General features: G+C 43.1%; 2 long non-coding RNA genes across 6 annotated transcripts; both read left to right on the top strand.

Annotated features, from left to right (window-relative positions):
- Nucleotides 1-18,641: 18,641 nt before the first annotated feature.
- LOC127326001 (uncharacterized) lies at nucleotides 18,642-21,213 on the top strand. 4 transcript variants are annotated; one of them, XR_007867524.1, is made up of 4 exons: nucleotides 18,642-19,083; nucleotides 19,245-20,248; nucleotides 20,331-20,389; nucleotides 20,532-21,213. It is a non-coding gene; the product is annotated as an uncharacterized lncRNA (long non-coding RNA). The 4 variants fall into 4 exon arrangements; XR_007867526.1 differs by having other exon boundaries at nucleotides 19,245-19,315; nucleotides 19,750-20,248; nucleotides 20,331-21,213; XR_007867523.1 differs by having other exon boundaries at nucleotides 20,331-21,213.
- A 2,221-nt stretch (nucleotides 21,214-23,434) lies between these two features.
- LOC139836017 (uncharacterized) lies at nucleotides 23,435-25,991 on the top strand. Of its 2 annotated transcripts, XR_011751647.1 has the most exons (5): nucleotides 23,435-23,601; nucleotides 24,024-24,208; nucleotides 24,345-24,461; nucleotides 25,567-25,699; nucleotides 25,778-25,991. It is a non-coding gene; the product is annotated as an uncharacterized lncRNA (long non-coding RNA). The 2 variants fall into 2 exon arrangements; XR_011751646.1 differs by having other exon boundaries at nucleotides 25,567-25,991.
- The last annotated feature ends 46,098 nt before the right edge of the window (nucleotides 25,992-72,089 follow it).

The following is a 72,089-nucleotide window of genomic DNA, read 5'->3' on the forward strand; positions in this document are numbered from 1 at the left end:
TCATGTAGTTATGTGCATAGAGTCCACTGGAATTTCTCTCCTTGCTTGATTAAAGCGTAGAACGGTAACGCCCAGTTAGCTGCTGTATTTCTTTCAACTTTGTTGGCTTCCTCATTATTACGATAGCTTGAATTTTTTCGGGATTAGCTTCAATCCCTCTCACTGAAACTAGGAACCCAAGAAGTTCTCCTGCAGGGACGTCAAAAGAACACTTTGTTGGGTTCAACTTGAGGCAAAACTTATCGAGGTTGTCGAAAGTTTCCTTCAGGTCCTCGATTAGCGTTGCTCCCTTTTTTGAAGTTATCACGACATCGTCAATGTAGACTTGTACGTTTTTCCCGATCTGCGTTGCTAGACACTTCTGCATCATCCTCTGGTACGTTGCTCCCGCGTTTTTCAGACCAAAAGGCATTGTTCTATAGCAAAACACGCCATAGGGTGTGATGAACGCTGTTTTGACCTCGTCTTCTTCTTTCAATCTGATCTGGTTATAACCAGAATATGCATCCAGGAAGGAAAGACGTTCACATCCTGCCGTGGAGTCGATAATTTGATCGATCCTCGGGAGGGGAAAGTGATCCTTTGGACAGTGTTTGTTGAGACACGTAAAGTCGACACACATGCGAAGGACTTTAGTGTTTTTCTTCGGGACCAATACTGGGTTTGCGACCTATGTGGCCTCTGTATGCAGCTCCTTGATGAAACCAGCTTCTCTCAGTCGATCAATTTCTGATAGCATAGCTTTCCGATTTGGCTCCGAAAAACGTCGCAAAGGTTGTTTGATTGGTCTCACTAATGGATCCAAGTTTAGGTGGTGCTCGGCAAGTTCCCTGGGTACTCCTGGCATGTCAGCTGGACACCATGCGAAGATTTTCCAGTGCTCACGGAGGAACTCGACGAGCGCGCTTTCCTATGCGAGGTCCATGTCTGTCGCAATGGACGTCGTCTTTTTTGGATCTGTCGGGTGAATCTGCACCTCCTTAGATTTTTTCGTGGTGTTGAAAGTTGATTCCTTGTTAGGCCTTCCTATATATGGCAACACATCGTAATCAGTCGTGAGCCTTGACGCCATGTACTCTGCTTGCATCCCGAAGGTTTCTGAGAGTCGATGAAAATCCTTGTCACATTTATCGGCTAGCGCGAAGCTTCCTTTAACTGTGATTGGTCCCTTAGGTCCAGGCATCCTCCACAACAAGTATGTGTAATGTGGTACCGCCATAAACCTGGCATATGCTGGGCGTCCCAACAAAGCGTGGTACTGCGATGGGAAATCCACGACTTCAAACTCCAGCCTTTCTATTCTGTAATTCTCTCGGGTCCCAAACTGTACGTCGAGATTGATCTTCCCCAACGGATAACTTGGTTTCTCCGGTGTGATGCCATGGAAACGTGTGTCGGTTGGTTTCAGATTTGCTAGAGATATGTTCATTTTCCTTAGTGTATCTGCATACATAAGGTTTAAACTGCTGCCTCCATCTATGAATACTCGCGATTACTGCTGGTAAGATAAGTGCTGATTGCCCTGGTCGAGGGACTTGCTGCGGATGGTCCGCTATTGTGAAAGATGTCTTGCCCTGACCAATTGAGGTACTCAATCGTTGGTGGAGGCATCTTCTCTGCCATGAACACCTGTCGCGAGATTACTTTCTGAGCTCTATTGGATGGCCTGCCTTTCTGAATCATTGAGACCGCTCCATTGGAGTTGGGGTCAACGTAAGGCGGTGGAGCTGGTGCTGCCGCTATTCTGAGCTGATGTCGATTATCGTCCGTAATTGCGGGAGGGGGTGGCAAGTGAATCTCACTCCTGGGCCCTTGCGGGTTCCTATTTGTTGCCTGGGCATTGGCATGCCCTGCCCACCTTAGCATTGCCTGAAAATTTCGGCAATCCTTCTGCAGGTGTCCTGACTGTCTCTTTCCATTGTTGTCGAGATAAAAGTGCATCTGGCACTGCCCGTTCATCATTTCCTCAGGAGACACGAAAGGTCTCTGGAACCTAGGCCCATTGTTTGGCCTGCTGTTTCGGGAATCATCTCTATTGTCGCCTCGCTGCTCGTTGCTCCTTTGATAATCATCTCTGTTGTTACCTCCAGCGCTTGCTCGAAATCCAGCCGAGATTTGGCCAGGTGCATCGTAGTTTGAGTACTGCCGAGAAAACCGACGTCTATTTTGATAATTTCGACCACGGTCTTCCTCTGGTGACCTGTGCCGTTTATTGTGAACAGCATCCTCTCCATCTGCCCATCTATTTGCTATCTCCATTAATGCGGATACTGTCTTTGGGTTGGTCCTCCCCAGGTCCTCGACAAAATCTCCTCGTCGGATTCCTGCGACAAACGCATCTATCGCTCTCTCGTCAGATATATTCTCTGCCGAGTTTTTGATAATATTCCACCTTTGGATGTACTTTCTCATTGATTCATCCGGCTTTTGTCGACATGCTCTCAACTCCTCTAGTGATGCAGGTTTCTTGCAAGTAGACCGGAAATTCTTGACGAACACATCCTCAAAACTGTCCCAGCTGTCGATGGAACCCGGAGGAAGCTTCTTTATCCAAGACCTCGCGGCTCCACTCAGATGTACTTGGATGCTCTGCATGGCTGTTGCTCTGGTTCCTCCTATCAGCTTTACCGTCTCGAGGTAATCAACTAGCCAATCCTCTGGATCTTGCAGGCCGTCGAACTTTTTGAAGTTATCAGGTAACTTAAACCCTGAAGGAACTCGAGTTTTCCGGACCCTCCTTGTGAAGCACGGCAACCCACACATATCTTCGTCATCTATCTCCGGGGAGTGCCGATGTTCCCTTCTGTTTTGTCGTGCTCTGTCCACCCTTGCTTGTGCTGCTGTGTCTCTTGCTCCTCCTGTTCTCTCAGGAACTGTTGCTGCTGCCGCAGGTCGTGGACTATTTTGCCTTGCTGGACCTTCGGGAGGTGTTGATGCAAACGCTGTTCCCATGGCTCCAACACCTGCCATGGCCATGTTGTATAATGCTTCCCTTGGATCTCCAGGAGGTGGCCTAGACGCGAGGATAAAGGCTTGTGTCGCCATATACCCAGCTTCCGGTGTTTTGGGGATAATGTTTCCTCTCGTGTCTATCGACATAAAGGACATGTCGAGGTTTTGAACCAAGTGCTCTCTTTCTCCTTCAGGTATGTTTTGCAGCCTTGATCTTGCTCTATTCCGAGCTTCCCTGTGGCTATCTCCCGAAGTTCCTGAATGTCGACTTAGTTCTGCCCTTCGCCTGCTTGATGCGGAGGCTGCCTCCCTTCTTCTATTCAGAGCTGCTGTCTGTTTTTCCAATTCTCTTGCAGCTCGCGCGAGCCTATATCGATATGCTTGCAACTCTTCTGGCGTGGCTATTGTGGCCATTGGTTCCGAACCATCCATAGCTCTTGCGGCTCTATCCCATGCTTCTTGTGGAAGTTGCACCCTAACACGTGGTGTAGGTCCGACATATTTATTGCCTAAACCTCGTCTTAGATCGGAGGGATCGACGTATGGATTTCCCAAATCGTCGAAAGCCTCCGACGTTTCCTCCTGATCGTGGCTTGGTTCTTTGATAGCATAAATCTGATGATATTTTGAATTCAGATCTTTGCCAGGTTTGGTGACAGCATCGTAGAGATTGGTGAAGAACTTGCCCACAGTGGTGGATTTGTCGATGAAGTTGAAGCTATCGACGCTGCTCGAGTCATCGCTTATATAAGAGTCCGCAGATGACTCGAAGGACATGTCGCTGAAGATCTTGGCGAGCTTTTCGCTTGCCCTGGTGCTGATGAAGCGCGGCGATGAAGTCTCCTCTTCGCCTGACTCGATTGACGATGTTGAGTTCGAAGAATCGGAATCGACCGCCGACAATCCCGACGAGATCGGAATTTCGAGACGATACACTCCCCCCTTCTCGACGCGAAAGTGGAACCTTCTGAACGTCATCTCCATAGGCTCCTCCAGATACGCATATGCATCCAAACGGGAGGGCGGGTGAGGAACAAAATCGACAGGACCAGTTTCGATCTGTTTACCTCGATCCATCGCGTTGCTTGCTGTTGACGAAGTCGACGATCTTGAACGTGCCATCGAGATCAGATCCTTGACGCCTCTAATTCCCACAGACGACGCCAATTGGCAAGGTATCAACTTGTTAATGCCTACGGGTTGTAGACTAGGGTTTAGTTAGAAGTAGAGGGCAAGTAGATCTCGAAGGTTTCAGCCAAAAAGTACTCGACGATATGAAAACTAGGGTTTGTGAGACAATGAATCGATGATTTCTTTGTCCCTCGACTCCCCCTTATATAAGAGGTGGAGCCGAGGGATTCTTGATGTACAAGTTACAGAGTTCGGGAAGGTTTCCAACTCCTCCCGTAATATTACAAGTGTTCTTTCCTAATACAACTCTAGCTTTCCTTAACTAACAAGTTGGGCTTCCGAATTCTTCTTATCCTTCGGGTCGTGGGCCTTCAATAAACCCCAGGTACCATCTTCGGCAGGCCCATTGTGGATGCCTATGTCAGCCACCATGCCTCCTCCAGAGCCATAGTGGCCAAAGCCTTCCGGCACGGTTTTTACTGGCCGACTGCGCTCAAAGACGCAGAAGAACTGGTGAAGAAATGCAACGGCTGTCAGCGCTTCGCCAAGAAAAGGCACTCGCCGGCTTCCGCCTTGAAAACCATCCCCATCACTTGGCCGTTTTCCGTATGGGGCTTGGATATGGTGGGCCCATTCAGAACTGCCCGAGGCGGCATGACGCACCTCTTGGTAATGATTGATAAATTCACCAAGTGGATTGAGGCCAAGCCGATCAAGAAACTAGATGGCTCCACAGCCATCACATTCCTCAAGGAAATAATCGTGAGATACGGCTACCGCCACAGCATCATCACCGACAACGGCAGCAACTTTGCCCAAGGCATCTTCTCTCGCTATTGCGAGGAAATGGGGATCGGAATGGACCTAGCATCCGTGGCGCATCCGGAATCCAATGGGCAAGTGGAGAACGCCAACGGCTTGATCCTAGCCGGCATCCAGCCCCGGCTGGTGGAGCCGCTCGAGCGAGCAGCCGGCTGCTGGATTGAAGAACTGCCCAGTGTACTGTGGAGCCTGCATACAATGCCAAACCACTATGTCAGCTACACGCCATTCTTCCTCGTATATGGGGCTGAAGCCGTCCTGCCAACTGATATCGAGCACGACGCGCCAAGGATCAAGCTATACACAGAATCCGAAGCTAAAGAAGCTCGTGAAGATGGAGTCGACTTGGTCGAAGAGGGCCGACTACTGGCCGTGTCCAGATCTACCATCTACCAGCAAAGCCTCCGACGCTATCACAGCCGGAAGGTCCAACCCTTAGCATTCCGAGAAGGAGACCTAGTGCTCCGGCTGATCCAACGGACAGCCGGATAGCATAAACTGTCATCCCCATGGGAGGGTCCCTTCATCGTGAGCAAGTGATACGTCTCCAACGTATCGATAATTTCTTATGTTCCATACTTGTTTTATGACAATACCTACATGTTTTGTTCAAACTTTATGATGATTTTATGCGTTTTCCGGAACTAACCTATTGACGAGATGCCGAAATGCCAGTTCCTATTTTCTGCTCTTTTTGGTTTCAGAAATCCTAGTAAGGAAATATTCTCGGAATTGGACGAAATCAACGCCCAACATCTTATAATTGGACGAAGCTTCCAGAACACCCGAGAGCCACCAGAGGGGGGCCACAGGGCCACCAGATGACAGGGCGGCGCAGCCAGAGGGGGGGCCGCGCCCCACTATGGTGTCACCGCCTTGTCAGCCTTCCGACTCCGCCTCTTCGCCTATTTAAAGGTCCCTGACCTAAATCTTCGATACGGAAAAGCCACGGTACAAGAAACCTTCCAGAGCCGCCGCCATCGCGAAGCCAAGATCTGGGGGACAGGAGTCTTTGTTCCGGCACGCCGCCGGGACGGGGAATTGCCCCCGGAAGGCATCTCCATCGACACCACCGCCATCTTCATCACCGCTGCTGTCTCCCATGAGGAGGGAGTAGTTCTCCATCGAGGCTAAGGGCTGTACCGGTAGCTATGTGGTTAATCTCTCTCCTATGTACTTCAATACAATGATCTCATGAGCTTCCTTACATGATTGAGATTCATATGAGTTTTGTATCACTATTAATCTATGTGCTACTCTAGTGATGTTATTAAAGTACTATATTCCTCCTCCATGATGTAATGGTGACAGTGTGTGCATCATGTAGTACTTGGCGTAGTTTATGATTATGATCTCTTGTAGATTATGAAGTTAACTATTACTATGATGGTATTGATGTGATCTATTCCTCCTTTCATAGTATGAAGGTGACAGTGTGCATGCTATGTTAGTAGTTGGTATAGTTGTGTTGATCTATCATGCACTCTAAGGTAATTTAAATATGAATATCGAATATTGTGGAGCTTGTTAACTCCGGCATTGAGGGTTCTTGTAGCCCTACACAATTAGTGGTGTTCATCATCCAACAAGAGAGTGTAGAGTATAGCATTTATTTATTCTGTTATGTGATCAATGTTGAGAGTGTCCACTAGTGAAAGTATGATCCCTAGGCCTTGTTTCCAAATACTGCAATCATCGCTTGTTTAATGTTCTACTGCATCTGTACTGCCTGCAATATTACCACCATAAACCACACGCCAGTTGTAGCAGCAAGCTATTTTCTGGTGTCGTTGCTACTGCTCATATTCATTCATACCACCTGTATTTCACTATCTCTTCGCCGAACTAGTATCGCAATATTCTTGGAGACCTCTATGACCATAAAAGCGCGCTTTGCCGCGCCCGTTCATCTCAAGGAGAAAACTATAGAAATATATAAGAAAAGTTAGACACTATAAACATGTGATAAAAATGAAAAAGGATTATAGTGTGTTAATACAGGTGGTGGCACAAATTTATTTCAAGTCAAAATTAATACCCTCACATAAATTGTTTCACTTCTATATTTTCCCATATCACATCATGAGAAAGAGATGCAAAAGTGGATAGCAAAAAGAATATCATTATATCTAGAAAGGCTAGAATCTTCTACTATTGAACATAATTAAACATTGCGCTACAGCGCTGGTCCATTTTCATAGAATAATGATCAAAGTATCTGATAGAATTTGAACAGTAGAATTATCTAGGATTATGTGCTCAAAATTACAAAAAGAAATAAGCTACATGTGATCAATATAGGCGCTAAAGTACTTTGGGAGAAACAGTTCAGTTAACTAATGCCTGGATTATTCTGGTAGCAAAAAAATCAAATATGAAGCACAGTAGCAAGCTAACATCTGGAACCAAGCTTTACAATTCTTCCGCATATTGCTTTTGTTTGGTGCCTACGGTATTCTTTTGGTTGTCTCCCGCAAGAGATACGATCTCACCACATGGCAAAATCATGAACTTCCGGAGCAACAGAAAGATAAGAACGCAAAACATCAATAGTAGCAAAGAAAGATAAGAATGCAAAACATCAATAGTTATGTACAGTAAGCTGATATCAGTAAGTAGTTTCATGGAACATCACAATTTCACTATGTTTTAACACCTAATCAGAACCAATAAGAATAGACAAGATTATGTTGCTCTCATCATTATGGTAAAAATGATTAAATGAAATGAAAAAATGAGGCGTGGAACTTTTAAGTTATGTCTCTACAAATAATTCAGCAGCAATCAGAGCAAATTTAACAACATCGATGGTTTAATGGATCATCAATGATATTTCAATGGGCTGATCAACATGTTATCTATTCTTCAAAGAAGTCCATTCTAGAAAGATAAAACATCAGCAACTTATCTTATATATCTAAATAGACACCTCCCACTATCTATTTCCCTAGTTTCTTTCAAAGCTAGAGACAATAATATCAGTGCTTATGAATAGGCATATACAATTAACTTCTTTGAGAGCGAAAGGTTTTTTACCTACTACTCAAAGAAGTTTGTTCCTGAGGGCTAAAACTCAAGGTACTCTACAAAGCTACAGACAATAATATCAATGATTATGGACAATTCTTAGTCAACAAATATGAAGTTTGCTAGCTTAACCAAGCCAATCGGACAATTCTTAGTCAGCTGAATTTTGGAATAGCCTATTGAACTTTTAAATGATACATGGCAAGGAATGTAGCTAACTGAAATTAATCTCCAAACCGAACAAAATAGCTCAGTAAATGAGTTTCTTGTCCTACCTTTTTTAGTACATCGTTCCTAAAAGCTATTGGTTAGTAAAGTAATGATCATGCTTTATAGAAAGGAACTTGCATCAGTGGCTACCTTGGCTGCATTGATTTAGAAGAATTTCAAGACGCAAAGATGGTTGCTAGAGTTTTGAGAAAAGTAACAACTTTCAAGGTATTACCAGCTTAAATGATCATCTCCAAAACAGAAATATAAGGTTATGCAAAATGTAGCATCAAAGTATACACATGGCCTTCTCATAATAAAAATGGACAACTGTGGCCAACAAGAGCAGAATATAGATAAATGAAGTTTGGCTTTCAGAGTAGATCATAACCTCGCTACCAACAGCAAGCTAATCAAATGGCTTTAACAGCCTAACTCATGGTCTGTATACTGTTGTCCATATCCCAGTTGTCAAATATACCAAGAATTTACAATGTACATAAGCCTGAAATGCACCCGGACAAAACTGTGTGTCAAATAAATCTTCTTGGGTACATGACATGATCACATGAGCGTTTGAACAAATAGTCAATTCAACAGACTGAACTTGCAAATATAGCATGGAGCTTGCTAAAGCATGAAAAGGTTTCTTTGAAGGAGTTATTCAGCAAAAAAGATGGGCCCAGATAGCCTGTTCGTAAATTTGTACATAATCAATAGAGGTAGTGCATGAACAGCATATATGCATATGTGTGTAGTACAAGAAATTTCCAATGTTCTAGATTAGCCTTATTAGATAGACCATTCTAGCAAGTACTGAGAGCTTACCATCCAAGATCGAGGTCCAATCAAGGAACCTAACATACAAAAACAGGGCACAGCTGTTCCGAGTACATCCTCCCGAGATGTCCATCACGCATAAATATAACAATTAAATAAATCAACAACATCATGTCTCTGGAGATTATAGGGTAAACAGAAACGAACAATGAACAAACGAGAATTGCTTGTCTCGCGAGGCGCCAAAAACTTCAGTGCTACGGATCATCGTTCCTCGCGTACCTTCCTGGCCAAGAGCACGTTCAAGGTCGGATCCCATGATTGCACGCCCTAGGACGCTGCGCCTGAAGATAAAGGAGGGCGCCACCGTGTTGTGAGAAGGAGTGGCAGCCACCATCTTTCCTTATTGCCACTGGAAGGAAGTTTTTTATTGCCACAGGAAGGAAGCTTGTTGTCTATCTCCATCGGATCTCCTTTGTCACCGCCGCCGCTGACCGTTTCTGGGAGAGATGAGAGCGGAAGGTTAACAGGACGGGAGGCCAGCAGCCAGCGTCGGGTGAGACCAGAAAAAGCGGGCCTCAAATAACTATTGGATCTAGTTATGGCCCAATTAACCAGGTAGCGTCCCAGTCGGTCTGCGGAGTAGCGGCCCATATAACGCTGTGACGACTTTGGACGCGAATTACAGATGCGAATGGTTCACAACCCTAGCCCTTGTGAGCTATTTTCACGTTTGCTTAGTATAACTATGTGGGGAATTTACACTATAGAATTTGCGTTGTATATTCCGATGATGAGCCTCCTCAAAAGTGCTCTAGAACATCAGATCCAAGGCGGAATCTTCTTTGGGAAGCTCCTGCATCTCAGATCGGATCTTCGCGACTGCGTCCTGCTCAGCGGCAGTCGCGTCAGCGTTACTTACCAGCGGGTTTCCGTCGGAATCGACGGTTTCCCCGATGAAGATGTGTATGCCGCCAACTGGGACGATGGAGAGCTTGACGGGGTTTGTCTTAGCCGGAATCCAGCACTCATCCGGAGGGACGAACGATAGATTTCCGGCGTAAAGGACTCGCCCCACTGCGATGGTATCGTCGTAGCTTCCCATGGCGGAACCCAATAACCAATAGCGGGATCTGGAGATCCATAATGGCTCCCACATATTCAATGATGACTTTAGTGATCGAATGAACCATTCACATACGATACCAATTCCCTTTGTCACGCGATATTTTACTTGGCCGAGGTTTGATCATCGGTATCACTCTATACCTTGTTCAACCTCGTCTCCTGACAAGTACTCTTTACTCGTACTGTGGTATGTGGTCTCTTATGAACTTATTCATATGCTTGCAAGACATTAGATGACATTCCACCGAGAGGGCCCAGAGTATATCTATCCGTCATCGGGATGGACAAATCCCACTGTTGATCCATATGCCTCAACTCATACTTTCCGGATACTTAATCCCACCTTTATAACCACCCATTTACGCAGTGGCGTTTGATGTAATCAAAGTACCTTTCCGGTATAAGTGATTTATATGATCTCATGGTCATAAGGAATAGGTAACTATGTATTGAAAGCTTATAGCAAATAACTTAATGACGTGATCTTATGCTACGCTTAATTGGGTGTGTCCATTATATCATTCACATAATGACATAACCTTGTTATTAATAACATCCATTGTTCATGATCATGAAACGATGATCATCTATTAATCAACAAGCTAGTTATACAAGAGGCTTACTAGGGACTCCTTGTTGTTCACATAACACACATGTATCAATGTTTCGGTTAATACAATTATAGCATAGTATGTAAACATTATCATAAACTCAAAGATATTATAATAACCATTTTATTATTGACTCTTGGGCATATCTCCAACACCTTTATAAGCCGGATCCCGGGAGCCCTAGAGGCACAACCACAACTCATTGTAACATCGCGAAAGCGCCCAGATAATTCCAGACAAGCAGCAGTAGGCCCTGTCATCGTGCAGGTGTTTCGAAGCTAGGTAAATCGCGTACCACCGTCCCGTGTGCACTCCGCCCTATGGCCCCTACTTCTTCTCCCCCTCGTGAGGATCCCTCCTCCGGGGCACCGTCTATTAGGCAACGACAATATTAGTGTTCATATTTTCTATTATTATTTTTTGTTAAGATGGACGGGCGTGGCAAAGTGATATTTTTCTTCACCCTGAGATGGGTTATAGAAGTTAGACGATGAAGATTCACTCTAAATCAGAAGTGCAGAAGTTCACGCTCAGGCATGGTAGGGGCAAAAGCACGGCCTTCATTTCTTTATGTATGGATTCCAACTGATCAACGCGTAGTCACTTTTCTCTAGAATCTGAAATCAATATGTCGGGACGGAAGTACAAATCATAGATTCTGAGTTTCACACAAACGCATATGAAGTACACTAATGCATCACGTTTATTGAAGTTGAGAGGAAGGAGAATGAAAAAGGGGCTTGCGCGGCTTGTACCTTTCTCGTGTGCGTTCATCTCCTTCCCAGCCGTTGTTCTTCCCGACCCACGAGCCCACGACAAATCCATGTGAGTCACCAGAGAACTCCTTCCAAGTGGATTGGAAGATGAAACGGGCGGGAGAGGTTGATGACCAGAAGACCGTGCTGACAGCGGCAGTGCGGAATAACCATAGGCTCAACTTCTCCCCTGTGCAGACGTAGGACGGCGGCGAGGCAGGTAGGCGAGAGATGGTGAGAGGAGGCTGCTGCCGCCACAGCCATCGCCTATTCCATGAGGACATGAGGTGAGGTGACCTAGGGTTCGTCTGAACGAAACCGAGGCCTACTGGGAAAGGAATAAAAGAAAAACCCAACAAAACTATTCACGCATCGGCCCATTTCAGTCTCCTGAGCCCAACTAACCATAGAACGTGAAACTCGACCTGCGGAGTAGCAGCCCGGTAATGTGGGCCGGCCTATTTAACGTGAATCGCTGATGAGAAAGGACTCCAACATGCTAAGTGGGGCTAAGTGCTGATCTCAGACGTCCAATAAGAGGATCAGACGGCTGAAAATGTGAAATAGCTGTGGTGGCTCCTAGCTAGGTGAGAAGGCGGACATGAGAAGGCGTCCATGTAGTTCTCGGGAGTAGCGGCCCAGTTATGTTGGCCGAGTAGATCACGAGGTTGATGATGTGGTAGTCGCTCGAATCTCTAGATACAAGATAGACGCGAAGGAGGACATGATTCGGAACAATAGGCGCCAGATAAGATGTCCGTGTCGATCATGCAAACTCGAGCGCTGGATCAACCCTGATTCCGGACAACTGGAGGAGCACCTGCTGAGGCGCGGTTTCATGCAAGACAACCAGGCGCGGCCGGCCCCATCAAATGGTGCGCATGAAGACCATGTCGAGCGAGATGACTATCATCATGAAGAAGACTATCATCATGCCGACGGGGACTATCATCATGAAGAAGAAGTCGGCGGAGAAGATCATCATGAAGAAGAAGATGCCGGCGGAGAAGATCATCATGATGAAGAAGAAGATTCGGGCGCGACCCCGCTAATTTCGGCCTTGCGGGACTCTCATGTTCAAGATCTTCTCCGCCAGGAGACGAGCAACGATAGAGTTGCAGCTAGAGAGAGAGCCAAGCTGTCGCAAATGGAGAAAGACGGGATGACTCCGATCTTTCCTGGGTGTCGTCCGCAGGATACGCGCTTGCATGTAACGCTTGATTACCTGCAGATGAAGACGCAGAACAAGTGGACCGATTCCAGCTTCAGCAAGAACTTAAAATTCTGGCACGATCGTCTCCCGGAGGGGAACACATTGCCAAGTAGTACCGAGGAGGCCAAGAAAGTCGTGTGTCCCCTTGACCTACCGCACGAAAAATACCACGCCTGCATTAATGATTGTGTGATTTATAGGTGCGAGTACAAGGACAGAACCACATGTCCGGTGTGTGGCCACGGACGGTACAAGGTTGGGAACAAGAAGGTACCTCGAAAAGTGGTATGGTACTTTCCTATCACTCCCCGTCTGCAGCGGTATTTCGTGGACCCTAAGGAAGCAAAGCTCATGCAATGGCACGCGGAAAGGCAGAAGCCCGAAGAAGATCCGGAGATGGGCTATATGCTGGCACACCCTTCAGACGCTGGACAGTGGCAAGCATTGGACATCGTCTTCCCTAGGTTCGGGGGCGACGCAAGGAACATCAGGCTGGGTATGAGCACCGATGGACTCAATCCGTTCGGCAACCAGAGTAGCACGCATAGCACCTGGCCTGTGTTTGTATGGCCTTACAACCTACCCCGTGGCTGTGCACCAAGCAAAGGTACATACACCTGAGTATTCTCATTCAGGGGCCGAAACAACCAGGTGTCGACATGCATTTGTATCTCGGGCTGCTGAAAGAGGAGTTAGACACGTTGTGGAAGACGCCACCCCGTACGTGGGACGCCTACACTAGAACTTATTTCGATATGAGAGCCGCGTTGATCACGACGGTCACGGACTATCCTGGTTACGCATATGTATCTGCCCAGGTCGGCCACGGATTCAACGGCTGTGTGAAGTGCATGGACGAGACCCCGCATCTACAACTACCAAGGGATCCCGAGTCCTCGAAAACCGTCTCCCCAGGTGCTCGAAGGTGGCTTCGCTTGGATCACCCGTGGAGAAAACGCGGTGATCTGTTCAATGGTAAAGATGAGCCCGATGGACCCCCACGCCCGAGGAGCGGCGCAGAAATCGGTGATCTTCTGAAAAATTGGAAGGAGTGCCCAGCGCCGGGAAAGAAGCGACCGAAGCCAGAGCCGCTGCTCGGTGTATGAAAAGCGAGGTCTGTTTTCCACGACTTGGAGTACTAGAAGGTCCTCCACACGCCCCACAGCCTCGATGTCATGCACATTACGAAGAACGTTACCGAGAGTCTGCTTGGCACTCTTTGCAACTCAGAAAAGTCCAAGGATGGACCGAAAGCAAGATACGATCTTAAACATTTTGGCATCAGGAAAGATCTTCAAGCCCCCGATACTGACGACGACGATGATGATGATGATGATGATCAGACGGAAGGGGCTCAACGTCTCCGCAAAAGGGCTAAGAAGAACGCGGTGCAGCTTCCCGCTGCCTGCTTCACAACGAGTCCGGAGGAGCTCGAGCAGTTTTTCAGATGCCTCCTAGGAGTGAAAGTTCCTCACGGTTACTCGGGGAATATAAGCAGATATCTGGACGTAGCGAAGAAGAGGTTCACCGGGATGAAGTCTCACGATTGCCACGTGCTATAGTTTTCTTCTTGAGATGAACGGGCGCGGCAAAGCGCGCTTTTATGGCCCGGTCAAACTGCCTCGCACCGCTAAGAAAACGGAGTATCGCTCGCTACTCATGTAAACTACTTGATCCGAGCGTACACAACCAGTCAGGTTCGATTAAAAAAGATCCAACAAATTAAACAGTCCGGCGTCCGCTCGCTTCCTTTTATTCCTATGGTATGTAGAGATCTTTTCCAACTTCCACCGCTTGGTTTTGCTTCTATGGTATTGGACTTCCAAAGTTACGAACCGACGTTGTATTGGAGTATTCCTAATTCCAGCTCCAATTCCAGTTCCAATTCAACAAAGATTGAACGTATCATATAAACATACACGCGCAACATCGAACATTATCCTGGACGTTGCGTCAAAATTTTCCGATCGCCATGGTCATGGACTCATGGTTGTTGTTGTTGTCGCCATGGATTTCATCCTCAACGTCTTTGTGGACACATCGGCGTCATGGCATCGGTTATTGCTGACTGCCACCGGCAAGACGCCAGGCCAACTCCAGAGGCGGAAGCAGACGGAAGACCATCACAGACGGAACAGTGTGAAACATGGCAGACCAGCACCCAAGCTTAAGCTGCCTATGGATTGGAGATGGCCAGGCTGGCACCTATGTGCGCACGTAGATGGGAGGGCGACGTGAAGCTCATGTAATAGCCGAAGGCCCCGTTCAGGAGGCGGGCTCTCGCGTGTCACGGGAATACACCGAGAAGAGCTTGGCGGTGACCTTATGTCGAGAAGGTGTGTGGTGGCGCACACCAGGCAGAGGTGGACCGAGTCAGAGCAGAGGATGCCACGGAGGCCGAGGTCAAAGGGCGACGCTGGGCGTGACCGGCAGGAACCAAGAGAGGAAGGGCGTGAGCTCCGACGACGAGGCAGGGACCAGCCACAACAACGCTGCGAGGTCGCTGGTGAAGGCCGCGTCGGGAGAGCCATGGCGGCGGGAACGACACGAACATGTACCAGAATAACCAGTAATAGGACGAGTCTAAGACGTCGAGACCGACAAACTTCAGAGCATGGACGGACATGATGAAGAAGATGCCACGGAGGATAAATCAGCAGTGAAGGTCGAAAGATAGCGGTAAAAGATTAGTGGGAGGAGATTAGATCGAGCTATGCCGGCTCGCTGCTGCTCTAGCTGACTCTCCTCTATGAAGGTGTTCCAAGTTAGGGTGTGTAGTTCCTCGCGACCGAGATTATTCTCTTGCAACTACAATAGTTCCCAATGTGCAGATCATCCTTTTTCCATTCACGTGAGGTGAGGTGCTAGCATGCACTGTCACTTTTTATGAGGTCTATATCTCTTTGTTTTATATAATTTGGTCTTTAATTGTGATTTTTTCAGTGCTAAGTATAATAAATTGGCATGTAATATCATTGGAAATATATGGTATATAGAAGACTTCTCCCGCACATCTCACCTATAGACTTCTCCCGCACCCCAACCCTAACCTCTCCCGCACCCCACCCTCGGGGCGTGGCGGCGGCGGGGGCCCTTCCTCATCGCCGCGTGGAGATCGGCGGCCGGATCCCTACCTCCTCGATGCATGGCGGAGCAGACGCGCGTGGGATGGGCGACGGCGGCGGCGGCCCTCCTCCCTTCGGATGTCCCCTGGCGGACCGGTCGGCGCGGGTGGGATGGGCGGCGCTGCGGTCTCCCTCCTCTCGTCGGCTTCCCGCAGCACTCCGGCAGGGGTTGGTGGTGGGCGGCGGCCAGACCCTCGGTCTGCGCCATGCCATCCACCCCGCCTCTCGTTGGTGCGTGGAGGCGATCTCGGGCATCTTCCGCGACACGAGGGCGCCCGGGGCAACAGACTTGGGTTTGATGGAGGAGGTGGCCTCTTCTTCGCCGAAGAGGGTCGGCCTGCGGTTGGTGGTGGTGGATTTTCGATCTATCATCGCCATCCGGTGGTGAGATGGAGGTGCATGGAAGCCGGCGATGGTGTCGCCGGTGGAGGGTTGGGTTGGCCAGCCCGGGATAGTCGCCGACGTGGGGGTCCAGCCTGAATAAAGGCGGCGGTCCTAGGGTCTCTCTTGCTTGAAGAGGAGGACCTACCGGAGGCCTGGACTCGTGATCTGGTCGGAGGGTTGAGTTCCGGAAGGCTCCACCGGTGAATGTAACAGTGCTTTGCATGGAGTTTGCTGGATCGGAGGTATTCGGTCGTGCACATCCATGCGTTTATACTGACCGTTTGGTTCTGGAGGGAGCGGCGCGAAGCTCTTTTTCTGTGGTGACATCAATTGACTATGGATCCATGATGAAAGTCGGAAGAAGAGAATTTCATGAAGGCCGGAGGGGAGGACTAGCTAAGGGAGGTTCAAGTCTCCGCGCTGTTGAGGGGCTTGCTTGGTGTCCGGGCTTCACAACAGCGGTATGAAAGTAGGGGGCGACAACACATGTGAAGAACAGAGTCCTACCTTTCAGGGTGAAAACCCAAGGTCTAGCCTTAACTGATTGTGCCTGGCAGTGACCTTGGTGGAGGCATTGTTTTGAGAGTGGGGACTATCTTCAGGGTGAAAACCTAAGATCTTTGATCGGGCGACGACGGTGTTGGAGCACTGTTCCCTTCTTGGAGGCGTCGTTTTTTGGAGAGTCTGCAATTCAGGTGTTGTCATGGGGGTGGATATACTGTTGTTAGGCCCGAGATACTGTAGCGGGATTTTTGTTTCTTAGTTTTTTTTTCCTTTTTTGGCTGTGTGCATCCTAATGTCATTAGGGTGGTGCATTGTTGTAGAGGCTGGGTGTAATTGATATCTCTCGATATTAATATATTCCCTTTATCGGAAAAAAAATTGTATATCTATACCTAATCTATACCTAATAATAAAGGAGCTAAGGTTTCTGCCAAAATTTTCGTCCAACAAATTTTGAACCATTTTGCACTCCCACCAAATCGCATATTACTGCTAACACCATTGTACCGGTTCGGTATTTGTATCTCTTCTTCTTCCCGAACAATCATCTCCTTCCCAACCTGAGACAGAGGACACCAGCGCGGGAGGGCTGGATATCAGCGACAACGGGCGGGCGTTAGCCGGTTGCAGAGGACGCCGGACGTGGAGGATATGGACATCGGTGATAACGGGAGGCCACGCACGGGCGCTCTCGAGACCGGAGTGGCACGGGGCGAGCTTGCCGGAACTGTACTGCATCGGAAGGAGGATGGCCATGTCTTGAGGCGGGCAGGAGCTCGACGCTGGGGCGACAGCTGCACGCGAGCATGGAGCCGTCCGAGACTGCGCCATAACTCGACGGTGGCCGACACGGGGAAAGAGGGAGCTCCGTCGAATCTCTTTCCCCAATCCCAAGGAACGCCGTGTCAAAAAAGAATGAACGAAGGCCCGCGCCGTTGGCTTCTGCAGGGGCGGAGACGCTCCAGGCCCCGCGCGGGCCTGTGCAGCGCGGTGGATGGCCGGCGGCGACGTTGACCTGCGGCCTGCGGGTCGGGGCGCGAGAGGAGCCAGGGCGAGTGGCTTCGTCGCGCACGTGAGGCGGGCTGAGTGGGCAAGGAGCACGAGCTGGAATTGGGATGGGCGGCAGCGGGAGTCGAGCGAGGTGCGCGCATCGAGCGTGGGCGGATGAGCGCCGAGGCTTCGTGCATCTCCATCCCCATTTTTCTAGAGCATGGAATTCGATGGATCGAACAAGAGGAGCGGCGCCGTGCAGCGAACCAGAGGAACAGAGTGAAACGGGGATTTGCAAACTGGTGGCTGTAGGTCGAGGCGGGGAGATGAAGAAACGACTTTTTAGGACGGCGCTGGCCTGGGGAGATGCAGCAGGTGGGTGCGCCGCCGTTGGCAGGCCGCAGGCACTGAGGGACGCTGCTCTAGGCCAGTGCTGAGCAGTGAGCAGCGTGAACCCTGCCATGAAGAACTGCAGCTACACGAACGGGATCAGGTTCAGCGCTAGCTTCAGTTGCCTCCTGCCAGAAAATGTTCAATATGAAATTATTCATACTTCAGCAACTGATATGAAACTAACAATCAAAAGTTCTATAGTACTTCGCTAATCTTAGCTGAAAGTACTAAGGTCCAACAAGGAAAGTCGACTTGTGGCAATCAATTCATTTTCATTAGCTAAAGGATTGAAAAATTATCACGGCTCTCTATTCAAGTTCAGATATCTATGTGACTATTTGAGCCAAAACACATACTTGCAGAAGCAAAAAATGAATAAACTATGGAACGCATCAGCAAAAGTATCTTTCTATTCTTAATAGGTGATCCCATTTTCCTCCACATGCAAGGTATCCACCTCATCATCCACCTCCAAGCAATCATAGCTTGCCACCTAAGACAATTTGCCACCTAATCAAAAGAAGAAAAAAAACTGCACGATTTCTGCACGGTTACATGCGTTCAGGACAGTTTCATCCTGGAAAAGAAGACGGTTCTTATTCCTGGCGGTGGCTTTTGGTCAACAAATAAAATCCTGGTGAAAGCTCTGTAATAAATAATCGCCTGCTGCCGCGACGCACGGTCTTCCCACCACAACTCCTCTCGCCGCGACGGAAGAGCTTCTCGCAACAAATGCTCATGAAACCGTCCAATGTATCCTGGCATTCATCGAGTAGAACTATTGTGTTCAATTCAACCGCCCGCATGTTAAAAGCCCATCAAGCGCGGCCGCATGATCGCCTTCTCTAACTTTCAGTTCACAATTTGCATCTCCCTTTTATTTTGAAATCCCCTAACATATGTCTCTCAATTTGACAGGATGCGCTCCCGCCTGGATCGAAATCTGATCAACAATATGCCTGATTGGATTGTGCTGATAGCTCAAGCTTCTACGATTTGATTGTATTATTCAAGGCCGCGTCCCTCCTCCAATCGGAATCTGAATTATGAACAGCCCGGTGAGCCTCCCCTTTTCTTCTCCACCTTAGTATGCAATCTCTCTCCACCGTGAGAAAATCTATTTTTTCTGGATGGTTTTCCCTTGGAAAGCTATTTTTTCTGGGTGGTTTTCCAGCTCCACGTTCATCGTCTGATTCATGCTTATCGGCTACTGGTGCAGCGCGTGCTGGGCAGGACGGACCTGGTGCCTCCGCAGTCACCTGGTCACACTATAATCCCTTGCTCTATAAGGTTAGCCCAGAACTTAAGATTTCCCAATCCTAATCCATCTCTATTGTTTAACCACCACAATATTCTATGGCTGGCCTGTCATTATTTTTCCATGTCTCTCGTGGGTATTTTCATGTACCTTTGCACTTCCTATTGATGGAAACTCGAAGTTAGATATAAAAAATAATTATAAGATCTGGCAAACTGTAGATGCATGAAAAAAAAATCTAATGCTCGGGTGAGTTCCAGAAAATTGTCTCCTCTTATTTCAGCAATGGAGCTTTGCACCAGCAAAAAGTAGTACCTTCTTTTTGCATATTTACTGCAATTCATGTCCACGGTCCAATTTTAGTCTTTCTGCATTTGAAATAAGATGTATAGAAATCTTAAAACACATTCGGAATGCATGTTCTTTTTGGTTTTTCGCAAAAAAAAAATGCTCATCTTGGTTGCAGGTTATCCAAAAGATTGCAGGTTTAAATCATGTTCAAGGTTGCATGGTATCCAAAAGACATGGCACTACACCATAGGATCTGATACATTTGTACAGGCTTGCATCCGTACCATATTTTATATTCTTATACATGGTCTATCCTTCCTGATTTTTCTCTGCGGCAAGAAAAAGGTAATATACACTGGCAATAAATCATCTAGCATCACCGATTATCTAATGTTAGACTGTATTCTATGTGCCTTTTCAACAAAATCTTGGCATTGCTGATTCTCAAGAACCATGCAAGGTAATTCTAACCTCAAGACGGAATTGTATTCTCTATTTCAGCAGTTAATGTTTCACTTGGTGTGAATCAAGGTATTTACATTTCAATTGATTATATTTTTCATGATCATGCAATCTCCATCCAAAAAAGTACTACATCAAGTCTAATATCTAAATCCACCAATGATATGCGTGGGAAAGTTAAGTCTCTTTATGGAATTCTGGAGATGCTAAAGGTAAAATTGATTCAAATGATGAGGTGGCAATAAATAGATATATGTGTTGATGCTCTAACTCCAAACTTGATCTTGAGTGCAGAAGTGACATTGGATAAATAATATTCAGCTCCAATGAAAAGATCAAATGGACAATGCAGGGTACAAAAGAATATTTGAATGTTTCATATTATTCCTGTCTGGCTTATTCTTTTGTTTGTATATGAAGTATTGCAGGGCTTGATTTTCTTTTCTGAAAAATTTACATTCTACGCTCTAACTCCAAACTTGATCTTGAGTGCAGAAGTAACATTGGATAAATAATATTCAGCTCCAATGAAAAGATCAAATGGACAATGCAGGGTAAAAAAGAATATTTGAATGTATCATATTATTCCTGTCTGGCTTATTCTTTTGTTTGTATATGAAGTATTGCAAGGCTTGATTTTCTTTTCTGAAAAATTTACATTGTACATAAAACTTTTATATAAATTCTTCTTAAACTACTAATAATTTCTGATTGATCTCTGTAATCTACCTTCTGCACATGTAAAAGTTTCTCTCGCCACCAATTTTGCAATTGGGTAACAATGTGTCATTCATCTGATTTTCGAACAGATTTTGTAACAATTTATCATCCAAACATGATATTTTGCATATCGTGCCATTTCTCGAGCTGATATATCATGTTTGTGGTTTCCTCATGGTGTTACCGGAAAATCCAGTAGTTTGTCAAACTTCCATAAACAAATTCATGAGGGTGATACATATCCAGTGTAGTTCGACCTCACAAGTGCTCCTGTGTAAGTTGTTCATAGTAATATAATCGAAAGAATATTTTACTATCAGTAGAAATGTTAATATAAGCTAAGTTCAATAGCTTTCACAATGTAAGATACAACCTACTACCTCCATACCGGATTAATGGGCAATTACGCACTTCGAGAAACAAGTTTGACTACTAATTTGGTCAATAAAATATAAGATATATATTATAAAAATTAAATTATTGCAAACATTTTTTGAATACGAATCCAACGATATAATTTTTATGGCATATATCTCATATTTTATGGACCAAATTTATTGTTAAACTTATTTCTCGAAATGCGTAATTGCCCATTAATCCGGTATGGAGGTAGTATTCAGGTTTATTTGTAATAAGTGATATCTTGCTAACATTTTCATTTCTTCTATTATTATTATACAAATATGTTTGGCATGCTAATGTTCTGCCGCAATAGACCTCATCTTATTTATTATATGTGTGCGGCTTCGGAAAATCACGAGAAGTTCCCGCCGCAACGCGCGGGGTATCATCTAGTTATTATTATAGCCCTGTCCAATTAGCAGACAGAGAGGAATACATGATTCATATGAAATTAGGCGCGCTGCCACCATTAAGTGAGAGAATGGTTCCTTCCTCCGTCGAGTCTTTGTTTGCGTCTTTTGCTGGAACATCATCCATCGTGCAACAAAAAAGCCCAAACTATACAACCGAAGTGGGCTTGGAAGAAATTTCGTTGGCCTGTCTAATTAGAATAGTAGGAGTCCGGCTGAGAAAAAGCCTCTGCAAGATGCACAAAATTCTTTTTGGCCAAACCGAGGAAACTCTCAACGCATTTTCCTGAAATTTTAGTCCCACCTCGCTTTGTTATGCTCTCTCCCACCGGTTTATATATGTGAAATTTCCAGAAATATCAGCAAGCTGGGTTAGAAAACAGAAAGCAGCGGCATCATTAATTGGTTTAATAAGATGCCCGAGCGTAACCGACCGAGACTAGAGATTTGCGGATGGGATGGAGAGAGATGGCTGGCAGGAGGAAACGTGGGCTGTGCAGGCTAACAGACCGAGACTAGAGATTTGCATATGGGATGGGGAGAAACGTGGGCTGTAATTGGTGGGCTGCAGGCTAACAAACGCACCCTCCCTAAGTGACGGGAGGAATCGAGGAGCATAGGACAACGCTGTATTGGGAGATGGGAGAAAGGGAACAAAGAAAAAGAGGCCAACACGATAAAAAGAGAGAAGGAAAAGCTCCGATGTGCATAGCGCGGCCTTGCTCCACCCCAAGGCTACAAACCACACTCACCCGATGCTGTGATTTTAGTCTATCTATCTAATTCATTTATGCAAAAGATCATTTTTTTAACACGCTCTGGACCTAAACGAATTTGTTTGGGCTCTTTGCTCTACGCCAACGTCGCATGTCAGTAATTCGATGATTCGTACAAACAAAAACCAAAATGAAATAAATGATATTTTGATATACATAAATTACAACATATTGTTCTACAGATTTGTGAGCGCATATTAAATTATTTTATGAGAGAATTGGATTGATTGATTGAGATCGGTGTGGTCCGGCAAGATTTAAATAAAACCCCCTGCAAGGTTGCGACATTGTGATTTCCAAGAAAATTGACAGGGTGATACATCCCCGATCAAAAAGGTGTTGTTGGACGAGATAAAAAAACACCCCTCTTCAATGCCTCTCAATCGGAAAAATTCATATGTTCAATGAATTTTCTGCTCTTTGTGTTTTCGCAAAATATGTTTTATTATAGTGGGACATCTCAGCGAATTAAAATTTCGGTGAAAACCAACATGTTTATAAAACAAAGATACAACAAATATCGAGGTATACCTCAAACATAGGATGTTTGATTCATTTTAAACCCGTTGCAACGCATGGGCACTTTTACTAGTAATCTCTACTACTTAAAAAGACTAAACTGGTTCCTTATTCTGCCATCCACCACAATACGTCAATTGCTTCGTCGTTCCTTCCGTCGTCGCGCTTCCTCGACCGTCGTCCACATGGGCCAGGCCCAATGACTCCGCCGACTCCGCCGAATCCACCTACCCCCTGCTCGATCTCCCCAAAATTCATCGACTCGGTCTTCAATCCGTCGATCTGGCGGCTGCATCGCCGATCTGCGTCCGCCCCATCGATGCGGCAGGCGCAGAAGAGGAGTTGATTTGGCGCGCTGCACCAAGCATGCTGATGCGCCCGCACCGAAAGCGAGAGGGATGCGGCGGCCGACGAACAGTTGACCAGATCGCTGGCTTGACACAAGGTCAGGAAGCTCTCCTACGGAACGCTCATCAAGGCGGACGATCTGATGCAGCTAATCGACCGGGGGTGCGCTTCAATCGACGTTCCGCTCCTCAAAATCCAACGACAGGACGACCATGATCCACCGCCGGTCGACGACCCTGCAGCCTCCTACCGGCCTACGATTCAGCCTCCTACAGGCCTTCAAGCATCCGTCGAGGCAACGAAACAATAAGCTGCTCTGGCCTGCATCATCGGGTGAGCCACTGCTGCTGAAATGCAGCTCGTCGACTCAGCTCCATCTCCAGTACACGGGTAATATTCCTTTTCTCTGATCTGATTCCAGTTAGGTTGAGAGAGGATGAGAGCACACGATGTTTGTTTCAGCGCCTACCTCCTGCGATGCTTGAAAAAGAGGTGCGGAGTGGCTCGTGCAAAATAAGAGACCTAATCTATAACTACTATTTTTTCCATATACTCCTCTTCTGTATCATCCTGGGCAATAGGCGATGCAGCATGAGAGGAGTGAAGTTTCAGAGTAACGAGTTCTTGTGCGATTTCTTGTTAGTTTGTTGACCGCGTGTATTTTAATCAGTAGGCTCGCATGGCATATGTTGATTTTCACCGTCTTCGAATTGCAGCAGATGCAATGAGTTATCTTTCCCCAAGATCTGTGTTGTTATCAGTCCCTATGAAATGAGATACATGTCTTTAATCCGTGTCTTTTCATCTCCAAGATCCACGGCAAGAGAACATTGTCTGATATTTGTCCAGCATGCATACGGGTTTCAAGTCATCTATTATTGGAGCAGGCCAAGTTTCTGAGTCAGCGTTGAAGAAGATGTTAAGCAACCAAGCAGAGTGTTTACTTTGTTTCTCAAATTCCCTCCACTAATTTCGATGTCTCTCATTCTAATATATTGTAAGTATGCATGCTTTAGGAATCCATAATGTATTGAAGGCAATGTTCATTTGCGTATTCATCTTTTCTAGGACTAATTAATATAATGGTGTTCTATGTACGTAGTGCTAACAGATTTATCGATTGGACAGTCTAGCGGTGCGCATATTGCTGCTTGTATTCTCGTAAATCAGGCTATGAAAGAATATGGTGAAATAGATACTTCCAATTAGAGTGTTGGGAAACTAAAAGCTTACTTTGGTATTTCTGGTGGGTAAGCATATGACTAGCACAAATTATTGGGATTCCTTTTTCTGTTAAAATTTGCAAGTCAAACATTGTATTGGAAGTAGAGTTTATCTCCTGCTGCAATTTAGTCTACGGCGCATCTCGGAATGGTACTCCAAATTTAAGGGAGATGACATTGTCTTTTAAGCAATATTAGCTTGGAAGTTAGAGACTCGAGTTGTAATATGTTCTAGAAATCAGGTCTTGGAAGCCAATGCTACTTTTGGAATCCTAGGCCGTAATAGCATCACTTATCACATTTGTTAGGAGCATCTTTCCTGATTCGAATGCATAAGAATGTCTCGGAATAGGTGTATTGACTTTAAAATTTGAGTTATGGTATCAGCCGTTATAATCTTCTTAATTTGGTTGATCATTTACATAGGCATGGCATGTACCGATATGTCTTTCTCATGTATTCATCTTTGGTCGACGGTATTAGAATGACGTAAAAATATATCTACACACTAAGAAGAAAATAGCAACAATAAAATGTTGAAGTGTAAAAAAACTCAAATCCAATTTTATTCTAGATGTGACCTTGTCATCGAAGCACTTGATGAGGAGCAAGCAACACATTATGTGGCTTGAGGTGAATATTTTGAATCAAAAGCATCAGGCCATAGGAACAGGACATCTCTTGTGCACAAATAGATCATATGACTGGAATGAAGTTAGAAAGGTTGAGAAAGAAGTTCTAGGTTTTGTCTCAATGCTGCCCTTCAAATTCATAGACTGTACAATAAGATAAAGTTCTTTCTAGACCTTGTTAGTGACTTAATTGTGGACTTGTTAGTAACTTAATTTTGTTCCATACCTGGTGGTGGATTTTGCAAAGGTCATTGCTTCGTGAGATTTGCAGAGCTATTCTGTGAACAATGATAAGGTTTTATCTCGGTCTAGGAAAGGTACCTTTAAAGCATACAAGGGGGTTACTGTTTATGATGTTTATTAACTTATTACACTGGTCTCTCTCATATGTCAGCTTGTGTTGTTTTAGCGGAGCAGTAAAAAATCAAGTTGATAAAGTGTTGATAGTTGTTACTACTGGAATATCATCTCTCATGTATTAACTTATTGGTGATTCCTAGATGACAGTGTAAAGATGTACAAAGATGCAACCTTAACAATATTGTACAAGAGATTTAGTTGGGACTCCGCAAAAGAAGGATTCGGCTGGGATTTATGAGTGCTGATGTCAGTATATTGTATAAAATTGAAGTGGTATGCATCAAATTTATTCAATGTGCCACAGAATTAATTTGCAAGGTTTTACTTGATCATATTTCTCTTATTTGCAAGTATTTGGGATATGTGGAGAGAACAAAGGCATGATTGTTCTGAATAAGCTTATTCATGTCTTGACATTCTAGATATTTTGGGACATTTGAGTCGGGAGGATATGCTTCAAGATGATGCAGGAGTTTTTTTCTTGAATGATGTGAATAAGTTACACGAGCTTCAGGTAAGTAGTGATGAAATTGCTTGCAGATAACTTGTTAGGACTTAGTAACTTACAGGGTCTAAATCTGTTTATAGTACTTCTCCAGTATTGAGATTTTTCGTATGCTTATAAACCGAGCGGTGTTTTTTTTGCTTACTCAATTTTGTTGAATATTTATTAAACCAAATACAAAGTTGAACCAGATGGTACGGCTTCCTCCTCTGTCAAGTTGAAAACATGTAGCAGGGTGTTCTCAAGATATATGTACCTCAACGTTGACCCGTATGTTTCCACTTGATTCAGTTTTAAGCTAGCCCTCTAAATTTGCTCTCCATGGTATATAATTTGTAACTTAAGTGAATGTTATAAGTTTAAACATATCGTGTTGGGGCTCTGAGCAAGGCTAGGTCGTCGCCGAGTCCCATCCACCATCTTGTAGTCTGTAACATTCCCGCTGTATGTCCAAATATCGAGTAGATCTTGAGTTTTCCCCTAGAGTGGCGTGTTCTGGTTTAGATTTGGGGCATTTAATTTGGAGGTTAGGTCCATGCTGTGTTAGTTTTTGTGTCGTTCCCATTTTGACTATGATTTTTCTTACTTATTTGCTTGTGTCGTTACCATGAAAGTACTATGCAGATGATAGCTTTTTTAAAATCTATTAGCATAGGTAAACTGATGCCAGTTTTCAATTTTATTTTCCTTTTCCTCAGGTTTGTTCCTACCCCACAGAATAACCCATCTTCTTAGTTATATGCATTTGAGATGCTTAATGGGGTGATGGTATACACCTCGGCCTACCGATAGCGCCCTGAGATCATACATACCAGATGAAATTGTTGATGGCTTGCTAACCTGAGATCCTTTGTCTCCATGGCCGGCGGCTTCCATGGATGATGTTTAGTGGCCGGAGGGAGCATCAAGAAGAAAGAGGTAACGAGATGAGTGAATTCCAGGCCACATCTAACAATCACACTTATCAACCAACCTGACCTTTGTTTGTACTGTTGTCTCATAAAGCTGTTTGATCAACAATTCATTGTGAATTATTACTTAGAAGTTTCTCTATATGTGTATGCAACTATGCAGCAGACCTGGTTCAGCATAAGGGGATGCAGTCGAACACAATCAAGAAGATGAACGGAGATGTTGTCAAGAAGATGGTTGCATTGCATTCTGGAATTATAATTCAAGAGGTAAGTGTCTTCTCTTCTGATGTATGCTTGTTTCGTTTAAAGAAAAGCGATGCGCACATGCTCCGTCTTATAGTGTAGCCACCTCACTATTCTGTTATCAAACATTTTCTTCCATGACTACTGTACAATATGTGTTTAATGACCGAATCTTATAAGGCATGTTGTTCTGTCTTCATTCTTATTTTGCAATCGATCAATATATTGTAACTTGTTATTGTAACCTATGATATGTAATGATTATCAGATGTGAATTATTGAGTCACTGATTCTTTCAAGCATTTAAGAAGCCGATAAAGAAAGTAACGGGATTGAAGCGACAAGCCAACTGGAATGGCATACCATCAACTGCCATGTTTTTGATTCGCTTGGTTTTCTGCCATTCCATCAAAGTATCATGGCCAAGTAGATTTCATGAAGCTGACACAATATGTGCCTTTTTAGCTACTGACGATATAACATAATACAGTGAGAAAAACACACCTAAACTTATCTTTCCTTTTATTACATCATAATTTGTATTTCTGATAAATATTGTTTATTAGTTTTTGTTTTCCTCATATAAGTTATTGTTTATTGGAATCGAATATGTACTATGGAGGGAGTCACATAGTTTGTGAAGTAATTAGTTTGGTGTGTCACAGAATCTCAATGGGTTTTATAAGGCTACTATATAGTATGATATATAATTTTATTGAGTAGTATATTTCAAGCCCATATGAGCCATGAACTATTTTCTTAATACTTGGAATGTAATTGGAAAAATAACTTAAGGTACTAAATTTTGCTTGATTGATAACCATGATGAGATTGAATTATTCTAATCTTCCAAAAGCAGTTTGCAAGATAATGGCATAGAACATTGATAGGATGAAGAAAGAAGTACGAGGAGTCTTTGACTTCCTGCAGTGTGGTGGTGTGGAAAGAGATGTGCAACAAGGAACCAAGAAGGATTAAGGAGAAGCATAAGAAAGGACTGCTTGATTGGATTCATGGGCTGCCATGAGGGGTAGTTTTATCCTTTTGTATATATGGTCTCCGTTTTCTCGTAGTTTGTACGTAATTTTTCTGTTGGTTCTTTTTATATATTTTTTATGCTGTGGGGATTTTGCCCCACAGTCCACGGTTAAAAAAAAGGAACCAAGAAGGAATAGAATCAAGTGCCTGAAGTGGCAAGAAAGAAGTGGGCATTCATTGCAAGCCAAAAAAATGAAGTTAAAGTATAGGCTTGACAGCCTAAATTAAGGGTAGTTGTTTAATAGATCGTGTGTTAGTAGTGTTGCTTTTTAATTGATAGATTTATGCAAGGAACGAGATTTATGTGACTACTTGGTTGAAAAATATAACAATATTTTTGCTTTATCGCTGAATGCCCATCTTGCATTTTTTATGAACACATGTGCCTACAATGAGTTGGTGAATAGAATTGAATCATAGCGTGGACAAAGATAATTCTATTGAAGTTCTTTGCTAGAAGGAATGTGTTTTCTGTAAGGAAATATGTATCTCCTATATATGTGTATTTAGAAATTAAATTTGTGTCCCGTGGCAACGCACGGGCATTTGTACTAGTAATAAAAAAGCAAAAGAATTTCTTGTTGGTCCGTCAGAATTTACCCCTGAAGTTGTGTAAAAATTACAGCCCACTGCCACCGCCAAGTGGGAAAAACGGTTGGAGTAATATTTTTTTCTGCGTCCAGGTGTGAGCCATCGTCTCCAAACGCCGCCGTCGCCTCCGTGCTCCTGCTCGCTGCCAGACCCAATCTCCTCTATCACCGTAGTCCCCGAAGCGCCGCTGCAACGGGCCTCCACGAAAAAAGATTCGCGTCGAACAAAGCTGGGCCACCGTACTCAGCTTTTTGTCCATCTAACTGAACTGTGCTTGCGTCTCCTTTCCTTGGGCAGCCAAAGTTACCGCCGCGCCGATGCGCCTCGCTCCGTCGGCTGATGCTGCCACCGTCCCTTGGACCGAAACATCACAGAATCGCCTCCGCCTCTCCGTTCTGCTCCTCCCCTCGAATGGAATCGAACTGAGACGAATAAAATTGACGCCATCATCCTCATCTTACTCAGATCCGGCCGGTGGTCGTCGCATCCCTTGCTGGCCTGTCCCCTCCGTCTCTATCCGCCTCGGAGTAGCACGTTTGCTGCACCTGGGTGATTGAGATCCTGGTATGTTTTCTGTATTTCCCGTGGTCGCGCAGCCGCTGCGGTGGTCGCCGCGGGTCGGTCTCAGATCAAATTCACGCCCAGCAGCTTCATCGGCCTGTCACACAGCCTAGAATTAGGCCTCGGCGCCGATGTATCCATCGAAATCCTCGATCAGCGACTGGGCGTGCGAAGGAGGGAGCTGGAGTCGGCCTCATGCGGGTCTGTCCGCCACTCCGCCACGACACCGTCATTGACTCCCAAGCGGCAACAGCGGAAACTTCCGTTCCTCCCTGCTGAACCATTCAGAATTTCAGCACATTAACACGGAGATTTTCCACCAGTGGGCGTTGCGCAGTCTACAACTTTGACATGAACGTGCAGTGCAAAGCTAGCTCGATTTTCAATCGCTGATGGATATTTGTTTGAGTCCGTAACCTGCAAGCTGCAACTAGCGCGGCCTGCCCGCCTTTGATAGGAGTTGCCGAGTTGGCCTGGCCTGTGAGTCTGATATACGGTGATCGAGAAGGAAACGAGAAATATGGGGTAGTTTGTAAAATAAAATAAAAAAAGTAAAATTTCTATTCAGAAAATACAGTCTGAAGTAATAGTAGATTTAACAAATATGAAAATTAAATTCAGTCCACAAAAGTATATCAAATAAAAATATAATACAAATGAAAGATTACACAAATTAATAGTTAGACTGGACTTAATTGATTAATTAATAATAATTTTCAAAATTTATTGAAATAATAATAATAATAATAATAATCTCTACTATATTAAATGGCTAGAGGTGGTGAGATGGTTGGTATGTCCTAGACTACCACCGCACGAAAAAAGTTGGGGAAAAGAACCCGCTTCTAACAACCCGCAAGCCACGCACGACTCCCATCCGCTTTCTCCCCATCCCGTTCGTCAAACTCCTGGTCCAGGCCAAGCAACCGTCGGCGCCCCATCCTCCACTGAGTTCGCCACTCCCAAGCCTGCCCCTGTCCCCCCTCCCCCTCTCTGATACGCGTACAGCACGCGTCCGTTGGGAACCCCAAGAGGAAGGTGTGATGCGTACAGCGGCAAGTTTTCCCTCAGTATTAAACCAATGTTTATCGAACCAGTAGGAGCCAAGAAGCACGTTGAAGGTTGATGGCGGCGAGATGTAGTGCGGCGCAACACCAGGGATTCCGGCGCCAACGTGGAACCTGCACAACACAAACCAAGTACTTTGCCCCAACGAAACAGTGAGGTTGTCAATCTCACCGGCTTGCTGTAACAAAGGATTAGATGTATAGTGTGGATGATGATTGTTTGCAGAGAACAGTAGAACAATTGCAGTAGATTGTATTTCAGTATAAAGAATGGACCGGGGTCCACAGTTCACTAGAGGTGTCTCTCCCATAAGATAAATAGCATGTTGGGTGAACAAATTACAGTTGGGCAATTGACAAATAGAGAGGGCATGACCATGCACATACATATTATGATGAGTATTGTGAGATTTAATTGGGCATTACGACAAAGTACATAGACCGCTATCCAGCATGCATCTATGCCTAAAAAGTCCACCTTCAGGTTATCATCCGAACCCCCTCCAGTATTAAGTTGCTAACAACAGACAATTGCATTAAGTATTGCGCGTAATGTAATCAATAACTACATCCTCGGACATAGCATCAATGTTTTATCCCTAAGGGCAACAAAGACATCCATAACCTTAGAGGTTTCTCGTCACTCCCTGCATTCACGGAGACATGAACCCACTATCGAGCATAAATACTCCCTCTTGGAGTTAAGAGTAAAAACTTGGCCAGAGCCTCTACTAATAACAGAGAGCATGCAAGATCATAAACAACACATAGATAATAGATTGATAATCAACATAACATAGTATTCTCTATCCATCGGATCCCAACAAACACAACATATAACAATACAGATAGATGATCTTGATCATGTTAGGCAGCTCACAAGATCCGACAATGAAGCATAATGAGGAGAAGACAACCATCTAGCTACTGCTATGGACCCATAGTCCAGTGGTGAACTACTCACTCATCACTCCGGAGGCGACCATGGCGGTGTAGAGTCCTCCGGGAGATGAATCCCCTCTCCGGTAGGGTGCCGGAGGCGATCTCCTGAATCCCCCGAGATGGGATTGGCGGCGACGGCGTCTCTGAAAGGTTTTCCGTATCGTGGCTCTCGGTACTGGGGGTTTCGCGATGAAGACTATTTGTAGGCGGAAGGGCAGGTCAGGGGGCCACACGAGGGGCCCAGCAGACAGGGTGGCGCGGCCAAAGGCTGGGCCGCGCCGCCCTATCATCTGGCCGCCTCGTGGCCCCACTTCGTTGACTCTTCGGTCTTCTGGAAGCTTCGTGTGAAAATAGGCCCCTGGGCGTTGATTTCGTCCAATTCCGAGAATATTTCCTTACTAGGATTTCTGAAACCAAAAACAGCAGAAAACAAAGAATCGGCTCTTCGGCATCTCGTTAATAGGTTAGTTCCAGAAAATGCATAAATATGACATGAAGTATGCATAAAACATGTAGATATCATCAATAATGTGGCATGGAACATAAGAAATTATCGATACGTCGGAGACGTATCAGCATCCCCAAGCTTAGTTTCTGCTCGTCCCGAGCAGGTAAACGATAACAAAGATAATTTCTGGAGTGACATGCCATCATAACCTTGATCATACTATTGTAAAGCATATGTAATGAATGCAGCGATCAAAACAATGTAAATGACATGAGTAAACAACTGAATCATATAGCAAAGACTTTTTCATGAATAGTACTTCAAGACAAGCATCAATAAGTCTTGCATAAGAGTTAACTCATAAAGCAATAATTCAAAGTAGAGGTATTGAAGCAACACAAAGGAAGATGAAGTTTCAGTGGTTGCTTTCAACTTATAACATGTATATCTCATGGATAATTGTCAATGCAAAGTAATATAACAAGTGCAATATGCAAGTATGTAGGAATCAATGCACAGTTCACACAAGTGTTTGCTTCTTGAGGTGGAGAGAGATATGTGAACTGACTCAACATAAAAGTAAAAGAAAGGTCCTTCGCAGAGGGAAGCATTGATTGCTATATTTGTGCTAGAGCTTCGATTTTGAAAACAAGAAACAATTTTGTCAACGGTAGTAATAAAGCATATGTGTTATGTAAATTATATCTTACAAGTTGCAAGCCTCATGCATAGTATACTAATAGTGCCCGTACCTTGTCCTAATTAGCTTGGATTACCGGGATTATCGCAATGCACATGTTTTAACCAAGTGTCACAAAGGGGTACCTCTATGCCGCCTGTACAAAGGTCTAAGGAGAAAGCTCGCATTGGATTTCTCGCTATTGATTATTCTCAACTTAGACATCCATACCGGGACAACATAGACAACAGATAATGGACTCCTCTTTAATGCATAAGCATGTAGCAACAATTAATGTTCTCATATGAGATTGAGGATATATGTCCAAAACTGAAACTTCCACCATGATTCATGGCTTTAGTTAGCGGCCCAATGTTCTTCTCTAACAATATGCATGCTCTAACCAGTAAATGAGTGGTAAATCTCCCTTACTTCAGACAAGACGGACATGCATAGCAACTCACATGATATTCAACAAAGAGTAGTTGATGGCGTCCCCAGGAACATGGTTATCGCACAACAAGCAACTTAATAAGAGATAAAGTGCATAAGTACATATTCAATACCACAATAGTTTTTAGGCTATTTGTCCCATGAGCTATATATTGCAAAGGTAAAGGATAGAAATTTTAAAGGTAGCACTCAAGTAATTTACTTTGGAATGGCGGAGAAATACCATGTAGTAGGTAGGTATGGTGGACACAAATGGCATAGTTTTTGGCTCAAGGATTTTGGATGCACGAGAAGTATTCCCTCTCAATACAAGGCTTAGGCTAGCAAGGTTGTTTGAAACAAACACAAGGATGAAGCGGTGCAGCAAAACTCACATAAAATACATATTGTAAACATTATAAGACTCTACACCGTCTTCCTTGTTGTTCAAATTCAATACTATAAATTATCTAGACTTTAGAGAGACCAAATATGCAAACCAAATTTTAGCAAGCTCTATGTATTTCTTCATTAATAGGTGCAAAGTATATGATGCAAGAGCTTAAACATGAGCACAACAATTGCCAAGTATCACATTATCCAAGACATCATAGCAATTACTACATGTATCATTTTCCAATTCCAACCATATAACAATTTAACGAAGAAGAAACTTCGCCATGAATACTATGAGTAAAGCCTAAGGACATATTTGTCCATATGCAACAGCGGAGCGTGTCTCTCTCCCACACAAAGAATGCTAGGATCCATTTTATTCAAACAAAACAAAAACAAAAACAAACCGACGCTCCAAGCAAAGTACATAAGATGTGATGGAATAAAAATATAGTTTCAGGGGAGGAACCTGATAATGTTGTCGATGAAGAAGGGGATGCCTTGGGCATCCCCAAGCTTAGACGCTTGAGTCTTCTTGATATATGCAGGGGTGAACCACCGGGGCATCCCCAAGCTTAGAGCTTTCACTCTCCTTGATCATGTTGTATCATCTCCCTCTCTTGATCCTTGAAAACTTCCTCCACACCAAACTCAAAACAACTCATTAGAGAGTTAGTGCACAATCAAAATATACATGTTCAGAGGTGACATAATCATTCTTAACACTTCTGGACATTGCACAAAGCTACAGAAAGTCAATGGAATCGAAATATCCATCAAGCATAGCAAAACAGGCAATGCGAAATAAAAGGCAGAATCTGTCAAAACAGAACAGTTCGTAAAGACGAATTTTATTGAGGCACCAGACTTGCTCAAATGAAAATGCTCAAATTGAATGAAAGTTGCGTACATATCTGAGGATCACTCACGTAAATTGGCATAATTTTCTGAGTTACCTACAGAGAATTAGGCCCAGATTCGTGACAGCAAAGAAATCTGTTTCTGCGCAGTAATCCAAATCTAGTATGAACCTTACTATCAACGACTTTACTTGGCACAATGATGACCCACAAGTATAGGGGGTGTATCGTAGTATTTTCGATAAGTAAGAATGTCGATCCCAACGAGGAGCAGAAGGTGTTGACAAGCAGTTTCGATGAAGGATTCACTGTAAATGCTCACAGACAAGTATTCAGGGGGTTTTGATGTAACAGTTGAATAAAGTACGAGTAAGTAAAGTGCGAGAGTAACAATTGCAGCGAGTGCCCCAATCCTTTTTAGCACAAAGGACAAGCCGGTTTGTTTACTTATAATGACCAAGCGTTCTCGAGGACACACGGGATTTTAGTCTAGTGCTTTCGCTACATACGGCTAAATAATCTTCATTGTTATGATAAGTGTTGTGTGGGTGAACCTATGCTAATGTACCGCCCTTCCTAGGACTAATACATACTTGTGATTATACCCCTTGCAAGCATCCGCAACTACAAGAAAGTAATTAAGAATAAATCTAACCACAGCCTTAAACTCTGAGATCCTGCGATCCCTCCTGCATCGATATACCAACGGGGGTTTAGGTTTCTGTCACTCCGGCAACCCCGCAATTGGCAAACGAATACAAGATGCATTCCCCTAGGCCCATAAATGGTGAAGTGTCATGTAGTCGACGTTCACATGACACCACTAGAAGAATAACACCACAACTTAAATATCATACCATTGAATATTACTCAACCATAGTTCACTACTAACATTTAGACTTCACCCATGTCCTCAAGAACTAAACGAACTACTCACGAGACATCATATGGAACATGATCAGAGGTGATATGATGATGAATAACAATCTGAACATAAACTTGGTTCAATGGTTTCACTCAATAGCATCAACAACAAGTAGAGATCGATACCGGGAGAGTTTCCCCTATCAAACAATCAAGATCAAACCCAAATTGCTACGGCGGTGACGGTGTCCAGCGGTGGAGACGGCGGTGATGATGGTGGAGATGATGATGATGGTGATGGAGATGATGTCCAGCTCGATGACGGTGACGATGGCGTCGATTTCCCCCTCCCGGAGGGAATTTCCCCGGCGGATTCCTGCCCGCCGGAGAGCTCTTTTCTCTCTGGTGTTCTCCGCCCCGGCAGAGGCGGTCAGTAACTCTTCGCGAGGTACCCTCTCGTGGGCTTAGGTTTTCGGGACGAAGGGTTTCGCGAAGAAAAGGAGGCGAAAGGGGCTGTGGGGCCCCCACACCACATGGTGGCGCGGCCAGGCCATGGGCCGCGCCGCCCTATGGTGTGGGCCCACCCTGGGTCCTCTCAGCTCCTCCTTCTGGCTTCCTTCGTCATCTTGAAAAATAGGATTTTTGGTGTAATTTCCTTCCACAGTTGATCTTCCGAAATATTGCGTTCTGACGGTGCTTTTTCCAGCAGAATCCTGGCTCCGGTGCTTGATCCTCCAATAATGATGAAACATGCAAAATAGATGAAATAACATAAGTATTGTGTCCCAATATGAAATATATCAATGAATAACAGCGAATTATGATATAAAATAGTGATGCAAATTGGACGTATCAACTCCCCCCAAGCTTAGACTTCGCTTGTCCCCAGGCGAAACTGAGCTCGATAAACAGGACCACATGTTTATGGAGTGAAGAGTCGATAAATAAAATACGGACAAGAAGCATCATATTCATTCGCACAAGACATTATAGTAGTCAACTTCCTCATATAACTCAACTTGAAACAAGTATAAGGTAATCACAAGTAAAGGTGCATAAGAAATCATAATTGGTGATGGCAAACTTCGTTCTTGGTCAGAGAACAATTAACAGATTATACTTATCTCATTGAGCAGCGCTCTCATGTTAAAGTTTATAAGGCACAACTTGCATACTCAATCATAATGGTCTCTTCATGATCATTGATAACTTGCAAGGCTATATTCATTCAGATAAAACTTGTACTAAACAAGGAAGAATAAAAGACATGATGAAGCAAATCACAATATAATGGTTTGATCACAACTACTCAAATGCTTGCTTGAGATGGAGGGAAATAGGTTTACTGACTCAACATAAAGTAAAAGACAGGCCCTTCGCAGAGGGAAGCAGGGATTAAATCATGTGCTAGAGCTTTTTCAGTTTTGAAATCATATAAAGAGAATAAAAGTAATAATTTGAGAGGTGTTTATTGTTGTCAACGACTGGTAGCGGGTACTCTAACCCCCTTGCCAGACAACCTTCAAAGAGCGGCTCCCATATTATTTTTATTTTGTATGGCACTCCTTCCAACCTTTCTTTCACAAACCATGGCTAACCGAATCCTCGGGTGCCTGCCAACAATCTCATACCATGAAGGAGTGCCTTTTTGTTTTAGTTTTATTGTGATGATGACACTCCCCCCAACCTTTGCTTACACAAGCCATGGCTAACCGAATCCTTCGGGTGCCGTCCATCAATCACATACCATGGAGGAGTGTCTATTTAGTTTAATTAATTTGGGACTGGGAATCCCATTGCCAGCTCTTTTTGCAAAATTATTGGAAAAGCGGACGAAGCCACTAGTCCATTGGTGAAAGTTGCCCAACAAGATTGAAAGATAAAACACCACATACTTCCTCATGAGCTATAAAACATTGACACAAATAAGAGATACTAAGTTTTGAATTGTTTAAAGGTAGCACATGAAGTATTTACTTGGAATGGCAGAAAATACCATGTAGTAGGTAGATATGGTGGACACAAATGACATAGGTTTGGGTTAAGGTTTGGATGCACGAGAAGTATTCCCGCTCAGTACAGGTCTTTGGCTAGCAAGGTTAATTAGCAAGCATAAGAGTCGAGGGAAACAAACAAATATACATGTGATAGAAACAATCATGCATCTTCCTTGTAAGCACAAACAATTTTAACTTCAGAATAATAAGCTATGAGCTAACAAGAAAGAAAGACAATGAAACATCTACATGTATTTCTCTTTTCTACTTAAACCTCAAAGTGTTGTTGCTATTGACCAATGCTAAGTTTGCCAAAACCAAATAGATTTATTCAATGCTCCCAAAGTGATACCAATACTAACAACAAGGTAAATCATATGATAGAGATTGCAAACTAGAATAAGATGTGCAATATGTAAATGATAAGACTTCTCATTAATATTCCATAACGATAACTCACACCAAGGGATACATAGATAACCAACTAAAGGAGAGATACTTCCAAACTGCAACCCATCTTATATGATAACTTCCCTACTCATGATATGACACTACTTGACAATAAGAGTAAAAGGTAGTGATGATGTGATACCGCGGCACTCCCCCAAGCTTGGAACAAACCAAGGGGATGCCAATACCGATGATGAATTACTCCTTTGGCGATGATGGTGATGAACTCCTCCCGCGCTTCTTACAGAACTCCTTCAACTTCAGTTTCTCAGCTTGACAATTCTGCACTAAGATTCGAAGAGATTCATTGTTATCTGAAATTGGCGATGATGACCTTGTGATGCGAATCGAGTGGTATTCCAGCATTCTTCGGAGACGGCAATTCTCCTCCTGGAGTATCTCCACTTCTCTTCTTAGAGCCCGATATTGATCACAAAACTCATCGGTAGTCCGTAGAACTTCTTCCAACATAGGGAAGGAGTCGAGGCTAAGAGCGGGTGGTTGATGACGCGTAAAGCACACGCTCGTTGGGAACCCCAAGTGGAAGGTGTGATGCGTACAGCAGCAAGTTTCCCTCAGTAAGAAACCAAGGTTTATCGAACCAGTAGGAGTCAAGAAGCACGTTGAAGGTTGATGGCGGCGGGATGTAGTGCGGCGCAACACCAGGGATTCCGGCGCCAACGTGGAACCTACACAACACAACCAAAGTACTTTGCCCCAACGAAACAGTGAGGTTGTCAATCTCACCGGCTTGCTGTAACAAAGGATTAACCGTATTGTGTGGAAGATGATTGTTTGCAGAAAACAGTAGAACAAGTATTGCAGTAGATTGTATTACAGTAAAGAGAATTGGACCGGGGTCCACAGTTCACTAGAGGTGTCTCTCCCATAAGACAAACAGCATGTTGGGTGAACAAATTACAGTTGGGCAATTGACAAATAAAGAGGGCATGACCATGCACATACATATCATGATGAGTATAGTGAGATTTAATTGGGCATTACGACAAAGTACATAGACCGCCATCCAACTGCATCTATGCCTAAAAAGTCCACCTTCAGGTTATCATCCGAACCCCCTCCAGTATTAAGTTGCAAAGCAACAGACAATTGCATTAAGTATGGTGCGTAATGTAATCAACAACTACATCCTTAGACATAGCATCAATGTTTTATCCCTAGTGGCAACAGCACAACACAACCTTAGAACTTTCTGTCACTGTCCCAGGTGTCAATGCAGGCATGAACCCACTATCGAGCATAATACTCCCTCTTGGAGTTACAAGCATCTACTTGGCCAGAGCATCTACTAGTAACGGAGAGCATGCAAGATCATAAACAACACATAGATATAACTTTGATAATCAACATAACAAGTATTCTCTATTCATCGGATCCCAACAAACGCAACATATAGAATTACAGATAGATGATCTTGATCATGTTAGGCAGCTCACAAGATCCGACAATGATAGCACAATGGGGAGAAGACAACCATCTAGCTACTGCTATGGACCCATAGTCCAGGGGTAGACTACTCACACATCACACCGGAGGCGACCATGGCGGCGTAGAGTCCTCCGGAGATGATTCCCCTCTCCGGCAGGGTGCCGGAGGCAATCTCCTGCATCCCCCGAGATGGGATCGGCGTTGGCGGTGTCTCTCCGGAAGGTTTTCCGTATCGTGGCTCTCGCATGCGGGGTTTCGTCACGGAGGCTTTAAGTAGGCGGAAGGGCAAGTCAGGAGGGGGCACAGGGGCCCCAGATGACAGGGCGGCGCGGCCAAGGGGGGGGCCGCGCCGCCCTAGGGTTTGGGCACCCTGTGGCCCCACTTCGTTTCGTCTTCGGACTTCTAGAAGCTTCGTGGAAAAATAGGCCCCTGGGCGTTGATTTCGTCCAATTCCGAGAATATTTCCTTACTAGGATTTCTGAAACCAAAAACAGCAGAAAACAGCAACTGGCACTTCGGCATCTTGTTAATAGGTTAGTTCCAGAAAATGCACGAATATGACATAAAGTGTGCATAAAACATGTAGATAACATCAATAATGTGGCATGGAACATAAGAAATTATTGATACGTTGGAGACGTATCAGCATCCCCAAGCTTAGTTCTGCTCATCCCGAGCAGGTAAAACGATAACACAGATAATTTCTGGAGTGACATGCCATCATAATCTTGATCATACTATTTGTAAAGCATATGTAGTGAATGCAGCGATCAAAACAATGTATATGACATGAGTAAACAAGTGAATCATAAAGCAAAGACTTTTCATGAATAGCACTTCAAGACAAGCATCAATAAGTCTTGCATAATAGTTAACTCATAAAGCAATAATTCAAAGTAAAGGCATTGAAGCAACACAAAAGAAGATTAAGTTTCAGCGGTTGCTTTCAACTTGTAACATGTATATCTCATGGATATTGTCAACATAGAGTAATATAATAAGTGCAATAAGCAAGTATGTAGGAATCAATGCATAGTTCACACAAGTGTTTGCTTCTTGAGATGGAGAGAAATAGGTGAACTGACTCAACATTGAAAGTAAAAGAATGGTCCTCCATAGAGGAAAAGCATCGATTGCTATATTTGTGCTAGAGCTTTGATTTTGAAAACATGAAACAATTTTGTCAACGGTAGTAATAAAGCATATGTATCATGTAAATTATATCTTACAAGTTGCAAGCCTCATGCATAGTGTACTAATAGTGCCCGCACCTTGTCCTAATTAGCTTGGACTACCGGATCATCACAATGCACTGTTTTAACCAAGTGTCACAAAGGGGTACCTCTATGCCGCCTGTACAAAGGTTTAAGGAGAAAGCTCGCATTGGATTTCTCGCTATTGATTATTCTTCAACTTAGACATCCATACCGGGACAACATAGACAACAGATAATGGACTCCTCTTTTATGCATAAGCATGTAACAACAATTAATAATTTTCTCATTTGAGATTTGAGGATATATGTCCAAAACTGAAACTTCCACCATGGATCATGGCTTTAGTTAGCGGCCCAATGTTCTTCTCTAACATATGCATGCTTAATCATAAGGTGGTAGATCGCTCTTACTTCAGACAAGACGAACATGCATAGCAACTCACATGAAATTCAACAATGAAAAGTTGATGGCGTCCCCAGTGAACATGGTTATCGCACAACAAGCAACTTAATAAGAGATAAAGTGCATAATTACATATTCAATACCACAATAGTTTTTAAGCTATTTGTCCCATGAGCTATATATTGCAAAGGTGAATGATGGAATTTTAAAGGTAGCACTCAAGCAATTTACTTTGGAATGGCGGAAAATACCATGTAGTAGGTAGGTATGGTGGACACAAATGGCATAGTGGTTGGCTCAAGTATTTTGGATGCATGAGAAGTATTCCCTCTCGATACAAGGTTTGGGCTAGCAAGGCTTATTTGAAACAAACACAAGGATGAACCGGTGCAGCAAAACTCACATAAAAGACATATTGAAAACATTATAAGACTCTACACCGTCTTCCTTGTTGTTCAAACTCAATACTAGAAATTATCTAGACCTTAGAGAAACCAAATATGCAAACCAAATTTTAGCATGCTCTATGTATTTCTTCATTAATGGGTGCAAAGCATATGATGCAAGAGCTTAATCATGAGCACAACAATTGCCAAGTATCACATTACCCAAGACATTTATAGCAATTACTACATGTATCATTTTCAAATTCCAACCATATAACAATTTAACGAAGGAGAAACTTCGCCATGAATACTATGAGTAGAAACCAAGGACATACTTGTCCATATGCTACAGCAGAGCGTGTCTCTCTCCCATAAAGTGAATGCTAGGATCCATTTTATTCAAACAAAACAAAAAACAAAAACAAACCGACGCTCCAAGCAAAGCACATAAGATGTGATGGAATAAAAATATAGTTTCAGGGGAGGAACCTGATAATGTTGTCGATGAAGAAGGGGATGCCTTGGGCATCCCCAAGCTTAGACGCTTGAGTCTTCTTAATATATGCAGGGGTGAACCACTGGGGCATCCCCAAGCTTAGAGCTTTCACTCTCCTTGATAATGTTGCATCATACTCCTCTCTTGATCCTTGAAAACTTCCTCCACACCAAACTTAGAACAACTCATTAGAGGGTTAGTGCACAATAAAAATTAACATATTCAGAGGTGACACAATCATTCTTAACACTTCTGGACATTGCATAATGCTACTGGACATTAGTGGATCAAAGAAATTCATCCAACATAGCAAAAGAGGCAATGCGAAATAAAAGGCAGAATCTGTGAAAACAGAACAGTTCGTATTGACGAATTTTAAAATGGCACCAGACTTGCTCAAATGAAAATGCTCAAATTGAATGAAAGTTGCGTACATATCTGAGGATCATGCACGTAACTTGGCTTAATTTTCTGAGCTACCTGCAGGGAGGTGGACCCAGATTCGTGACAGCAAAGAAATCTGGAACTGCGCAGTAATCCAAATCTAGTACTTACTTTTCTATCAAAGACTTTACTTGGCACAACAAAACACAAAACTAAAATAAGGAGAGGTTGCTACAGTAGTAAACAACTTCCAAGACACAAAATAAAAACAAAGTACTGTAGGTAAAAACATGGGTTGTCTCCCATAAGCGCTTTTCTTTAACGCCTTTCAGCTAGGCGCAGAAAGTGTGCATCAAGTATTATCAAAGAGTGATGCATTCTCCGCGGGGTGCGGAGTTTTCTCAACCAGGCATAATATATTAGATACATAGGTTTTAGCATCTCCCTTTTCATTAGTCTTAGGCGTGCTACTCTCATCAAACAAATTTTCAGGAACAAGCCAGGCATAGTTATTTTCTAGTGCATCATTCATAGCTAAGAGTTTACATGGTATTGATGCTTTGATCTCCCCACCATCATCAATATTATTAGTGTATCTTATTCTATCCATGTCCATCTTTTCAAGGAGGCTAACAAAATTAGTATGAGAACCAAGCATATTAAATTTAGCAAAGACCTTTCTAGCTTCTCTTGCTAGACCACCAAATTCTCTAAGAAGGGTTTCTAAAACAAAATCTTTCTTTTCCCCTTCTTCCATATCACCAAGTGTGAGAAACATATGTTGGATTATAGGATTAAGATTAACAAATTTAGTTTCCAACAGGCGAACTAAATGCGCAGCAGCAATTTCATAAGTAGGCGCAAGGTCCACCAAGTGTCTATCTTCAAAATTTTCGATGGTACTAACATGATTGAAAAATTCTTCTATATTATTTCTCCCAACTATAGACCCACGTCCTACCGGTATGTCTTTTGTGGTAAAATTAAAAGGAAACATGATGAATCAAGTAAGGTAAATGCAAGTAACTAATTTTTTTGTGTTTTTGATATAGCAAACAAGATAGCAAATAAAGTAAAACTAGCAACTAATTTTTTTTGTATTTTGATTTAGTGCAGCAAATAAAGTAGTAAATAAAACTAAGCAAGACAAAAACAAAGTAAAGAGATTGAGAAGTGGAGACTCCCCTTGCAGCGTGTCTTGATCTCCCCGGCAACGGCGCCAGAAATTTAGCTTGATGACGCGTAAAGCACACGCACGATGGGAACCCCAAGTGGAAGGTGTGATGCGTACAACAAAGCAAGTTTCCTCGGTAAGAAACCAAGGTTTATCGAACCAGTAGGAGTCAAGAAGCACGTTGAAGGTTGATGGCGGCGGGATGTAGTGCGGCGCAACACCAGGGATTCCGGCGCCAACGTGGAACCTGCACAACACAACCAAAGTACTTTGCCCCAACGAAACAAAGTGAGGTTGTCAATCTCACCGACTTGCTGTAACAAAGGATTAACCGTATTGTGTGGAAGATGATTGTTTGCGAAAACAAGAGAACAAGTATTGGCAGTAGATTGTATTACAAGAAAGAGAATTGGACCGGGGTCCACAGTTCACTAGAGGTGTCTCTCCCATAAGACAAACAGCATGTTGGGTGAACAAATTACAGTTGGGCAATTGACAAATAAAGAGGGCATGACCATGCACATACATATCATGATGAGTATAGTGAGATTTAATTGGGCATTACGACAAAGTACATAGACCGCCATCCAACTGCATCTATGCCTAAAAAGTCCACCTTCGAGTTATCATCCGAACCCCTCCAAGATTAAGTTGCAAAGCAACAGACAATTGTATTAAGTATGGTGCGTAATGTAATCAACAACTACATCCTTAGACATAGCATCAATGTTTTATCCCTAGTGGCAACAAAGACAACACAACCTTAGAACTTTCATCACTGTCCCGGTGTCAATGCGGGCATGAACCCACTATCGAGCATAAGTACTCCCTCTTGGAGTTACAAGCATCTACTTGGCCAGAGCATCTACTAGTAACGGAGAGCATGCAAGATCATAAACAACACATAGATATAACTTTGATAATCAACATAACAAGTATTCTCTATTCATCGGATCCCAACAAACGCAACATATAGAATTACAGATAGATGATCTTGATCATGTTAGGCAGCTCACAAGATCCGACAATGATAGCACAATGGGGAGAAGACAACCATCTAGCTACTGCTATGGACCCATAGTCCAGGGGTAGACTACTTACACATCACACCGGAGGCGACCATGGCGGCGTAGAGTCCTCCGGGAGATGATTCCCCTCTCCGGCAGGGTGCCGGAGGCGATCTCCTGGATCCCCTGAGATGGGATCGGCGTTGGCGGTGTCTCTGGAAGGTTTTCCGTATCGTGACTCTCGGTACTGGGGGTTTCGTCACGGAGGCTTTAAGTAGGCGGAAGGGCAAGTCAGGAGGGGGCACAGGGGCCCCAGATGACAGGGCGGCGCGACCAAGGGGGGGGGGGCGCGCCGCCCTAGGGTTTGGGCACCCTGTGGCCCCACTTCGTTTCGTCTTCGGACTTCTGGAAGCTTCGTGGAAAAATAGGCCCCTGGGCGTTGATTTCGTCCAATTCCGAGAATATTTCCTTACTAGGATTTCTGAAACCAAAAACAGCGAAACAAAGAATCGGCACTTCGGCATCTTGTTAATAGGTTAGTTCCAGAAAATGCACGAATATGACATAAAGTGTGCATAAAACATGTAGATAACATCAATAATGTGGCATGGAACATAAAAAATTATCGATACGTTGGAGACGTATCAGTGGTAAAGGTCCCTGCAGGTTATGAGAAAAAGAACGTCGAGTGTCAACAGATCCCACCAAGATTTGCTTGCTCCCACCGGCTTGCTGCTCTTGTCTTGATGGCACCTTCTTCACTTCTTCCTCCGAAAGCCCCTTGCCCTTGTTGTTGGAGGCCATGGTGCTTCTAGACCGAAAACAGATCCTGGCAGAAACAGCTCGAAACAAAACACGTCGAGAAAACGATATACGGACCTCCAGGGGTCCGGGGGATTATATAGCAAAAAATTTCACGACAAACGGAAAGTACCAGATCGAACCAGAGTCGGAAAGGGGCGACGAGGCGGCCAAACCATAGGGCGGCGCGGGCCCAGGCCAGGCCGCGCCGGCCTATGGTGGCACGCCCTCGTGCGTCCTTTCCACTCCGTTTCGAACTCGTAATTTTTCATATTTTCCAAAAACAGCAAAAATATTGTTCGGAAAGTAAATTGCGTACTTTTCATTACCGATCGTTACCTATTCAAAGTCGAGTTCTGGCGGACTGTCAATTTGCCCTTTGATGAAAGCCTCCGGTGTTTCCACTTGAATAATATCAACATCAACATTATAGGAATCACCTGAGATATAATGCTTGAGTCTTTGTCCATTCACCACTTGCGTAGCATTGCCTTGGAGAGAGCTAATTTTGATTGCTCCTGAACGATACACCTCCTCGACAACATATGGTCCTTCCCATTTCGAGAGTAATTTCCCTGCAAAGAGTCTGAGACGAGACCGATACAATAGGACTTTATCCCCAATATTAAATTCTCTTTTGATAATCCTTCTATCATGCCATTTTTTAACTTTCTCTTTAAAGAGTTTAGCATTTTCATAAGCTTCACTTCTCCATTCATCTAGGGAACTTAATTGCAACAACCTCTTATCACCGGCAAGTTTAGGATCTTTATTTAATTCTCTAACAGCCCAATAAGCTTTGTGCTCTAGTTCTAAAGGTAAATGACAAGCTTTCCCATAAACCATTTTATAAGGTGACATTCCCATGGGATTTTTATAAGCAGTTCTATAAGCCCATAGTGCATCCTTCAATTTACTAGCCCAATTCTTTCTAGTTTTATTAACGGTCTTTCCCAAAATAGATTTAATCTCTCTATTTGATAATTCTACTTGACCACTAGTTTGAGGATGATAAGCAGAAGCAATTCTATGATTAATACCATACTTAGCAAGAGTTTTTCTAAAACCTCCATGAATAAAATGAGAACCTCCATCAGTCATAATATATCTAGGCACTCCAAATCTAGGAAAAATAATGTCTAAAAGCATTCTTAAAGAGGTCTCACCATCAACACTTTTTGTAGGTATAGCTTCCACCCATTTAGTAACATAATCAATAGCAACAAGTATGTGAGTGTTACCTTCTGAAGACGGAAAAGGTCCCATGAAGTAAAATCCCCAACAATCAAACGGTTCAATAACAAGAGTATAATTCATAGGCATTTCATTACGTCTGGAGATATTACCAACCCTTTGGCATTCATCACAAGATAAAATAAACTTTCGCGCATCCTTGAAAAGAGTTGGCCAATAAAAACCTGATTGTAGAACCATTTGCGTGGTTCTTTCTCCGGCGTGATGTCCTCCATAAGCACTACCATGACATTTACTCAATATTTCTTGTTGTTCATTTTCGGGAACACACCTTCGCAGAATACCATCCACTCCTTCTTTATATAAGTGTGGGTCATCCCAGAAATAATGCCTCAAGTCATAAAAGAATTTCCTCCTTTGCTGAGCTGAAAAGGTTGGAGGCAAGTACTTGGAAACAATAAAGTTAGCATAATCAGCATACCAAGGACTGCCTCGCGAGCTCACCTTTATTACAGCCAATTGTTCATTTGGAAAACTATCATTAACAGGAACAGGATCATAAGCAATATTTTCCAATCTAGACAAATTATCAGCAACAGGATTATCAGCACCTTTCCTATCTACAATATGTAAATCAAATTCTTGCAAAAGAAGTACCCATCTAATAAGCCTCGGCTTAGCATCTTTCTTTGTCATAAGGTATCTAATTGCAGCATGATCAGTATGAATAGTAACTTTTGAATCAACAATAAAAGATCTAAATTTATCGCAAGCAAAGACTACAGCTAATAATTCCTTTTCAGTTGTAGCATAATTTCTTTGAGCAGCATCAAGAGTTTTACTAGCATAATGAATAACATTCAGTTTTTTATCTACTCGCTGTCCAAGAATAGCGCCTACAGCAAAATCACTAGCATCACACATAATTTCAAAGGGTAAGTTCCAATCAGGAGGTTCAACTATAGGAGCAGTTGTTAAGGCTTTCTTTAGAGTTTCAAAAGCTTCCTTACAATCATCATCAAAAACAAATGGTACATCTTTTTGAAGAAGATTAGTAAGAGGTTTTGAAATCTTGGAGAAATCTTTAATAAATCTCCAATAAAACCCAGCATGACCAAGAACACTACGAATACCTTTAGCATCCCTAGGATAGGGCATCTGTAACATCCCTACTTTGCTAAACCTTAATTAAGGTTGTTTTGTGCATCATGAGCATCATATAAATGCATTAAGAAAAATTTGCAAATAATTTAAAGAAGAAATCCTAGGTTTATGCAAGTCTTTCTCTATTTGAAATATGTTCAAATGTTTGAAAACCTCAAAACCAAAAATATGTGGACTTTCAATTATGATTAGGAATTCCACAAAATATTTTGCCTAAAATATTTGAGCTATTTTGGATCCCTACAAGGTTGCAAAATGCCAAAATCTATTGCTTTTAGCCCTATTTTTAATTGTTTCAAGAAAACAGAAAAGGGCAGGGGGCTAAGGGCAAAATGCCCTTGTCTTCTTCCTCTCTCTCTCGTGCGTGTCGTGCTCCTGGGAGCGGACAGCTCCACCTCCTCCTTGCCGATGAGGAGAAGCTCCTCTTCTCTTCTCTTCCCTGCTCCCTCTCTTCCCTATCCTCTTCCTCTCTCCCTCACTGGCGCTGTTCCTCCCTCTCTCTCTCCTCATCCCGAACCAAACCCTACCCTCACAGACGTCGTCGGCCGCCGCCTTGCGCCGCCGCTACGGCCATCCCCCGGACATGCCGCCGACACCATTAGAAGCGCCTAGTCGCCCTCTCCAACTCTGCAAAAGGAATCGGCCCGGGTCGTCGTGAATCGCCGCCGCCATCGCCATTTCCGACCATTGCCGGCGGCCACCTCGCCGTCGATTCCTCCGCCGCCCGGCCTCCGTTCGCCTCGCCGTCACCTCCCCTGCGTTTCTGGTGAGCTGGCCGTTCTCCGGCGCCCCTCGGCCCTCTCCCTTTCTTCCCCTACCGCCCCCGCGCCGTTGCTCTGCGCCGGCCACCGCGCGAGCTCGCCGTCGGCCCAGCTCCGGCGGCCAATAAATGGCGGCGCCGCCACCAGGAGGTAGCCCGCGACCGTGCGCGTCCAACGCGCGCAGCAGCGCGCCCTCTCGGCCGCCGTATTGACGAGGCCGTGTGCGACCAGGGAGGTTGAGGCTCTGATGACGTCATGCTGATGTCATTATGACGTCAGCCTCCCTTTTCTTTTTCTATAATTTATTTTCAGAAAATGGTTAAATCAATAAGTAATTCATTTTAAATCAGAAAATTATGTGTAATATACCGAAATATTCAGAAAAACATTCTCTACAAGTTTAGATGTAGTTCATGCATCATTGCAGAAATTAAAACTGCATAAGTAGTGAAACCCTAATTAACCCCTCTCATATGTCGGGGTCCGATGCCGATACCCCTTAAATTGAGCAATGCACCTAGGGTTACTTCAATTCCTCTAATATGACATGTCATTCATATTGTCTGCGCATTGCATTATACCATGTGTTGATTGTTCTTTACCTTTCCGGTATTTGCTTCTTCGCGATCGATAGAGCACGAGTTCGAGATGATGAAGATCAACGACACTGATGATCAAATCTTGTACACCGACGAACAAGTCAAGCATGCATCGAAGATCCATATTGGTTGGTCAGGGACAAAGGCAAGCCCTAACCTGGTTCATCTATGATTTCGAAATGCTTTTATCTGTGGTTCCTACATATCGCATACGATTCAACTCGATAGATAGAGTTACCCTATTTATTGTATGTCCGACCTTTGTAGCCTCGATACCCTGATCCACTGCTCCTAGCATAACTAGGTTTGGCATGTGTGCGTCGCGAGAGCCTTTATCTCTTTATGCTTAGCCATGCTTAGTTTGTTACGCTACTACTCCGGTCTTCGGACTGGAGCCTTACAATGAAATGAATCTAGCATGACAGGTTGACGTGGTAAGTGTAGAGATGATGATAAACATGATTAAAGGCTCAGACGAGAGGCCACATTGGGATGTGGTGGGTTGTTTCGTTTCTGCCGACCCTAGGAACCGAGTTCTCGCCTCTTGAACCAAGACTGAGCGTACAACCACACGAGGCCCTATTATGGTACCCTCTCGACTCACTAACTTGCCTAGTAGATTCCATGAGTCACATAGTTTGCGTGTTACCTGGTCATATGCATTGCATTTTTGCTTGGGGTTAAAGGTACATAACAGGTAGGTAAGCGTGGCCGTGGTGGCTGGGGGTTGCGGCCCCTGGGGAAACCCACCTCGCCTCACATCGTTAAGGACCGACTTCGGGACTTGACCCGTTACGGCGGAACAATCCTTAGCGCGTGACTCATGGTCTCGGCGACAGCAAGGTAAAGGTCGTGGTCAACCACCCTCTGCCGGCTTTCCAAGGAAGAGAGCTAATGGTCCTGGCATTAAGAGTCGGTTGGTACGTGTGGGTAAAGTTGTGCACCCTGTGGTTATGAATCTTTTCGAAAAGCCGTGTCCACGGTTACGGACGACTTGGGAACGGACGTGGAGATCATAGAGAACTTTAACCTCATCGTAAAACTTGGCAAACAATGTGTGTTTACGGATACCTTCTCCGGGTGTTGAGGGGGTAATCCGAGGATAGTGGTTCGAGATGATGAAGATTGGTGGATACAATATGATGATCAATAGAGATAGAGATATCGCTCTCTTATCCCCTTTTAAAGGTTCTGAGTAGTCGAGCTTCTCTTCTCTCTTGTCTTACAAAGGAAAATTGGCTTTACGCAAAAGAAGCTCCTCAGAAAGCCTGCATACCAGCTTTGCTAAAAGGTTGTACTAAGTCTTGCTGAGTCCCTGTACTTAGCTTTGCATGCTTTTGTTTCAGAAGAAGTCGCTCCAACAGATGGTGGTTTCTAATTCTACATCGACGAGTAGCTTGGGGTTCCCAGGTGGCAGCCTGGAATCTATGTGCTGGGACGTCGCCGTTATGCTCCTGGCCTCTTAGGCCTTTTGCTATCTTGCTATGTCTAATAGCATAACTTCGCTTCCGTTGGTTGATGTATGTCAGGTCAGTGACCTCTGCTTGTAATGCTTTGGTTCTTCGCTCAATTATGAGCTTGTACTACCTTCTTGAGTCGTAGAGTCACTGTTGTGTTACCGATTCTCTCACTGTAGTCTCTCGAGCTCTAGGTTAGGCTTATGTCAGACGAAGATCTGGTATTTGTCTAACCCTGATCCCGGGGGTGCCATAGGTTTTGGTATCAGAGCAGGACTGCCTGTAGGAAACCCTTTCTATTGGTCGATGTTGAGTCTAGTGTTTGTGAAAATTATTTGAAAGCTAAAAGTATTTGCGAAAATCTGATTAGGCTTCTTTTTACTCCTTATCTGGTATCGCTCTAATTCTAAGGTGCCTTACCTTGTGTTGATTTGAAAGTTTTTCTATCTCTTCCAGTCTTTCAAACTTAGGTGCCTCAAGGGCATGTCGTTTCTAAACCAGTTGACCTAGTGCAGAGTTCTGTAGAGTCGTGTGTGTTCTTTTCTTCCTCTTTGTTTTGTTTGTTTTGATAGAAAGATCTCCTTCCATCATGGTCTTTCTATTTTGTGGGTTCCACATCCTTCTGTTCTAGGCTTCGAGGTTTCCTTTCGCCTTGAATGCCTCCTTCCTATTTTCTTGGGTACTTCAGAAGCTATGCATTGCTTTTAGATGGTACATCGTGACTACTACCTCGTAGTGTCCTTTGTGTCACTCATTTAGTAGTTACTCCTTTCTCGATTTTTAACCCTTAGACTTGAATCGAATGTCCCCGATTGTGCTGGATTCTAATGAATCTTAGTACATGAAGCTGGCCTTTAACCAAGATCCATGCCATTAAACACTAGTGTTAATGTTCATACATTACACCGGGATGATTAAATTCAAATTAAGCTAGCCTTAAAGTTTGTGGTTGTTGTCGTGTTGAATTGCGGCAATAAATATCTTCCCCTTCCACTAGCTATCGCAGAGGTTCTTTCATTGAACCAAATGGATCACGACAAGAGTGCTCTTTGAGAGTCTCAATTCTATGTCTGTGACTCTGCCACACCTCCCTTTTTAGCATGAGTTTCACAAAAGTGTTATCTTGTGCATCGACATCTCAGGAATTCTGCTACTGATTATGTTCTTCCTCTTTAGTTACTTTCTGACCTTTGTCTGCTATTTAGCAGCCAAGTTGTAAATGTGCATTGGTGTTTTCCTATGTATATTACTCTTGTGGCCCGTCAAGACATTCCACTTCAGTATGTTAGGAGAAACAAACTCCAGTACCTTGTCCATTTCAAAGACTTGGTCAAAGTGTTCTAATCCGCAGATTAAGAGGCCTCGTTAGCTTATGTTCTTTTCTACATTAGAGTATCACCCTCTTTTATATCATGAGGTCATGCTGAGTCTCATGGCCTTATTGATGAAGTGATTCTCTTACATATCTTTACTCGCCCTTCCTCCGAGCAATTCGGTGCTTGGGAATGTTGGGGTGTACTTATTGAAGTGGCCATCTGAGATTCTTAACAATCCTAATTGCTTTGAAATCCAAGGACAATTGTGTCATCCCTAGCACGATTGGTTAACCAATCAAAGCGAAGTCTGACTGTGATGCCAAGTCCATTCGTTCAGGCACACATCTTCGGTCAAAGAGTTAGGTTAATGCCAAAGCTCTCAAGACCATATCAGGTTTCTTTGTAAAGCAAGTTTCCCTCTTGGATTCAGTGATATACTGGTGGTTCGTGATATTCTGGATGTCTTTCTAGAAGTATTACCATGTTGTTACATGACCGTGTTATCGAGTTCATGAGTTAGTTTTGTGAACTACTCCTTTCTCCAAGAAACCGTACAATATACCCAGGACTAATTGGTTGAGCTTAAACAACAACTTGGAGAGTTGAAAGACAAGAGCTCTATCCAACTTTGTTCCTTCATAAAGGGATGTCTAGTGTTGTTTGTGTTGAAGTCAGAAAGTATCTCCTTTGTGGATATGCTATCTTCCCCATATTTGATTTGAGCTGGGGCTATCGTCAAATCAAACTCAGTTCCAAGGACTATCTTGATGATGTTTATACTCATGGTGTCTCGTCTGAGTATACCTTCATGTCCTTTGGTCTGACCAATATTTCTGCTGAGTCCATATAGAATATGAGTCCCTCATTGGATTATCTTGATAAGTTTGTTGTTGAGCCCATCGATGACATTCCTATTTTCTCCATGTTTAAAGAGGTTCATATTGAACAGTTGGCACTAATATTGGAAACTTTTGAGAACCATCTTTGTGTTATCATGAAATATGTGTTATGGATGTTGGAAGTGACCTTCTCTGGTTCACGTGCATTTGCTGAAAGATGTCGCCGTGGATCCGAGTCGAGTTCCTTTTTTCCCCGGGAATCATCGCAAGTCAGTCATGCACGTGCGGAATATTCTTGAGGTGGAAGGTTGTTACCTCCATTCCTTGAAACGTTCCTCTATGCACACCAAGCCACTGACTAGTTTGTTCAAGAAAGATACGAAGCTTAAGAACTTCAAAATCTTCTTTGATGTCCCCACAACGACTCACTTGTGTTACATTGCAAGTTCATGTGCACGCAATTGCCTTTGCAGTCACAACCACATGTATTACGCAATCTAGCTCAATCCGTTGGAGCTTGACATTGTAGTCTACAACTTGAGAATCTAGCAACTTTACCTTGGTGGTAACTGTTGCAAATCTTTTATTCGGACATTCTGAGTCTGAAATATCTTTACCCCTAACCTAAGCTGAATCTCAAGCAGCAACGATAGTTAGTGTTTCTCAAGGAGTTTTGACATAGGTCTCTTTGTAAATCCGGCAAGATTGATGTCGTGGTTAACACAATAAGTCGGAATGCCTAATGTCATAATCTCTTGAATCATCAAGAATAACCACTCTCCATAAGGATCTTGTGTGACTTATTCTAGGAGTTGCCCTTACGATGCTTTTCAAATCCCGAAGTCTTGACCTCCGCTTGACGACCTATTGAAGGCTATTCAATAGCCTAATATTGGTGTCTAGACCATCAAGGAGAACATCATAAGCAGTGTTGCTAAATGTCTCTCGGTCAATCCCTCGAAATCATTTCTCCGGTGACAACAACTTCGTTCGGAGAAATTTCACTCACCGCTGATCCTTGGCACTTCTCTAGCCAGTACCCTTCCCTTTCAGTTGGTCATTACCTGAAATTCTAATCAATTCACACGTTGTGTGAATTCGTCAGTCATCTAGGCCCTAGCCTTTTGAGTAGACAACAATCATTTCATGTACCCTTGCCAGAAAAGTGACTATGATTCTTAAATCCAAAGTTGCTATGGTTGGATAATCATTTGTGTTTCCACGAGTCACCCTCTCTAAGAGTGCCTCGTCATGGTATCAAAGGCAGTTTAACTCCTCGCTACCTTGTCCTTCATGTTCTTATCAAGCGTGGAGCAATTGTCTACCAAAAATTTGAATCTTCTTTCATCTCCTCCTTTACCTTGATGTGTTTCATGTCTAGTATTTCAAGAGTTGTTTCCGAACACTACTTCCATGAGTTAACCATGAGATACTCGATCTTTGTAAAGATCCACCGTCCAGAGTTATTCCCTCTTACCTTTGGAGCGAAGAAGGCAAAATGAAGAGTTCTTCATGGTGTTGTCGGTCAACTTCTTCATGGTGTCGTGGATCAACTTCTTCAACAAAGAAGATCGGTGTGGTATCAACAAGCTCGTTGAAGACCGTCGTAGTCCTTGTTACCTTCTCTTTTCCTACCTTAGGAATCTCGGGGACGAGATTCTTGTAAGGGGGGTAGAGTTGTAACATCCCTACTTTGCTAAACCTTAATTAAGGTTGTTTTGTGCATCATGAGCATCATATAAATGCATTAAGAAAAATTTGCAAATAATTTAAAGAAGAAATCCTAGGTTTATGCAAGTCTTTCTCTATTTGAAATATGTTCAAATGTTTGAAAACCTCAAAACCAAAAATATGTGGACTTTCAATTATGATTAGGAATTCCACAAAATATTTTGCCTAAAATATTTGAGCTATTTTGGATCCCTACAAGGTTGCAAAATGCCAAAATCTATTGCTTTTAGCCTTGTTTTTAATTGTTTCAAGAAAACAGAAAAGGGCAGGGGGCTAAGGGCAAAATGCCCTTGTCTTCTTCCTCTCTCTCGTGCGTGTCGTGCTCCTGGGAGCGGACAGCTCCACCTCCTCCTTGCCGATGAGGAGAAGCTCCTCTTCTCTTCTCTTCCCTGCTCCCTCTCTTCCCTATCCTCTTCCTCTCTCCCTCACTGGCGCTGTTCCTCCCTCTCTCTCTCCTCACCCCGAACCAAACCCTACCCTCACAGATGTCGTCGGCCGCCGCCTTGCGCCGCCGCTACGGCCATCCCCCGGACATGCCGCCGACACCATTAGAAGCGCCTCGTCGCCCTCTCCAACTCTGCAAAAGGAATCGGCCCGGGTCGTCGTGAATCGCCGCCGCCATCGCCATTTCCGACCATTGCCGGCGGCCACCTCGCCGTCGATTCCTCCGCCGCCCGGCCTCCGTTCGCCTCGCCGTCACCTCCCCTGCGTTTCTGGTGAGCTGGCCGTTCTCCGGCGCCCCTCGGCCCTCTCCCTTTCTTCCCCTACCGCCCCCGCGCCGTTGCTCTGCGCCGGCCACCGCGCGAGCTCGCCGTCGGCCCCGGCTCCGCGGCCAATAAATGGCGGCGCCGCCACCAGAGGTAGCCCGCGACCGTGCGCGTCCAACGCGCGCGCAGCAGCGCGCCCTCTCGGCCGCCGTATTGACGAGGCCGTGTGCGACCAGGGAGGTTGAGGCTCTGATGACGTCATGCTGATGTCATTATGACGTCAGCCTCCCTTTTCTTTTTCTATAATTTATTTTCAGAAAATGGTTAAATCAATAAGTAATTCATTTTAAATCAGAAAATTATGTGTAATATACCGAAATGTTCAGAAAAACATTCTCTACAAGTTTAGATGTAGTTCATGCATCATTGCAGAAATTAAAACTGCATAAGTAGTGAAACCCTAATTAACCCCTCTCATATGTCGGGGTCCGATGTCGATACCCCTTAAATTGAGCAATGCACCTAGGGTTACTTCAATTCCTCTAATATGACATGTCATTCATATTGTCTGCGCATTGCATTATACCATGTGTTGATTGTTCTTTACCTTTCCGGTATTTGCTTCTTCGCGATCGATAGAGCACGAGTTCGAGATGATGAAGATCAACGACACTGATGATCAAATCTTGTACACCGACGAACAAGTCAAGCATGCATCGAAGATCCATATTGGTTGGTCAGGGACAAAGGCAAGCCCTAACCTGGTTCATCTATGATTTCGAAATGCTTTTATCTGTGGTTCCTACATATCGCATACGATTCAACTCGATAGATAGAGTTACCCTATTTATTGTATGTCCGACCTTTGTAGCCTCGATACCCTGATCCACTGCTCCTAGCATAACTAGGTTTGGCATGTGTGCGTCGCGAGAGCCTTTATCTCTTTATGCTTAGCCATGCTTAGTTTGTTACGCTACTACTCCGGTCTTCGGACTGGAGCCTTACAATGAAATGAATCTAGCATGACAGGTTGACGTGGTAAGTGTAGAGATGATGATAAACATGATTAAAGGCTCAGACGAGAGGCCACATTGGGATGTGGTGGGTTGTTTCGTTTCTGCCGACCCTAGGAACCGAGTTCTCGCCTCTTGAACCAAGACTGAGCGTACAACCACACGAGGCCCTATTATGGTACCCTCTCGACTCACTAACTTGCCTAGTAGATTCCATGAGTCACATAGTTTGCGTGTTACCTGGGCATATGCATTGCATTTTTGCTTGGGGTTAAAGGTACATAACAGGTAGGTAAGCGTGGCCGTGGTGGCTGGGGGTTGCGACCCCTGGGGAAACCCACCTCGCCTCACATCGTTAAGGACCGACTTCGGGACTTGACCCGTTACGGCGGAACAATCCTTAGCGCGTGACTCATGGTCTCGGCGACAGCAAGGTAAAGGTCGTGGTCAACCACCCTCTGCCGGCTTTCCAAGGAAGAGAGCTAATGGTCCTGGCATTAAGAGTCGGTTGGTACGTGTGGGTAAAGTTGTGCACCCCTGCAGGGTTATGAATCTTTTCGAAAAGCCGTGTCCACGGTTACGGATGACTTGGGAACGGACGTGGAGATCATAGAGAACTTTAACCTCATCGTAAAACTTGGCAAACAATGTGTGTTTACGGATACCTTCTCCGGGTGTTGAGGGGGTAATCCGAGGATAGTGGTTCGAGATGATGAAGATTGGTGGATACAATATGATGATCAATAGAGATAGAGATATCGCTCTCTTATCCCCTTTTAAAGGTTCTGAGTAGTCGAGCTTCTCTTCTCTCTTGTCTTACAAAGGAAAATTGGCTTTACGCAAAAGAAGCTCCTCAGAAAGCCTGCATACCAGCTTTGCTAAAAGGTTGTACTAAGTCTTGCTGAGTCCCTGTACTCAGCTTTGCATGCTTTTGTTTCAGAAGAAGTCGCTCCAACAGATGGTGGTTTCTAATTCTACATCGACGAGTAGCTTGGGGTTCCCAGGTGGCAGCCTGGAATCTATGTGCTGGGACGTCGCCGTTATGCTCCTGGCCTCTTAGGCCTTTTGCTATCTTGCTATGTCTAATAGCATAACTTCGCTTCCGTTGGTTGATGTATGTCAGGTCAGTGACCTCTGCTTGTAATGCTTTGGTTCTTCGCTCAATTATGAGCTTGTATTACCTTCTTGAGTCGTAGAGTCACTGTTGTGTTACCGATTCTCTCACTGTAGTCTCTCGAGCTCTAGGTTAGGCTTATGTCAGACGAAGATCTGGTATTTGTCTAACCCTGATCCCGGGGGTGCCATAGCATCTTCTCAATTGGTTCAACTTTAGCTCTATCAACTTCAATACCTCTTTCAGAAATTTTATGTCCCAATACAATTCCTTCATTAACCATAAAGTGGCATTTCTCCCAATTAAGGACAAGGTTAGTTTCTTCACATCTCTGCAAAACTTTATCAAGGTTTCGCAAGCAACTATCAAAAGAATTCCCATAGACGGAAAAATCATCCATGAATACCTCTACAATACTCTCACAAAAACCATGAAAAATAGCAGACATGCATCTTTGAAAAGTAGCAGGAGCATTACATAAACCAAAAGGCATACGTCTATAAGCATAAGTTCCATAGGGACAAGTGAAAGTGGTTTTCTCTTGATCTTTAGCTTTAACAGCAATTTGTGAAAACCCAGAATAACCATCAAGAAAACAAAAATGAGTATTTTTAGACAATCTTTCTAGCATTTGATCAATAAATGGTAAAGGGTAATGATCTTTTTTAGTAACTTTATTAACTTTTCGAAAATCAATGCACATTCTATACCCTACAACTACTCTTTGAGGGATGAGCTCATCATTATCATTAGGCACAACAGTCATTCCTCCTTTCTTGGGAACGCAATGCACAGGACTAACCCATCTACTATCAGCAATAGGATATATAATACCAGCTTCAAGAAGTCTTAATACCTCATTCCTTACCACTTCCTTCATCTTCGGAATTAGACGACGCTGATGTTCAACAACAGGCTTTGCATCATCTTCCATATTAATAGCATGTTGGCAAATAGAAGGAGAAATCCCTTTCAAATCATCAAGAGTGTAGCCAATAGCTCCTCGGTGCTTCTTCAATATTTCCAGTAACCTTTCTTCCTCAATCTCTGAAAGCTTAGAACTAATAATAACAGGATATATTTTCTTATCATCAATATGAGCATATTTAAGATTATCAGGCAAAGGCTTTAAATCAAAAACAGGATCTTCCTTTGGTGGCGGTGTTGTACCTAAATCTTCCACCGGTAAATCATGCTTCAGAATAGGTTGGCGGAGAAAAATTTCCTCAAGCTCATCTCTTTCTTTCCTAAAAACTTCACTCTCGCTATCCTCCAAATGTTGCTGCAAAGGATTGTTAGGAACAAGAACAATAGATGCACACTGCTCCATTTTAAAATCATCACTAGGCAAATCAGCTTTATAAGGAGTTTTGGTAAATTTAGAGAAGTTAAACTCATAAGATTCACCAGCAAATTTAGTCAAAATTTTCTCTTTCTTGCAATCTATAATAGCTCCACAAGTATTTAGAAAAGGTCTACCGAAAATAATAGGACAATAATCACTAGCAGCAGAACCAAGTACCAAAAAGTCAGCAGGATATTTAATCTTACCGCATAAAACTTCCACATCTCGAACAATACCAATTGGAGAAATAGTTTCTCTATTAGCCAGCTGAATAACCACATCAATATCTTCAAGTTCACAAGAATCAATTTCATGCATAATCTCCGTGTAAAGCTCATAAGGAATAGCACTAACGCTTGCACCAATATCACATAATCCATAATAACAATGATCACCAATTCTAACAGATAGCATAGGAACACTAGCTTGTTTGGGTTTATTAGGATGTGAAACAATATTAGAAGCATCTTCACAGAAAATAATATGACCATCCTCTACATTTTCAGTCACAAGATCTTTAACTATTGCAACAGCAGGTTCAACTTTTATTTGTTCTTCAGGTTCTACAGGTTTCTTTTCACTTTTATGAACCGCACTATTTATAACAGAGTACTCCTTCATTTTAGCAGGGAAAGGAGTTTTTTCAATATAAGCTTCAGGAATAACATGATCAGCAGTTTCAACTACAACGCATTTATTAATAGATGAATCAATTTTATCTTTATACGGTTCATGATACTTATCAAAATTCTTCTTTGGCAATTCATAATGAGAGGCAAAAGCTTTATAAAGATTTGCAGCAACTTGAGAATCAAGACCATATGTAGCACTCATATTACGAAATTTATCAGTATCCATAAAAGCTTCAATGCATTTATAATCATAAATTATACCTGATTCTCTATCCTTGTCGTTCTCCCAACCTTCAGTATTTTCTTGGATCCGATCAAGAAGGTCCCTTTTAAACTCTTCTTTGTTGCGTGTAAATGATCCAGAACAAGAAGTATCCAGCAAGGTCTTGTCTTGAAAAGAAAGTCTTGCATAGAAATTATCAATAATAACATTACCAGGAAGCTCATGAATGGGGCATTTGAGCATTAAAGACTTCAATCTCCCCCAAGCTTGGGCAATACTCTCTCCATCATGAGGCCAAAAATTATATATGCGATTCCGATCCTTGTGAATTTCACTTGGAGGATAGAACTTAGAATAAAACCGGGGCATAATATCATTCCATTCAAGAGAATCCCCATTATCCAGTAATTTATACCAATGCGCCGCTTTACCAGACAGCGATAAAGAGAATAGTTTCTTCCTCACTTCATCCATAGCAATACCTGCACATTTGAATAACCCGCATAATTCATGCAAAAACAGTAAATGATCACCGGGATGGACAGTTCCATCCCCTTCATAGCGGTTATCCATAACACGTTCAATAATTTTCATAGATATTTTATATGGTATCACTTCCTCACCTGCCGCCTCATCTACTACCGTTGCAGTAGTAGTAGATTTCCCAAATAAAAATTGAAGAGAAGATCTCTCCATAATGACTTATAGCAACGAAAGAAATAAAATCAGCACAAACAGTAAAGGTTTTCCTTACCAATTCCACTTACCAATAGCGCTTCACTCCCCGGCAACGGCGCCAGAAAATAGTCTTAATGACCCACAAGTATAGGGGGTGTATCATAGTATTTTCGATAAGTAAGAATGTCGATCCCAACGAGGAGCAGAAGGTGTTGACAAGCAGTTTCGATGAAGGATTCACTGTAAATGCTCACAGACAAGTATTCAGGGGGTTTTGATGTAACAGTTGAATAAAGTACGAGTAAGTAAAGTGCGGGAGTAATAATTGCAGCGAGTGGCCCAATCCTTTTTAGCACAAAGGACAAGCCGGTTTGTTTACTTATAATGACCAAGCGTTCTCGAGGACACACGGGATTTTAGTCTAGTGCTTTCGCTACATACGGCTAAATAATCTTCATTGTTATGATAAGTGTTGTGTGGGTGAACCTATGCTAATGTACCGCCCTTCCTAGGACTAATACATACTTGTGATTATACCCCTTGCAAGCATCCGCAACTACAAGAAAGTAATTAAGAATAAATCTAACCACAGCCTTAAACTACGAGATCCTGCTATCCCTCCTGCATCGATATACCAACGGGGGTTTAGGTTTCTGTCACTCCGGCAACCCCGCAATTGGCAAACGAATACAAGATGCATTCCCCTAGGCCCATAAATGGTGAAGTGTCATGTAGTCGACGTTCACATGACACCACTAGAAGAATAACACCACAACTTAAATATCATACCATTGAATATTACTCAACCATAGTTCACTACTAACATTTAGACTTCACCCATGTCCTCAAGAACTAAACGAACTACTCACGAGACATCATATGGAACATGATCAGAGGTGATATGATGATGAATAACAATCTGAACATAAACTTGGTTCAATGGTTTTACTCAATAGCATCAACAACAAGTAGAGATCGATACCGGGAGAGTTTCCCCTATCAAACAATCAAGATCAAACCCAAATTGCTACGGCGGTGACGGTGTCCAGCGGTGGAGATGGCGGTGATGATGGTGGAGATGATGATGATGGTGATGGAGATGATGTCCAGCTCGATGACGGTGACGATGGCGTCGATTTCCCCTCCCGAGGGAATTTCCCAGTGGATTCCTGCCCGCCGGAGAGCTCTTTTCTCTCTGGTGTTCTCCGCCCCGCAGAGGCGGCTGTAACTCTTCGCGAGGTACCCTCTGTGGCTTAGGTTTTCGGGACGAAGGGTTTCGCGAAGAAAAGGAGGCGAAAGGGGCTGTGGGGCCCCCACACCACATGGTGGCGCGGCCAGGCCATGGGCCGCGCCGCCCTATGGTGTGGGCCCACCCTGGGTCCTCTCAGCTCCTCCTTCTGGCTTCCTTCGTCATCTTGAAAAATAGGATTTTTGGTGTAATTTCCTTCCACAGTTGATCTTCCGAAATATTGCGTTCTGACGGTGCTTTTTCCAGCAGAATCCTGGCTCCGGTGCTTGATCCTCCAATAATGATGAAACATGCAAAATAGATGAAATAACATAAGTATTGTGTCCCAATATAAAATATATCAATGAATAACAGCAAATTATGATATAAAATAGTGATGCAAATTGGACGTATCACACAACAAAGAACAAAACTAAGATAAGGAGAGGTTGCTACAGTAGTAAACAAATTCCAAGACTCAAATATAAAATAAAGGTACTGTAGTAAAAACATGGGTTGTCTCCCATAAGCGCTTTTCTTTAACGCCTTTCAGCTAGGCGCAGAAAGTGTATATCAAGTATTATCAAGAGACGAAGTGTCAACATCATAATTTGTTCTAATGATAGAATCAAAAGGTAACTTCATTCTCTTTCTAGGGAAGTGTTCCATACCTTTCTTGAGAGGAAATTGATATTTAGTATTACCTTCCTTCATATCAATGATAGGACCAACAGTTCGAAGAAAAGGTCTTCCCAATATAATGGGACAAGATGCATTGCATTCAATATCCAAGACAACAAAATCAACGGGGACAAGGTTATTGTTAACGGTAATGCGAACATTATCAACTTTCCCCAAAGGTTTCTTTGTAGACTGATCAGCAAGATTAACATCCAAATAACAATTTTTCAATGATGGCAAGTCAAGCATATTATAAATCTTCTTAGGCATAACAGAAATACTTGCACCAAGATCACATAAAGCATTACAATCAAAGTCATTGACCTTCATCTTAATGATGGGCTCCCAATCATCCTCTAGCTTCCTAGGAATAGAAGCTTCGCGTTCTAGTTTCTCTTCTCTAGCTTTTATGAGAGCATTTGTAATATGTTTCGTGAAAGCCAAATTTATAGCACTAGCATTAGGACTCTTAGCAAGTTTTTGTAAGAACTTTATAACTTCAGAGATGTGGCAATCATCAAAATCTAAACCATTATAATCTAAAGCAATGGGATCATCATCCCCAATGTTGGAAAAAATTTCAGCAGTTTTATCACAGGCAGTTTCAGTAGTTTTAGCAGTTTCAGGCAGTTTTTCGCGCTTCGCATTTGAAGTGGAAACATTGCTAACACCAATTCTTTTACCATTATTAGTAGGAGGTGCAGCAACATGTGTAGCATTAGCATTACTAGTGGTGGTAATAGTCCAAACTTTAGCTATATTATTTTCTTTTTCATTTTCTTCTCTTTCCCACCTAGCACGCAATTCGGCCATCAATCTTATATTCTCATTAATTCTAACTTGGATGGCATTTGCTGTAGTAACAATTTTATTATTATGATTTTCATTAGGCATAACTTTCGATTTCAAAAGATCAACATCAGCAGCAAGACTATCGACTTTAGAAGCAAGTATATCAATTTTCCCAAGCTTTTCTTCAACAGATTTGTTAAAGGCAGTTTGTGTACTAATAAATTCTTTAAGCATGGCTTCAAGTCCAGGGGGTGTGTTCCTATTATTGTTGTAAGAATTCCCATAAGAATTACCATAGCCGTTGCCATTATTATAAGGATATGGCCTATAGTTGTTACTAGAATTGTTCCGGTAAGCATTGTTGTTGAAATATTATTTTTAATGTAGTTTACATCAACATGTTCTTCTTGAGCAACCAATGAAGCTAATGGAACATTATTAGGATCAACATTAGTCCTATCATTCCCAAGCATAGACATAATAGCATCAATCTTATCACTCAAGGAAGAGGTTTCTTCGACAGAATTTACCTTCTTACCTTGTGGAGCTCTTTCCGTGTGCCATTCAGAGTAATTAATCATCATATTATCAAGAAGCTTTGTTGCTTCACCAAGAGTGATGGATATAAAGGTACCTCCAGCAGCTGAATCCAATAGGTTCCGCGAAGAAAAATTCAGTCCTGCATAAAAGGTTTGGAAGATCATCCAAGTAGTCAGTCCATGGGTTGGGCAATTTTTAACCAAAGATTTCATTCTTTCCCATGCTTGTGCAACATGCTCATTATCCAATTGTTTAAAATTCATTATGCTACTCCTCAAAGATATAATTTTAGCAGGGGGATAATATCTACCAATAAAAGCATCCTTGCATTTAGTCCATGAATCAATACTATTCTTAGGCAGAGATAGCAACCAATCTTTAGCTCTTCCTCTTAATGAGAAAGGGAATAATTTTAATTTTATAATGTCACCATCTACATCCTTATACTTTTGCATTTCACATAGTTCAACAAAACTATTGAGATGGGCAGCAGCATCATCAGAACTAACACCAGAAAATTGCTCTCGCATAACAAGATTTAGTAAAGCAGGTTTAATTTCAAAGAATTCTGCTGTAGTAGTAGGTGGAGCAATAGGTATGCATAAGAAATCATTATTATTTGTGGTTGTGAAGTCACACAACTTAGTATTTTCAGGAGTACCCATTTTAGCAATAGTAAATAAAGCAAACTAGATAAAGTAAATGCAAGTAACTAATTTTTTTTGTGTTTTTAATATGGAGTGCAAACAAGATAGTAAATAAAGTAAAACTAGCAACTAATTTTTTTGTATTTTGATATAATGCAGCAAACAAAATAGTAAATAAAATAAAGCAAGACAAAAACAAAGTAAAGAGATTGCGATGTGGAGACTCCCCTTGCAGCGTGTCTTGATCTCCCGCAACGAGCGCCGTAAAAGAGCTTGATACGCGTACAGCACGCGTCCGTTGGGAACCCCAAGAGGAAGGTGTGATGCGTACAGCGGCAAGTTTTCCCTCAGTAAGAAACCAAGGTTTATCGAACCAGTAGGAGCCAAGAAGCACGTTGAAGGTTGATGGCGGCGAGATGTAGTGCGGCGCAACACCAGGGATTCCGGCGCCAACGTGGAACCTGCACAACACAACCAAAGTACTTTGCCCCAACGAAACAGTGAGGTTGTCAATTGATACGTCTCCGACGTATCGATAATTTCTTATGTTCCATGCCACATTATTGATGTTATCTACATGTTTTATGCACACTTTCTGTCATATTCGTGCATTTTCTGGAACTAACCTATTAACAAGATGCCGAAGTGCCAGTTGCTGTTTTCTGCTGTTTTTGGTTTCAGAAATCCTAGTAACGAAATATTCTCGGAATTGGACGAAATCAACGCCCAGGGTCCTATTTTGCCACGAAGCTTCCAGAAGTCCGAAGAGGAGACGAAGTGGGGCCACGAGGTGGGCCGCGCGGCCCTGTGGTGTGGGGCCCTCGTGCCGCCTCCTGACCTGCCCTTCCGCCTACTTAAAGCCTCCGTTGCGAAACCCCCAGTACCGAGAGCCACGATACGGAAAACCTTCCAGAGACGCCGCCGCCGCCGATCCCATCTCGGGGGATCCAGGAGATCGCCTCCGGCACCCTGCCGGAGAGGGGAATCATCTCCCGGAGGACTCTACGCCGCCATGGTCGCCTCCGGAGTGATGTGTGAGTAGTCTACCCCTGGACTATGGGTCCATAGCAGTAGCTAGATGGTTGTCTTCTCCCCATTGTGCTTCATTGTCGGATCTTGTGAGCTGCCTAACATGATCAAGATCATCTATCTGTAATTCTATATGTTGCGTTTGTTGGGATCCGATGAATAGAGAATACTTGTTATGTTGATTATCAAAGTTATGTCTATGTGTTGTTTATGATCTTGCATGCTCTCCGTTACTAGTAGATGCTCTAGCCAAGTAGATGCTTGAACTCCAAGAGGGAGTATTTATGCTCGATAGTGGGTTCATGCCTCCATTGATATCTGGGACAGTGACAGAAAGTTCTAAGGTTGTGGATGTGCTGTTGCCACTAGGGATAAAACATTAGTGCTATGTTCAAGGATGTAGTTACTAGTTACATTACGCGCAATACTTAATGCAATTATCTGTTGTTAGCAACTTAATACTGGAGGGGGTTCGGATGATAACCTGAAGGTGGACTTTTTAGGCATAGATGCATGCTGGATGGCGGTCTATGTACTTTGTCGTAATGCCCAATTAAATCTCACTATACTCATCATAATATGTATGTGCATGGTCATGCCCTCTTTATTTGTCAATTGCCCAACTGTAATTTGTTCACCCAACATGCTGTTTATCTTATGGGAGAGACACCTCTAGTGAACTGTGGACCCCGGTCCAATTCTCTATACTGAAATACAATCTACTGCAATACTTGTTCTACTGTTTACTGCAAACAATCATCTTCCACACAATACGGTTAATCCTTTGTTACAGCAAGCCGGTGAGATTGACAACCTCACTGTTTCGTTGGGGCAAAGTACTTTGGTTGTGTTGTGCAGGTTCCACGTTGGCGCCGGAATCTCTGGTGTTGCGCCGCACTACATCCCGCCGCCATCAACCTTCAACGTGCTTCTTGACTCCTACTGGTTCGATTAAACCTTGGTTTCTTACTGAGGGAAACTTGTCGCTGTGCGCATCACACCTTCCTCTTGGGGTTCCCAACGGACGTGTCAACCACACGCATCAAGCAAATTTCTGGCGCCGTTGCCGGGGAGATCAAGACACGCTGCAAGGGGAGTCTCCACTTCCCAATCTCTTTACTTTGTTTTTTGTCTTGCTTAGTTTTATTTACTACTTTGTTTGCTGCACTAAATCAAAATACAAAAAAATTAGTTGCTAGTTTTACTTTATTTGCTATCTTGTTTGCTATATCAAAAACACAAAAAAATTAGTTACTTGCATTTACTTTATCTAGTTTGCTTTATTTACTATTGGTAAATGGCCAACCCTGAAAATACTAAGTTGTGTGACTTCACAACCACAAATAATAATGATTTCTTATGCACACCTATTGCTCCACCTGCTACTACAGCAGAATTCTTTGAAATTAAACCTGCTTTACTGAATCTTGTTATGCGAGAGCAATTTTCTGGTGTTAGTTCTGATGATGTTGCTGCCCATCTTAATAATTTTGTTGAACTATGTGAAATGCAAAAATATAAAGATGTAGATGGTGACATTATAAAATTAAAATTGTTCCCTTTCTCATTAAGAGGAAGAGCTAAAGATTGGTTGCTATCTCTGCCTAAGAATAGTATTGATTCATGGACTAAATGCAAGGATGCTTTTATTGGTAGATATTATCCCCCTGCTAAAATTATATCTTTGAGGAGTAGCATAATGAATTTTAAACAATTAGATACTGAACATGTTGCTCAAGCTTGGGAAAGAATGAAATCTCTGGTTAAAAATTGCCCAACCCATGGACTGACTACTTGGATGATCATCCAAACCTTCTATGCAGGACTAAATTTTTCTTCGCGGAATTTATTGGATTCAGCTGCTGGAGGTACCTTTATGTCCATCACTCTTGGTGAAGCAACAAAGCTTCTTGATAATATGATGATCAACTACTCTGAATGGCACACGGAAAGAGCTCCACAAGGTAAGAAGGTAAATTCTGTCGAAGAAACCTCTTCCTTGAGTGATAAGATTGATGCTATTATGTCTATGCTTGTGAATGATAGGACTAATATTGATCCTAATAATGTTCCGTTAGCTTCATTGGTTGCACAATAAGAACATGTTGATGCAAACTTCATTAAAAATAATAATTTCAACAACAATGCTTACCGGAACAATTCTAGTAACAACTATAGGCCATATCCTTATAATAATGGCAACGGTTATGCTAATTCTTATGGGAATTCTTAGAACAATAATAGGAGTTCACCCCCTGGACTTGAAGCTATGCTTAAAGAATTTATTAGTACACAAACTGCTTTTAACAAATCTGTTGAAGAAAAGCTTGGGAAAATTGATATACTTGCTTCTAAAGTCGATAGTCTTGCTGCTGATGTTGATCTTTTGAAATCGAAAGTTATTCCTAATGAAAATCATCATAACAAAATTACTACTACAGAAAATGCCATCCAAGTTAGAATTAATGAGAATATAAGATTAATGGCTGAACTGCGTGCTAGGTGGGATAGAGAAGAAAATGAAAAACTAGCTAAAGAGAAGAATGTAGCTAAAGTTTGGACTATTACCACCACTAGTAATGCTAATGCTACACATGTTGCTGCACCTCCTACTATTAATAATAAAAGAATTGGTGTTAGCAATGTTTCCACTTCTAATGCAAAGCGCGAGAAACTGCCCGAAACTGCTAAAACTGCTGAAACTGCCTGTGATAAAACTGCTGAAATTTTTTCCAACATTGGGGATGATGATCCCATTGCTTTAGATTATAATGGTTTGAATTTTGATGATTGCCACATCTCTGAAGTTATAAAGTTCTTGCAAAAACTTGCTAAAAGTCCTAATGCTAGTGCTATAAATTTGGCTTTCACACAACATATTACAAATGCTCTCATAAAAGCTAGAGAAGAGAAACTAGAGCGCGAAGCCTCTATTCCTAGAAAGCTAGAGGATGGTTGGGAGCCCATCATTAAGATGAAGGTTAAAGATTTTGATTGTAATGCTTTATGTGATCTTGGTGCAAGTATTTCCGTTATGCCTAAGAAAATTTATAATATGCTTGACTTGCCACCGCTGAAAAATTGTTATTTGGATGTTAATCTTGTTGATCATTCTACAAAGAAACCTTTGGGGAAAGTTGATAATGTTCGCATTACCGTTAACAATAACCTTGTCCCCTTTGATTTTGTTGTCTTGGATATTGAATGCAATGCATCTTGTCCCATTATATTGGGAAGACCTTTTCTTCGAACTGTTGGTGCTATCATTGATATGAAGGAAGGTAATATAAAATATCAATTTCCTCTCAAGAAAGGTATGGAACACTTCCCTAGAAAGAGAATGAAGTTACCTTTTGATTCTATTATGAGAACAAATTATGATGTTGACACTTCGTCTCTTGATAATACTTGATACACACTTTCTGCGCCTAGCTGAAAGGCGTTAAAGAAAACCGCTTATGGGAGACAACCCATGTTTTTACCTACAGTACTTTGTTTTTATTTTGTGTCTTGGAAGTTGTTTACTACTGTAGCAACCTCTCCTTATCTTAGTTTAGTGTTTTGTTGTGCCAAGTAAAGTCGTTGATAGAAAAGTTCATACTAGATTTGGATTACTGCGCAGAAACAGATTTCTTTGCTGTCACGAATCTGGGCTGTTTTCCCTGTAGGTAACTCAGAAAATTATGCCAATTTACGTGAGTGATCCTCAGATATGTACGCAACTTTCATTCAATTTGAGCATTTTCATTTGAGCAAGTCTGGTGCCTCGATAAAATTCGTCAATACGAACTGTTCTGTTTTGACAGATTCTGCCTTTTATTTCGCATTGCCTCTTTTGCTATGTTGGATGAATTTCTTTGATCCATTAATGTCCAGTAGCTTTATGCAATGTCCAGAAGTGTTAAGAATGATTGTGTCACCTCTGAACATGTTAATTTTTATTGTCGCTAACCCTCTAATGAGTTGTTCTAAGTTTGGTGTGGAGGAAGTTTTCAAGGATCAAGAGAGGAGTATGATGCAACATGATCAAGGAGAGTGAAAGCTCTAAGCTTGGGGATGCCCCGGTGGTTCACCCCTGCATATTCTAAGAAGACTCAAGCATCTAAGCTTGGGGATGCCCAAGGCATCCCCTTCTTCATCGACAACATTATCAGGTTCCTCCCCTGAAACTATATTTTTATTCCATCACATCTTATGTGCTTTTCTTGGAGCGTCGGTTTGTTTTTGTTTTTTGTTTTGTTTGAATAAAATGGATCCTAGCATTCACTTTATGGGAGAGAGACACGCTCCGCTGTAGCATATGGACAAGTATGTCCTTAGTTTCTACTCATAGTATTCATGGCGAAGTTTCTCCTTCGTTAAATTGTTATATGGTTGGAATTGGAAAATGATACATGTAGTAATTTGCTATAATGTCTTGGATAATGTGATACTTGGCAATTGTTGTGCTCATGTTTAAGCTCTTGCATCATATGCTTTGCACCCATTAATGAAGAAATACATAGAGCATGCTAAAATTTGGTTTGCATATTTGGTTTCTCTAAGGTCTAGATAATTTCTAGTATTGAGTTTGAACAACAAGGAAGACGGTGTAGAGTCTTATAATGTTTTCAATATGTCTTTTATGTGAGTTTTGCTGCACCGGTTCATCCTTGTGTTTGTTTCAAATAAGCCTTGCTAGCCTAAACCTTGTATCGAGAGGGAATACTTCTCATGCATCCAAAATACTTGAGCCAACCACTATGCCATTTGTGTCCACCATACCTACCTACTACATGGTATTTTCCGCCATTCCAAAGTAAATTGCTTGAGTGCTACCTTTAAAATTCCATCATTCACCTTTGCAATATATAGCTCATGGGACAAATAGCTTAAAAACTATTGTGGTATTGAATATGTAATTATGCACTTTATCTCTTATTAAGTTGCTTGTTGTGCGATAACCATGTTTACTGGGGACGCCATCAACTACTCTTTGTTGAATTTCATGTGAGTAGCTATGCATGTTCGTCTTGTCTGAAGTAAGAGAGATCTACCACCTTATGGTTAAGCATGCATATTGTTAGAGAAGAACATTGGGCCACTAACTAAAGCCATGATTCATGGTGGAAGTTTCAGTTTTGGACATATATCCTCAATCTCATATGAGAAAATTATTAATTGTTGTTACATGCTTATGCATAAAAGAGGAGTCCATTATCTGTTGTCTATGTTGTCCCGGTATGGATGTCTAAGTTGAGAATAATCAATAGCGAGAAATCCAATGTGAGCTTTCTCCTTAGACCTTTGTACAGGTGATGCGTGTAGTTGACACGTCCGTTGGGAACCCCAAGAGGAAGGTGTGATGCGCATGATGGCGTGTAACTCACACGTTCGTTGGGAACCCCAAGAGGAAGGTATGATGCGCACAGCAGCAAGTTTTCCCTCAGAAAGAAACCAAGGTTTATCGAACCAGGAGGAGCCAAGAAGCACATTGAAGGTTGATGGCGGCGGGATGTAGTGCGGCGCAACACCAGGGATTCCGGCGCCAACGTGGAACCTGCACAACACAACCAAAGTACTTTGCCCCAACGAAACAGTGAGGTTGTCAATCTCACCGGCTTGCTGTAACAAAAGATTAACCGTATTGTGTGGAAGATGATTGTTTGCAGAAAACAGTAGAACAAGTATTGCAGTAGATTGTATTTCAGTATAGAGAATTGGACCAGGGTCCACAGTTCACTAGAGGTGTCTCTCCCATAAGATAAATAGCATGTTGGGTGAACAAATTACAGTTGGGCAATTGACAAATAAAGAGGGCATGACCATGCACATACATATTATGATGAGTATAGTGAGATTTAATTGGGCATTACGACAAAGTACATAGACCGCCATCCAGCATGCATCTATGCCTAAAAAGTCCACCTTCAGGTTATCATCCGAACCCCCTCCAGTATTAAGTTGCTAACAACAGACAATTGCATTAAGTATTGCGCGTAATGTAATTAGTGACTACATCCTTGAACATAGCACCAATGTTTTATCCCTAGTGGCAACAGCACATCCATAACCTTAGAGGTTCTTGTCACCCCTCCAGATTCACGGAGACATGAACCCACTATCGAGCATAAATACTCCCTCTTGGAGTTACTAGCATCAACTTGGCCAGAGCATCTACTAATAACGGAGAGCATGCAAGATCATAAACAACACATAGACATAACTTTGATAATCAACATAACAAGTATTCTCTATTCATCGGATCCCAACAAACGCAACATATAGAATTACAGATAGATGATCTTGATCATGTTAGGCAGCTCAGAAGATCCGACAATGATAGCACAATGGGGAGAAGACAACCATCTAGCTACTGCTATGGACCCATAGTCCAGGGGTAGACTACTCACACATCACTCCGAAGGCGACCATGGCGGCGTAGAGTCCTCCGGGAGATGATTCCCCTCTCCGGCAGGGTGCCGGAGGCGATCTCCTGGATCCCCCGAGATGGGATCGGCGGCGGCGGCGTCTCTGGAAGGTTTTCCGTATCGTGGCTCCCGGTGATCGGGGGTTTCGCAACGGAGGCTTTAAGTAGGCGGAAGGGCAGGTCAGGAGGCGGCACGAGGGCCCCACACCACAGGGCCGCGCGGCCAAGGGGGGGGCCGCGCCGCCCTAGGGTGTGGCCACCTCGTGGCCCCACTTCGTCTCCTCTTCGGACTTCTGGAAGCTTCGTTGCAAAATAGGACCCTGGGCGTTGATTTCGTCCAATTCCGAGAATATTTCGTTACTAGGATTTCTGAAACCAAAAACAGCAGAAAAAAGAATCGGCACTTCGGCATCTTGTTAATAGGTTAGTTCCAGAAAATGCACGAATATGACATAAAGTGTGCATAAAACATGTAGATAACATCAATAATGTGGCATGGAACATAAGAAATTATCGATACGTCGGAGACGTATCAGCATCCCCAAGCTTAGTTCTGCTCGTCCCGAGCAGGTAAAACGATAACACAGATAATTTCTGGAGTGACATGCCATCATAACCTTGATCATACTATTTGTAAAGCATATGTAGTGAATGCAGCGATCAAAACAATGTATATGACATGAGTAAACAAGTGAATCATATAGCAAAGACTTTTCATGAATAGCACTTCAAGACAAGCATCAATAAGTCTTGCATAAGAGTTAACTCATAAAGCAATAATTCAAAGTAAAGGCATTGAAGCAACACAAAGGAAGATTAAGTTTCAGCGGTTGCTTTCAACTTGTAACATGTATATCTCATGGATATTGTCAACATAGAGTAATATAATAAGTGCAATAAGCAAATATGTAGGAATCAATGCACAGTTCACACAAGTGTTTGCTTCTTGAGGTGGAGAGAAATAGGTGAACTGACTCAACAATGAAAGTAAAAGAATTGTCCTCCATAGAGGAAAAGCATCGATTGCTATATTTGTGCTAGAGCTTTGATTTTGAAAACATGAAACAATTTCGTCAACAGTAGTAACAAAGCATATGTATCATGTAAATTATATCTTACAAGTTGCAAGCCTCATGCATAGTATACTAATAGTGCCCGCACCTTGTCCTAATTAGCTTGGACTACCGGATCATCACAATGCACATGTTTTAACCAAGTGTCACAAAGGGGTACCTCTATGCCACCTGTACAAAGGTCTAAG

Source organism: Lolium perenne, chromosome 1 (assembly GCF_019359855.2).
Source record: "Lolium perenne isolate Kyuss_39 chromosome 1, Kyuss_2.0, whole genome shotgun sequence".
NCBI classification, from domain to species: domain Eukaryota; kingdom Viridiplantae; phylum Streptophyta; class Magnoliopsida; order Poales; family Poaceae; genus Lolium; species Lolium perenne.